Source organism: Ictalurus punctatus, chromosome 18 (genome assembly GCF_001660625.3).
Source record: "Ictalurus punctatus breed USDA103 chromosome 18, Coco_2.0, whole genome shotgun sequence".
Lineage (NCBI taxonomy): Eukaryota > Metazoa > Chordata > Actinopteri > Siluriformes > Ictaluridae > Ictalurus > Ictalurus punctatus.
Window position 1 is genome coordinate 5880371 of NC_030433.2, and position 60948 is coordinate 5941318.

General features: G+C 39.7%; 2 protein-coding genes across 3 annotated transcripts in view; both read right to left on the reverse strand.

The window, feature by feature from the left end:
• The window catches only part of bcr (BCR activator of RhoGEF and GTPase), a 77531-nt gene extending 51680 nt beyond the window's left edge, over positions 1–25851 (reverse strand). Inside the window, exon 1 of the mRNA XM_017493348.3 lies at positions 23605–25851. Within this exon, the coding sequence (XP_017348837.1) occupies positions 23605–25084 (1480 nt within the window). The 5' untranslated portion in view covers positions 25085–25851. The remainder of the gene's footprint in view (positions 1–23604) is intronic.
• A 1656-nt stretch (positions 25852–27507) lies between these two features.
• atp2a2b (ATPase sarcoplasmic/endoplasmic reticulum Ca2+ transporting 2b) lies at positions 27508–59628 on the reverse strand. 2 transcript variants are annotated; one of them, XM_053687951.1, is made up of 21 exons: positions 58858–59628; positions 58272–58289; positions 58090–58172; positions 54903–55007; positions 51614–51752; positions 41902–41982; positions 39483–39568; positions 38864–39328; positions 36584–36672; positions 36371–36473; positions 36114–36245; positions 35906–36025; positions 34734–34952; positions 34059–34394; positions 33707–33927; positions 33405–33607; positions 32502–32587; positions 32187–32320; positions 31961–32078; positions 31478–31598; positions 27508–28047 (listed from the first exon to the last, which is right to left on the reverse strand). In XM_053687951.1, exons 1-21 carry the CDS (start codon positions 58973–58975, stop codon positions 28034–28036), a joined length of 2991 nt encoding a protein of 996 aa, XP_053543926.1. In that variant the 5' UTR covers positions 58976–59628; the 3' UTR covers positions 27508–28033. The 2 variants fall into 2 exon arrangements, with proteins under 2 accessions (XP_053543926.1, XP_017347928.2); XM_017492439.3 differs by lacking the exon at positions 27508–28047 and having other exon boundaries at positions 29777–31598; positions 58858–59625.
• Positions 59629–60948: the final 1320 nt, after the last annotated feature.

Sequence of the window (60948 nt, forward strand, 5' to 3'; positions counted from 1 at the left end):
GGTAATTTGTATGTACAGTGTAATAGCACTGTTACTCTGCTACTGTAAGCACTGTACAGCAATGCAAAGTGTGTGTAATATGCATACATTACGGAGACACTCCTATGTGTGTAAGTTATGCAGAGAGATTGCTCATCTCATGCAAGACAACCATAATTACTACAGATGTCTTCTGACAACATTACTTAACAGACATGTGTCCGGGAACGTTCTAATAGTACTTAAGTTGCACAAGCACAAGCACTCCTGCCATAGTTAGACTAAATGTTGGAAAATAATCAAATCTTTATTATTAATATAATACTGGCTAGTTGGCCTGATAAGAGCCAGAGCCTTTTCTGATTTTAAAAAATGAACGAAAGCAGCCTAAAGGCTGAATCCTGACATGAAAAACACCATCAGTGCTTACCTTTCGTTTGAAGTGTGGTTGCTACATTATTTTTTCATGAGGTCTGTCCAGTGGGTGAGTGAGTTAAGGGGCCCTGGTGCAGCACAAAAGGTGGTGGTGGTTTTCTACTGTAACTCAGCCTGTGTGTGTGTGTGTGTGTGTGTGTGTGTGTGTGTGTGTGTGTGTGTGTGTGTGTGTGTGTGTGTGTGTGTGTGTGTTGTGGTGGCTCAACTGATGCAGGGAAGCCCATTAAAGATTAATGAGTCGACTTACCATCAGACCGGAGAATCCACATAGATACATGAGCCTGGAGCCATAAGACGTGTAACAACTGCGTTACAAGACTACAGAGACTCCTGATATGAGAAGATGCCAAACTCCAGACCTTGATAAGCTGGGGAAGGAGGCTTTTACTGTTATCTCTGTTTTATCACCATTATTATAATGATCATATTGCTGGGTAGATCAATAATGCTGGAAATTCAGTGAACCCCCCCCCCCCCCCCCCCCCCACACACACACACACACACACACCCTCCTACAGGTAAAACAACACTGCTCTCCACCCTAATACCTTTCAGTTTCTATGGGTGTGGAATGGATTGTGTGGAAAAAAATGTGTAAGGAAAAAAAGCACAAAGGGGACGTTGGTTCTAAACCAAAAGGTCTCCTTGTGCGATTCAGACCAAACATTCAAGCAGTCTGAAAACCTTTCACATGGTTGTTTACAGAAACTGGAGGCCCACTACAGGTACAAACACAAGATGTCCAGACGTTTATACACACACACAAAAATGCAAAGAGATCGTGCCTCACAGGAATGAATAGCAAACATCCTGTGTCTAAAAACAAGCAATAAAGCCTGATAAAGAGATTTTGAAGATTTGTGAGGACTTGAGAGGCTTCCACACTCCACTTGGACCAAACAAAAGCTTCAGAAAGTGAGTCAAATGATCCACAATCACTGACCCTAAAAAAAATGCTGGCTATAACAGTGTAGAAGGAAGCAAATCGGGTTTGATTCATTACCGCCCCTTCCTTTCTCCATCTTTTTCCCCCCTCCCTCTCCATCTCCTCTCTTGCCCTTTTCCCCGCACCCATGTTCAGTGTCCTACATCCCCCCTCCACCCTTTTCCATTTTGCCTCTTTGAGATTTGGCCTTGTCAGGGAGAACAATGGCCGCTCCCACTCTCTGAAAGCCAGCTGTCTGTCACAAGCGCTGCTCCATTACAGCTGACAACCCTCCGACCCCGATACAATCCCAGGAGACACACCTAACACTGAATAAGACGTCTGCTTTGTTTTCACCGTCTTTTGTAATATATTGTACAGGATATACCAATTAGCTCAATCTTGCAGGATAAATATTAATTCAGAATTGCATGCTCGGTATACCGGTACTACGGTAGTATCGCGATACTAAAGACTCAAAATACCGCCGATGCCACTGTATTTTTTAAAAATGGTAGTATCATCAATACAGTGGTACCATAAGTAATGTATGTGCGGCAGTTAATACTATTTCCGATAAAACTCACTCCTTTCGCAGAATACACAAAGGTTAGTGACACTTCATTTAACCTAAATTCTTTACCTTAATCTTTAAAGATTTCCTGTTTGCTAGTAAGATTTTATGTTATGCTAACCGCTGTGTGTAAATACTAAAATTAGCCGAAGTGAGCCAACATTATGCTAACCACTGTGTGTAAATACTACAATTTACTATTAGCTGTGTTTGCTAGTAAGTGAGCTAAGGTTATACTAACGGCTTGTGTGTAAATAATAAAATTAGCCGTGTTTGCTAGCCGTGTTTGCTAGCCGTGTTTGCTAGCCGTGTTTGCTAGCCGTGTTTGCTAGCCGTGTTTGCTAGCCGTGTTTGCTAGCCGTGTTTGCTAGCCGTGTTATTTATTCTTATTGATTTCATTGCTCTAAGGAACAATTGATGTGGTATATTGAATTAATTGTTTGCCAACTGCATGATTGTTCTTGAGTTCTTCCAACAGCCAGTTATTCATTCTCATTAATAAATTATTCAGAGGAAAATTGTAGGTTTTCATTTATATCTATGCATTCCTGTAAATTTGATTCATTTTGTAGATTTGAATGAATTAACGCAATATAGCATGGTATCGTGATACTGCAGCTGGTATCCTTCACACAACTAATCCAACAAGGTGATACCCTACATTCACACCAGCAGGTGACAAGTCACTTGTGTCACTTCTACTGTATACAAAGTTCCAAAGAGAAACGTTAGTAGCTATATATAGCTAAACATAAATTAAAATAGTGCACTAATCAGTGTGGGAAAACGTTTTTGATTTACATGCTATGTGCTCTGCTTCTTACTAGCCTCATTTGCATTATGTACACTTAGTAGAGGCACCAATGATTTCTGGCAAGCTTTATAATTCTTTGTAATTAGAATTGGTCTGGGGAATTATTTGAGCCATCGTTGGATTTGCTTTAATATGCATAGAACTGAGAACAGCAGCAATCAACAGTTGAAGCGACAAATCCAACTAATACACGTTTGCTGCAGCACCTCCAGGGTTAGGGGTTAGAATCCCACCTCCACCCTGTGTATGCACGCAGAGTCTGCATGTTCTCCCTGTGCTTCGGAGGTTTCCTCTGTGTCCTCCCCCAGTCCAAAATCATGCGTTGTAGGCTGATTGGCATTTATAAATTGTCCGTAGTGTGCGAGTGTGCGTGTGTGATTGTGCCCTTCGATGAATTGGTACCCAGTCCAGGGTGTCCCCCACCTTGCTCCAGGTTCCCTCGGATAGGCTCCCCCGCCACCCTGTGTAGGATAAGCGGTATGGAAAATGGATGGATGGATAAATTCCTCAGACGAATCCTATGGCATATGGGGTCTGACATTTCATCAGTTCCCCACTCAGTTAAAGATGTACAAGTGAGTGCGTGCACGCACACACGCACACAGAGCTCCAATCTGCTTTTAATTGAATTCATTAATAACAACCACTATAAATCGAGACTGCTGATCTGTCAGGCTGGATGTAATATAGCTGACACATTCCTCCAGGCAAACTCCTTCTGCTGCTGGTTATTACTTTTCTCATCCCACTGAGAATAAACTGGATTGGGGGGGGGTACAGAGTGGTGAAAAAGAAGACAGTCCACAACGGTATGTCTGAACCTCTTTCCCACGTTTCCATCCCTCTCGCACTCTTGCTTTCTTTTCCTCCTCAATAAGAAAGCAGCTTTATATTCTCTTGACCTTTTGGTCCTTCTCTTCTAGTATTTCCTCTTAAAGGACACGTGCAAACACGTGCGCACACACACACACAAGTCCTGTGTCACTGTGTCCGTCTCGTCTGGCTGACGGTAGAACTTTTTTTACTACGCAAAATAACTAGTGTGCACGAATGGCAGATGATGTTTTGAGACTCGGGAGCACGCAGGGATGTGGAAATAGTGACGAAACTGAGCAAAATAAAGTCCGGTGCAAAGATGTCATATAACCCTCCTGCTAGCATAACACGTCAAATCATGGTTAAACATGTCAAGAGAAAATAACGACGCTAGTAAGACTTGGATATCCTTTGGATGTACTTTTTTGTTGATGCCACAAACAGGATGTGCTAAATGAAACACTTTGATGTTAGATGAAGATAATAATGATATACTCATGTGATCTCTTAATCTGGATTACTCTAAACAATTAGGTTTCCCAGCAACCAAACTAACGGAATAGGCTGCTAACCAAACTTTTACTTGTCCGGTGGTCAAAATTCAACGATACAGTTTAGGTCTTATCATACACCCATTTTGATATGACTGAACTGACTAAGAACATTTTAAGAAATCTGATGCATTTTAAGTGCGTTTGCAACAGAAATACCTCCGAGCCATTGAGACTTCTTAAAAGCATTCTATGAACCCTTAATTGATGGCACAAATCCAATCAGATCCATTACCAGATCCCACACACTTTAAGAGTGAAAACAAAACGCTAAACAAAAAGCGAAGCACGTCAAATAGGCAGAAAGAGACGCAGTTAATGGATTATCGACGGATTCCTTTCTTAGCAAGGAATAATTTAAAAGGCAGCAAAAAGAGGCCAAAGGGAAAAAGGAGTCACTCATATTACATTACATAAAAAATGTAATGCTTCGAAACAACAAGAACAATGAGCTCATATAGCTCATATTTTCGCTTTCTAAGTCCAAGTTTGGAGCCGACAGAAGACGAAATTCAACCATGAGCTAAATCCAAACTTCAGAGACGAAGACAGAGTGTCTGACACGAGCAGTGCAATTTATCAATGCATACCATAGCACACAGAGTCTAATCAATAGCCATAAATGTTCAACAGCATACTTCAGTACTGCGATCAATCTCACGTCGTCACATTAACATTTTTTTCCTCTTGTGGAGAGTCAGAAACAAGCAGAATACAACAATTTCACAAGGAACACCGTGATTTAGAGCTGAGCGGGCAATATAAAATATTAACCAACAACCAAACCGCAAATGAAGAAACAGGGCAAAAATTTAAGTGCCCACATTCATACGACAAAGTATTTTTCACAACAAAGAAAACAAAAAAAGTATGAAATACACAACCAGAATGATATTCTGTATGTTACCTGTCAGGCTAATATTACCAAATATTAATTAATATTAAGGCTAATATTTAAAGTAATTTCTACTCATGTTTCAGCTGCAGAAATGTTTTGTTTTTTTACTTCACAGAGAGATGACTTAAAATGATTGTTCAGTCAAAAAATGAATTGACCTCAAATTTTACCTCAGAAGTTTGCCTTTTTAGCTAGTTTAGTTAATTTTGCTAACAAGGAAAGCTAGCAAGGAATGCTTACACGTGTCAGATTAGCATCAGGCTACACAGTAAAATCATAACACGCTCACCTCAAAAGACAGTTAGTCAGAGTAATACAATTCATACTACATGCACATAAGCAGTTTCAGAAATTAACCGAATAAGTGTGCATTATAAAAAATCAAATTTGAATTACTGTATTATTGAAATCACTTCTAACAAATACTGTAGATGGCAGTAAAATTTCAGTATCTAAATATCAGTTTGCTTTGTCTTGTTCTAAGGACATGGATTTCACAGTAGCTAAACCTGTTAAGATATATAACATCACCCAAAATTTAGTTTATCACTAGGAATAGGAGAGTTAGTTAGCTAGCTAGTAAACTAGCTTGCCTTGTAACAGGGCAAATAAGTAAGATTGTAGCTTAGCATTCAGGTTCTGTGGCTAAATGTGTTCAGGTATCGTCCTCTTATGACAGACATGACAAGTCCAAAGGAGTGGAGACTATTTTGTAAAATTTTGCAGAATAGTGGGAACGTTTTGAGTGACATCTCAGTGTGAATGGTGGCGTCACCTGGAGCCAAGCGTAGGACGTTTCTCACTCTGCGAAACCTCACCACACAGACACACACACAAAAGTAGTAGCCTGAGGCAATTTTGGACTCTCATGACCGTGTGTGTCTACATTCAAACACTAACCGCCTGGCAACTGAGCAACATCCTCTGAGTCATCTGACATCTTCCAACCTCACATCCTTGGCAAAAAAAATCTTAACACCCTTCCTTCACTCAGTGTTGCATTCAGTGTTACTTCAACTGGCACAATTACCTCAAAATGGTGTCTGATGACCCAGAATTAGCACCAATAATTAGAGCTGTGTGCAGTCAGTAATCTGCCGTATAAAGAGGCCCTTATAATTAGGAGGTTTAAATAGCTCTGGGTGGTCATACTGGCACAGTTAGCGAGGGTGAGATGGGGTGTGTATATGGGTGTGTGTGTGTCCCAGGTGGTCACATCCTGGTAATTGCTTCAATCTGGAGCCAAAGCAAATACACACATGTGCCGGCAGACATGGATTTTTCTAAGGACAGGAAAGCGAGGCCAAAGGAAAGCCAGCCTGTAAGGCAGACACTGTGCTTTTCACACACACACACACACACACACACACACACGACAACAATTTCATCAGTTCAATTCACGTTTCATTTATTTCATAAAGGCTACAGGCTACTCATTTAGCCATGATATCATCATCTTTTCATTTCGGATTATTTATTTACAGTGACAGTTTGTGCCGTTATTTGCCTTACAAGGTTACATCCCTCGTTTCTTTCAAACCTTTTGGCTCTTTCAGTTTTTCAAATCAATGTAGTTTTTGTAAAAATGCCAAATGTATCCAGAAGGTCAAAACAGTCAGATATTCCTATCCTTGTAGGGATATTTGGTCCCCAACAAGATACAAAAACACACCCACAAGCTCTAAATCTACAAGCCGACTAGAGATCAGGGATGCAAGTGACATTTTGACAGCGGGACAACAGGGCCCACAAGGCGTATGCTAATCAGGGTCAACTGAGAGGAAGTAGAAAACCACAAGAAGCGACAGAGGTTCGAAGCCAGGCCAGAGAATATTCGAACCTCCTCCAGCACGTGGCTACTTCCTCTCTGCAGGAGCTGTCGAGAGAAACACTGTCTCTTTATGGAGCATGACCAATCCTCTCAGTTTGAATATATGAAATGGGTTAATACGACAAAAAAATTCAATCCCGCTCTATTGGAAACAATCAGAGGGGGCTATTAATGCAATACATTTTACTGTTAGATATTACCTGTACATTGTACATAGTTTTAATTAGAATATTTTCACTCTGCCATTCAGAACAAAGACAGTCAAAGACAAAAAAGTCACCAATAGTAGGACAGCAGGGTATTCAGCAAAACACACTGGAAAGCTGCAAATACGATACTGGCAATGGTGAAACGTAATCGAAGCACACTGATAGACAGAAGAAAAAAAAAACACTTATTACTTCACGCTCATGTTTCTGTTAATGAAATCCAATTTTCTTCATTAGCAGAATTTTTTTTAACCTTCATTGTAAAATCTGACATGGAGAACACGTTACCTCACAGTCTGTTATAGAATTCAGTTAAGGTTGTATTGGGATCATCTCGTGCAGTGTGACACGTTAAAATAAGAAGAAGACAAAAACATATTCTCACTTCTTCCCACTACATTGTTCCCACTATTTTTTATTGATTGATTAATGAGTTGCTTGTTTTGTTCAATGGATATTCTTAAGTTGATCTGCTTTCCCTTTGCCTGTCCCTGAAGTGTGTCCCTTCACATTACCATGAAGTCATGATGAGGTCACACCTTAAATGACTGTTGCTTCTCCAAAACACTAGCAGTGAGGTAGACAGAAACTGACACTTATGAAATTATGGAAGAAACCATTCACTTAGTACAGCATTGATAGCCACATACTTAAAGAAACTTTTTTTTTCTTTTTCAGACAGTCAAAAATAATACCTGTCGACAGGAATGCCTAGATCACAGATTTTTATCATTTTTGGTCCAATAAATATCAGAACTGTATCCGTCAATACTGACATTGTCTTAGAAGTTAAGCCTGTTCTCTTCTGGTGCAAAGTCATGCGAAACATCAGGGGCATGATAACAGGCTTTTAGTCATGTTTGTGTTCTGTGTTCACATGCATGGTCTGTATTGTTAGTCAACAAGATATACATTCATGGAATAAAATGCGTCAGTGGACTGAATCCATCAAATCTGACCCCCTTAAGAGCCAGTGTTTTTAAACATCTGCCCAGGTACTTTTACTCAGCATTATATAATACATAAGAACATATCGAGTTAAGAAAAATTTTGGAATAAGCTTTGGTCAATTCTATGATTATGCTCTTTATACCAAAGTCCAGTTGAGTTTTTGATCCTGATTTATCGGTCTAACAATACACAAATCACTGGTTTATATTAATGTACTCATTCTGATACGTTATCATTTCTATAATAACAGCTAATTCACAGGGATTTGTATGACTCACACATAATTCAAGACTAGTAATAAACCATTTAAAAACATGCCGTTATTTAACAAAGAATAATGTATAATCATTGATATGGTGTCACATTCTGTAAGTTTTTACCGTGGGAAAGGACTTGGTGCTTTCTGGTTTCTCAGTAACATGACATTGCATTTTTTTTTTTTTTGTATTTGTAGACAGAAGGGGAGGGGGGTTTTAAACTTTGAAAACATAACGTATAGTTCTAATTTTTCAGCCAATTTAAATTGATTATTTTGGAGAGAGAAAAAAAAACATTTTTAAAGACTTTCAAGGATGTGTACAAACCCTATTCAATAACCTTTTAACTAGAAGTCTGTATTTGAATGCATACTTCTAAAAGTGATTACTCTTCCTTGTGTAAGGTTTTTGGCTTCTCTACCCACTTCTGGACCAAAAACCATCAGCCTGAACAGCTTGGAGTAACCGTGAAAACCTATTAAAAGAAGTCCACTGGTAAAAGCTATAGCTACAGTCTATAGCTGTGGTCAACTACTGGCGAGACTTATTGTGGCTGGAAAAAGAAGCGTGGACTGAAGGTTTGGATCTTGTTCAGCTACCAGCACAGCAAACCAGGGCATCTGGCTCTTTGCCCAGTCTACAAATATCTCTGCTTATTCCGTTTTGTCTCGGCTGGCCGGCGTGTGAAGTGCTGTGCATCCAACCTGAGACTATTCCTATATGTCTATATTTATTATGTCTCATGCTGAAGTAATTTTACCTCAGACCGTGGGTGTTCAATTTAATTTCTCACACGCAAAACACGTTGCATCAATTTGACAAAATGGGCACAAAAACTGGCACATTGACTACGTTTACATGGACAGCAGTAATCTAATTATTGACCTTACTCCGAGTAAGATAATAATGTGATTAAGGTGTTTACATGAGTCGCATTTAGAATATTCCTTTCATGTACCCATTTTACATGTTATAGAACATAATTAGATTAACGGCACACGTCATTACGTCACCGCGCCACGCCGTCTGACGTCCCTCCAAAATTTTACGCATCAACATACAGTTCGTCTTCATTATAGTACCGTATACAGTTTTGGGTGTTTTTATTTCATTTTTTTATGAACGCTTTAAGTGCAGTTAATTATTTGTCACGCTGTACGTGCAAATAGACAACTGCTTGAAGCCATGGGCTGTGCCCCAAACCGCGTACTTACCGTCTATATAGTAGCCGAGATACATGTATTTTTCCCCCACTACAGGCCTATAGTAGGCAAGTATGTGATTTGGGACACAGCCATACTCTCTTGTTTGCCGTAAAATGTTGAGCACCGCCGTGTGTGATTGTGTCCTGTCTCAAAATGCGGTGAAAACTCTCACACGACGTTAATAGTGTGATTAAGGTGTTTACATTTCTGTAATACACGTCAATAATGCGACTAAAACAGGAATACTCCACATGTCTTAATTCGATTATTGTGTACACTTCAAGTATGACCTTAATCAGATTAAGGTAATTAGAAATGGCTGTTTACATGGTAGTTTCTTAATCACAGTATTGTCTTAATCGGGTTAATAGTGAATTATTGTTGTCCATGTAAACGCACTGATTTTTACTCAGATAATTGTTTGGTTTTTTGTTTGTTTGTTTTTTTTAGCATTTTAGCATCCTTCTTCATTCAGGTGTTCACCAGACGCAATAACAATATGAACCGTCTGCCATTGTGTGTTTTTTGTACACAAGGTCACCTTGAAGGCAGCCCCCACCCCCTTTAACCATATCAGCAGGAAAATTCCACCTCACTGTATCTGATAGTACAACTGCGAAAGAAAGGACACAAGGAAAGTGGTGATCCTCAGCATTTTTACACAGGTGTAGGAATAATGTAAAATTTAATGAAAACAGGGTAGGTAGGTATTTTTTTTTTTTAATTCATAACTTTTTTTTTTTTTTTTTTTTTTTTTTTTTTTTAAGTCAAATCTCCCGATCTGCAGGTCAAAAGAAAAGTTAGTCTATTTGCACAGCTTATTTCAGATGAAGTGTAAGATGAGACGGTTAGTCGAGCAAGTTCACAGTAGCGATCTTTATGGCTTCAATAGATGACAGCGTGTCAGAAACCTAATTAGCAAGTCTGTCTGAGAAACTCGACAGGGATTGAGGCATGATGCTTAGCCAAAAGCCTTCTTTGTTGCGTTTCTAACTTTGCTTTGACACTAACAGACCAGTGTCTTCAGACTTATAACTTATTCTGCATGACAGTTTGTTTAGAATTGAGCTGCTGATCAGAGGATGGTATATTTCATTTCTGGATGAGCCTTAAGAGATCATGATAACAAGAAGTAACTTCGCGGACTTTCCATGACATTAAACGTAACTATTAACAGATAAAACATACAACATAAATAAAAACATTGTTATGACAGTATGCCGGTTGTATTTTTGTCCTTATATACGAAATTATATAATACATTTTCAAGTAAAAATAAAACTCTCTCCAACATTAACTTTGCTATAAAATCCTTATTTGAATTCCTAAGCAACCAAGCAGACTAAAAGATTTGATCCAGTAGGTATTATTATAATGACTCACTACTTGTACAAAATAAAGCCTATTAAATATTCCCAGAATTACACTGTTTGGCCAAAAGTTTGTGGACACCTTACCATCACAACCATATGTGATTTTTGAACATTCCATTCCAGAGTTAGTCCCTTTTTGCTGTTATAAAAATCTCCACTCTTCTGGGAAGGCTTTCCACTAGACTTTGGAGCATGGTTGTGGGGATTCGTGCTCATTCAACCACAAGAACATTAGTGAGGTCAGGCACTGATGATGGGTGAGATGCCCTGAGGTGCAATCAGAGTTCCAGTTCATCCCAAAGGTGATCAGTGGGGTTGAGGTCAGGGCTCTGTGCAGACCACATGAGTTCTTCCACTCCAACCTTGGCAAACCGTGTCTTCATGGAGCTCGCATTGTACACAGGGGTATTTTCATTCCAGAACATGTTTGAGCTATGTACTTAGTTTCAGTGAAGGGAAATTGTAATACTACAACATGCTTCCAATTTTGAGGTAACAGTTTCAAGAAGGCTCACATATGGGTGTGATGGTCAGGCGTTCATAAACTTTTGGCTCTTTTCGAGAATTTAGTGTTCCAAATTTTTTTACATAGTTTGTTTGTATATGGTTGAGCTATCCCTGATGTTGGCTCATCTTAGTCAGCAACCAATTTCACATTCTCTCATAAACCAAGTCGCAAGGTGAAATATATGAACACTTTGACCAGTGAGGCTCTAAAACCATTCATCAGAGCTGGTCAATGTGCACTAAACTTTGGAAAACCCAAAATGGAACCTGATCGTCAAACTCCATGTAGGGTTACTGATATCAAGTTTTATCACTGTGTGTGTACACTTGTGTGTGTGTGTGTGTGTGTGTGTGTGTGTGTGTGTGTGTGTGTGTGTGTGTATAGTGTAAAACAGCTTGAATTAGTGCCTTGCAGAGCAGTAGGGAATTCTGCAGTCATGTGAGATGCTGTGTGAATGACTGTAACTCCAAACCACTGCATGGGAGAGAAACAGAAACTCACTATAAGCTTACGGCTACGTTTACTCTAACGAATCCGGTTACCATAATCGGCTCTCAAACCTTTTTCCAAACTATTACACGAGACACCGCAAAGCAGATCATTATAAGATTAACGTCTTCAAACTATCAAATTAGAAAACTGAAGTTTTTTTTTTCCTTTTTCCAAAACAGATTACAAATTGATCATATTAAATATAAACAATCAGGACACTTTTGTGGGTGCAGACTAACATTTATTACTCTACATACCTTTCCTATTAATTTAACTGAAGTCCTTCTTATAAAGTCTGTCTGCTTAACGGCCATTTTGGCAGCACTCCTGGCCAGTTAGTTTAATCATACAAGATAAGGCTCATACTTAATATGACGTAAGTAATGTGTGGACTTTGGCACACACACACACACACACACAAAAAATAAAAAATAAAAAAAAAATTTCAGGTTGCTTCGGCTACTGTACATGCACACTCTTCAAAAACTAACAGCGCAAAAAATATCTGCACATTCACAGTGTAAAAACGTGATAGGCCAGGTTTTTTCTGATAGCTTCTTTACCCACAAGGCAACTGGAATTGCCTCTTTTTACTAAGGGGTGGGGCTTACATAATACAGCCACCATGTTGAGCAGTATGTTCCATCCCACTCATATTTTAAGCAGTGAGTTGCCTCTAGTTATATCGTCTTTGTTTTAACTAAATGATTTATGATACTTAGTGAATAATACCAATTAAAAATAACAATAATAAGCTGATAATTTAAAAAAGAAAAAAAAAATTAACAAAAAAGGTACATTATGCCATTTTCCCTTTGTTTTACTTTGTTTTGTTTTTTTTTTTTGGGGGGGGGGTTAAACCTCTAGCAAGTGCTACAACTTATATAGAAAAGAAATAAACACTATAATTTTTGCAGTAGCCTTATTGAACTATACCCATTTGGTAGAGTTTTTACGGTAGGCCTGCTACTACAGTATTTAGGATAAAGTTATAGAGCTCAGTGGACATTGGACTTATGATCGGAAGGTCGTGGGTTCAAATCCCAGCACTTGAGCAAGGCCCTTAACCCTCAACTGTTCAGTTGTTTTATATTAAAAAAAATAAATTAATTAAAAAGGGGCGGGGGATCATTGTAAGTCACTCTGGATAAGGGCATCTGCCAAATGCCAAAAATGTAAATGTTATAGAAATACTAACAGAGATGAGCATTATTGTAAAGACAATGATTGGATAAACAATATCGAAAGAGAATATAAGATGAATTCTGAATTAAGCATTGCTATACACTGGCTTATTTGCAAGAATGTACATTAGGTCAATGTGTCTAATACATTACTGTGACTAATACAATAAAGTGACTTGTATATTGGTTTTCCTCTCAAAATAGAGATAATTTATGGGGGTGTGGGACTGTGGAGAGACTTGAAACTCTGGAAAATATGGTACATACTGTAGTTGTTTGTTTTGTTGGGTTTTTTATTTATTTTTTTTTTAAGAAGTCAGACAGTTTCATTGGAAGACTTTCTTTTGTTAGCGCCAACATCGGTCAGCATCAAAAGTGGTGATGTATCGGTCATGGTGACACGAAACATGTAGGCCCAGTCCCAAGACTAATAAGGAAGTCCAGAGAAGATAAAGGTCCAGAGGTTGAGGGTGTCTCTCTGTGGGCCACAGAACATGACACCCACTCCACGTGTCAGGCTGTGCAGGAAGTGGGCTTGAGCATGAATAATAGATAGCAGCACAGCACCTGGTCCCTTGGGAACATGGCGTAGGAGGGGAGGACAGCAGAGTGCAAGCTAAAAAACACATCACAGATCGGAAAGATCAACATGCAGGGATCCTGTGGTACAGGCTGTGATCTCACAACTGTGTGTGTTTAAGGACACTGAAGATCCTCAGCAGATCCAGGCTGAAATATGTGTTAAGCAGTAAAAAAAGGAGCGCAAATTAAATATATGACTTTAAGCCATGCACAAATGAAAAGGGTGCATATTTTTAGGGCAGTAAGGAAAAAAAATAATGTTATTAGTTACAACGGAAAAAGTGCAGTGAGTAAAAAGGCCTGCTCAGCTACAGTTGTACAGAATTGGCCATGAATCCAAAATAATTCAAATTCAAAACATATTTCCTCAACGTTTTAGGAAGGAAAGAGAGAGATATACAGTACAGAGAAAGAGATCAAGAGAAAAATAGGGGAATTAGTGTGACTCCAGGGATCAAACCACAACTTGGACAACAAAACATGAGGAGATGATGAGAAACTAAACCTAACTCACACGACACTTGAGAATATGGTTTCCTGAAGCCATTCTTTATATGCATCATCAGGCTTGTGCACTGATGGAGAGACATATATGCTACAGTCATCTACAAGCGAGCTAGTGGTTGTATAACAACATAAATGAGACATCAGCAGAACATTTTAAATATTTTTTATAAAGTATTTGAGAAAAATGGAGTGATGGCTCTTTGGTTCAGAGTTATTGAATGGAAAAGCGTGAATGCCAACAAGCTGCTACCACTGGGGCCTTGAGCAAGACCCTTAACCCTCATCTGTTCAGCGAGTGAACAGTCCCAGTTAGAGTAGACATTTCCAATAAGAGTGAAAAAAGAGAGTGAACATTCCCAATGAGGGTGGACATTCCCGATGAGGGTGGACATTCCCAATGGTTTACGGTTCCTGCATTTCAATGTAGAAAATACCAATAGTATGCAAAGCTTCATCAGAAGGACTGTTATGATTTTTTTTTAAAGTGAAATTGTTTTGGTTTGTTCAATACTTTTCTTGCCTTGCTGTCTTAATACCATGTGCGCTATTTCACTATATGTGTTCATTTCAAAATTACGGAACATTCATAGCTGGGATTAAATTGGTCAAATGGTCTTTCAGTTGCCATTTTCAGATCACATTTGTTAGAGGCCGTTTTTTTTGTTTGTTTTTTTAAATATGACATTTTCGGCTATATTACACACCACATAAAGCCATAAATCAGCCATAAAATGGGCCTTTTCACTTCTAGCATTACAATCTCCAAAAGAATCTGACAGCAGAAACCTGGCCAGAGTACAAAAAACAACTCCAACCAACCACCAGATGCCAGTTCTGCTCTGCACTTCATAGTGTTGCCTTTATTAACATGATTTCCCTCCTGCCCATTATGCAATGAATCCGAAAAAAACTGCACCTCATGCCCTGTACATCAATAATACTACAAAAGACCGGCTGGAACGAGAACGAAGGAACAGATTTAGACATAAATATAAGAATAAAGATGAGAGGGGAAAAAAAGAAGAAAGGATGAGGCAGAAACAGCATGACGCACAAATCATTTCAATGCTTAGTGACTGCATGCCACTTTGCAGAATTCATAATTGATGAAAATCAATGTAGTGTGACTTAAAGTGTGTAACTGTTCAGCTGACTTTTATTCAAAGCCAAACATCTCACTTCCTTCAATGGTTATTTGAGGCAAGTTTCTGACCACAGAAGCCGTCAAATGTAGTAGAGAAAAAGACACTGACAATAAATGTATGAGTCCTGACAGGAGAGAAAACTTTTCCTCTCTGCCTCACCCAGTGCACTGAATCGCCACATCTCCAGCCTTGAGGAAAATCACAGCAGACACAAGCGCTCTCCAAGCGCACACACAGAGCTTCTTCCATACTAATACCGCAACCACAGTTGGGGGGGGGGGGGGGGGGGGATAAATCCTTTATAAGTTAATCATCTATTGAATAGGTCCCTTGAGGCTTATTATTGTAAAAAGAAAATACTGTCTTTTACTGTAATTTTACTATATGATTGTAAAATTCTGGTAGATTTCGGAGCAGGCACTCAACAGGAAGAAATTCTCTTCAGTTTCCAAATGCCTGACTGCCTCCTCGGGAAGAAAACACAGAAAAGGAGTGTGCTAACTCAGTGGCTTTCAAAGTGGGGGCCACCAGGGGGCCTCAACAATTTGGTGTGAAAAATAAATAGATGATTTTTTTTTTTTTTTTCAGACAACCACACACACACAATTAATTCCAAATGTAATGTAAATATGTAAGATGTAATTATTAATTTAAAAAAAAAAGGGGGGATATATTCAGAAGTCTGCATTTTTAATGTGTTTTAAAGACATCTTGCAAAAGGCGGGCCTCAGTCAAATGTTAATGATATTTGGGGGGCCTTGCCCTGGAGAAGTTTGGGAACCCATGTGCTAACTGACTCGTTTCAGCCAGCATGGTCCTAACACCACAACTGTCGTTACTGAATGCTTAGTAAATGTTTAAATTTAAACGTTAAAAAGTTTTTACATAATCATCTTTTAGTATACTGTGTGCTAGCTAGCTTCATCAAAGAAAGCAAAAGAGACAAACTAATTGAATAATTCCTCACAACTGAGCATACTTAGCATTAGCATTAAACGTCACCCATCCGAAAGCTAACATTACAGGATGTTCGGTATTTCTAATACAAATATTTAAAATACAAAACACCGGTTTGGCATTTATATTTCACACGATTCTGGTGGATTTTAGTAAATTGTACATTAAGTAAATGCCCTTTTTCTTTCTAAATGATTTCTAAATGACAGAAAGTAAAAACAGAGATATAGCACCATGCTAACTGACGACATGATAACATGTGGAATTTAAAGCTGTGATCTGAAGCTAGAGGGAGAAAAAAACAAAAAAACAACAAAAAAAAAAACAGATCCTATCATAGTCAGACAGGCTAATTGAACCCTGTCCACCACAACAGTGAGTTAGCGCTTATCAAAACAGAAGTCATGATACAGGATGACAGGACTTGACTGGGAAAGGAAAAACATTGGCAACAGTGACGTTTGACACTAATCACCCCCTCTCTCCTAAACGCTATTGAATAAAGGAGGGAATCCCCAGCATCCTCAGGTTGGAGCTTTGATCTCTTTGGCTTTTCCCTTGTTTAGTGGAAAACTCAACACACACACACACACACACACACACACACACACACACACACACACACACAAACACAGCAGAAAGGTGCAAGCCCGGTAATTGGTTGCACACACAACAAATTCGAAGCAGCTGTCCAGGCTGCATGAGGGAGCAAATCTGGCTGGAATATAAAAGACGCTTCATTTAACCACAAGAAAGAACAATCTGGAAAGTCTTATTTTTATCGAGCAGTGAACAACGCTTGATTTATTTGTTAGCACACAACACAATCAGAGAAGGGCCATAAACAAATTCTACAATGTAAGAGTGCATTTTATGTGCGCAGGGTCCAACAGGCACCCACAGATTAAGGCTGAGTAATATATCATTTGTTAATTGTTAATTCAAGAATATCTTTTGTAGTATTATTTTTGTATGCATTATTTTAATTTTCTCTACCAGCACTGACTGCTTAAGTTTTCTATAGTCACTTACACAGGGCCCTGTTCGGTGGATTCGAATCTATACTAAATGGATTAAAAGTATTTTACAAAAAAAAAAAAAAAAAAAAAAAAAAAAAAAACCCACACAGGACAATCGTTAATATGGTGACAATTTCTGTAAAGAGATGTGTAACATTTACAGACAGACAAAAATATATATATATATATATATATATATATATATATATATATATATATATATATATATATATATATCTGACTGTTCTTCTTATGCCTATAAGTGTGATTCTGGATCATTTGGGTTGTCACAAAGGTCTAACCAGCAAGATGCAATCCCAAATGCAAGCAGTGTCACATCTGATGCTAATCTATACCGCCTGCTCTCCTCACACTCCACTGCTCTGAAGTCCAGTATAGAATTTAGCACTGAATATGAGCAGAGGGTTGTTAGCTTCAGCTCGAAAAATAAAGACCCCCTTTGTTTAGAGAGCTAAGCACTGGACAGGCTTTTCTAACCCCAGCTATTTCTTGAGATTTCTTTTGGGATGGTTGCAAATTCACAGGGTGCCTGTGTTTGAGACCTTGGCAATAACGCTATAGCAAACACACACACACACACACACACACTTTGTGGTCTGGGTGGGGCGTGTGTCCACAAGCAGAAAGGCCGAGGGCAGCACCCGCAGTGCCCACAGTACAGGGTGGGTCGGATTTTCTGTTCTTCCTCTGGCCTGGGGGTCATGGTCCAGATCCTGATCCCGGGCTTGTGCTGCTGCATACACACAGACAGGCGACCAGAATGTCACCCACCTCAGGAAACTCACCACAGGAGGTTTGCCATCTGCACTGTGTCCAGTATTTCTGGCTGCCAACTGCCTGCTGGCTACCACACCACCCTTTGTAGTCTCCTCTGTAGGCAGAATCTACACTGACCAAGTGTAGAACCTTTAGAGAGATTTGGACAAAATATTCAGCAAGATTCCAGCAAAAGTCGCTTTTCCACCAAGACTGCATGCCCTGCAGTGGCTAAATATACAGATCCAGGTGGTAACAGCCCTGCTGGGAATGAATGGCAACTTTCTGGTAACTTAACAGTTTGGCAGTCACAATGAAATAGGGTACAGTTTGGACTGAGATGTAGGTACATTCTGGTTGAATGGATATACAGAAGACGTATCCAAGTCATCATTGAGGCATCCCTTTAGCATTTTGGCCCCAAAACCAAACTTTTCCAAAGTCAGCCCTTGAGGATATCTGGTCTTCAAATAATGCACGCTCTAAAAACCTCTAATCCCCATCAGAGTAACCCTTCCCCCTCTACCAGCAGGAGCAGAAGGACTTGGGATCGGTCCAGCCCCAAATTGCCTTCTGTGGTTCCTGAAGCTTCAACTGCACAGACTTCAAAGTCTGCTGGGGACTTTTTTGATTCTTCATGGGATCCTGCATGGGTAACATCTTAACGCCTCACTCCACCTGACTCAAGGGTTTTCATTCATTAGCATATCAAGTGCACTTCTGTTCACTCAGTGCTGCCTTTTTCCATTCACTCCCCTGAGTGGCTTCCAGCTTCTGGGTGGAATTTTTCTAACCCTGCGTGGAATGCACGTTTACACCATCACAAAACATTGCAAACACAAATGTCCAAACTCGCTAAACAGGAGCGAATAATTACAAATATCATATTTTTCAGTGTCATAAACAGGGGAATACCACAGTCATACATGCCTCGTTCAGAGCGTGCTCTGGCTGTGAGTGCCAGCTGCCACGGGAAGGCTCTCCTCAGATGGTCCTGAGTTTTTATTCTGGTTAAAAATAAGGACTGGAAGGTCTGACCTCAGTCCAGTAATGTTGGACAATGAGTGTATTGAGCAGAACATGTTTCTCTATTTGCATCAGACCATCCATTCCTACACCCACCCATCCACCTCTTACACACACACACACAGCTGAATTTTTCCTTAATTGCATTCAAACCCAAGTATTCGCTTTGATCTGAAATTTGTGCACGATAGAAACCATAACCTCTAACACGCACCAGTCAATTCTGGTGTTTAAACTCATTTACCGCATTCAGCTCTTTCTGGCATTAAAGGGAAGAAGCACATGACTGCAAAGCAGCTTCCAGGTTCAACTGAGGCACCACCTCAGGAACCAATAAAATCTAGAGCTGAGTTTCCTTACCATGTGTATAAATTTCCATTAGCACTGAGTCATGAGTTCCTCTGTTTCTCACTATCAACTGATAAGATGCCAAGGTGCATGCGAGAGGATTAATGTAATATTACAAATAAAATATTCAGCTAAGAGTTTACTAAATTCATGCCATTTTAATATTTAACCAAAAAAATGTATGCTTTCTCTTGAGAGTAATGAAGCCAGCCAGTGGGGAAAATGATCAACATATTATTGACAAAAACAAATTATTGCACTTGCCCTTAAAAAGAACTAAAAATTTAAACTAAACACTAAAGATAGACCTATTTGTGGGGTTTGGAGAAATATTCATTCAGGCTGTCATCAACTACACCTAAACTAGAGCAAACCAAATGACTCAAATGGGATAAAAACTATTGTGTATTTCTGGCAAAAGAATCAACTAACTAAAGCAACAAAAAAAATCTCCAAAACAAGCAGAAAATTGCAAAATTGGCATAAAATATAATTTATTTATTATTCAAACGTACATCCAGTTGAAGATGAATACGCCAGTTATATATTTTAAAAAAAATGTAGGCATATTTTAATGTGCAGGACATGGGTGTATTGGTTGGAATTAAAAAATGTTTAACTTTTAAAACATAAGCATGATTATCCAGGAGCTACTGTATAGCTATAGGCCACACAACTAGCCTACAACACTGCAAAATGCTGCACTGTTGCTGAACAAAGTGTTGTGTTTCGGTGTAACATGAATGTACTGTAACTGCATTCTGCGTTTATGAGTCAACAGAAAAAGGAAGGCCGTCCTTCCTACCCAATCATGCGAGGTTGCTGAGGGTTTGAACTTGCAAAGTCCCATTGTTGAGCATGTTTATCTGAATTGATCTACTCCAGAATTATAACTACAGTATGTCTGGCAATTGAAATAAAAGTGAAGGATTTTCACAGTGTTTCATAACCTGTCCATTGTTAACAATTACAAAATGGAAGCTCAAACACCAGTAAATGAAAGGCTGTAATCTGTGTCTAGGCTGTAATGTGTGTAGGGAGGCAGCTGCACAGGGGCCCGATCCTTTTATCCATAATGAATGACTGATGTTTTCTTGGAAGCTTGTGTGTGAGCGGCAAGGGAGAGCTGTTTGTTGTCCTGTGCTTCCTCTCTCTCTCTCTCTCTCTCTCTCTCTCTCTCTCTCTCTCTCTCTATAACGATCTCTAACTGACACAAGGATATTTCAGCCTCAATCTCCACTTCAAAAAAAGGGCAAATAAAAGACATTAGGAAACAATTGCATTTGTTGTTTACAAGAAGGACATCCATCGTGGGAATGAGGACTTACTGGAAAAGCAGAACACCACATGGGCCTGGCATTCACTGAAGAAATGGCACTAAAAACCCTTCTTCGAGAGCTCTTTTGTACGTATGAGACACAGCAAATATGATGTACAGTGATAGCAGTAAATATAAGGTTCTCCTGCCATCACAAGCATTTTGCTATTTTTATAAAGAACACAGAGATCCTGTGTAGCGCTTTGCACTTGGAGATCTAGCACCTGGTGTTGCCATATGTATGCTCAATCACTTACTCTCACTACACACATAAATATGACTACTCTTTTTCCACACACACACATAAGGCAAGCCAGGAGCAGAGGGAGAGAGGATGCTCACACTGTTACGCAATAGGACATCTGTGCATCTTTACAGCCTTCACTGAAGTAGGAGACAGCAGCTCAAAGACACTATGTTCACACACACACACACACACACACACACACACACACACACACACACACACACACACACACAGCACTTTACCTCCTCTTGTCTTTATTTATCTTTCCATTTCTTAAAAGGTATACACAGTGGTTGTGGTGGAAACTCACATTGCGTTCCATCAATTTTGGAGCTAAAGCCATGCCTTTTTTCACATGCACCACCAAGAGAGAACACCAGGATGAAAGTGCAAGATGATTGACAGGCAGGTTGTCACACCTCCTCGTCCTGATCATAGTGTGGTTTTTGTCAATCACGGAATGTAACAAGTTCTGACTTAAAAATCACTGAACGGAGTGATTTAATGTTGCATTTGACACGTTCACAGTTTTTTTTTTTTACTGATATAGAAAACTAATTCAAAATGGGTGACTGCTGCCTTAGTAAACTGCAGAACAAGACGGTAAATGGCAACTAAAGGCTGCATTAGAATACACATCACTGCAAAATCATGAATGAGGAAAGAGGAAGATTACAGGTAAATAAAAAAAACACGACAGGTTAGGAGTTTGACTTTTAAAAGAACAGAATGGTCAAAAGTTTAAAAAAAAAGTAACTTTTCGGTGATTAGATTAGACGAAGAAGCAAATACCGGACAGCAAATGTCCCCAAAATTCCATTTTTATTTTAATTTTTACCCAAACTATTTCTTTAAATGCTTGTTGTGTAGTACAGTGTGTGCTTCAGATTCTTGAGTTGCCCAAAAAAAAAAAAAAAAAAAAAAAAAACCCTCCATATATTTCTATCTTTCTTTCACACTTTTTTTTTTTTTTTTTTTTTTTAAACACAATGACACCATCTAAATTAAAGGCGTTCAATGGAAAATTATAGAACATAAAAGAAGTTTGCATTACGAGTTCACCTTCAAGGTTAAAACAGTGGTGTATTTTTTGCGATCTTCATTTTCTGACATTTTAAAATCCCTTTCCATCTTTGACCCATTTACAGAAAGAATAAAATACTTTACAGGACCTGCACGGCTGGACCGACTACTACATGTCTCGGATCTCTTTATTTTTATCACTGTGTACTGAAGACATGATCGTTTTTCTTTCTTTGAGGTTCAAAACGAGTATATGATGTCTTTGTATCTGATTGACTCTGTATCTTTACAGGCTGAGTGAGATATGGATTGTCCTAAAAGGGACAGGGAAGCAGGCTCTAAACTTAACATCCTATTCAATCTATCCGTAGTATGCATCTGAATGAATCACAGCTATAATTACTGCATTGCTTGACTCACTAACGATAAGTGGAAGGGAAAAAAATCAAGAAACCCTTTATAAAAAAAAAATGTTTTTTTTTTTTTTTTTAAAACAGTACAGCTCCTTCACCACAGCCACAGTTTAACAAGCAATGCAACAGCCAAGTGTCATCTTTTTTTTTTTTTACATTTTATTTAACAGGAAACAAAATGGCTGTAATTCAGCAGTGTAGCCCTGGGCATGCTCAACAGAGCTCAGTGGTGTCTGTCTGTCTTTTTTTGCCCTCAGTGTTATTTTTCTCTCTCCACAAAGAAGACCTCCTTGGCATAAGAAGGTGAGCAGGGCCTTCCGAGCGTCACTGCTGAGCCAAGTTCACCACATCACACTACACCACTCTTAACACCTTCAGGCTACACACAGGTTAAAGACACTGGATACGTTTTGAGGAAATAGTTTGTCCCCAGTCCATGGTTCCTGTTAGCGTACTCATAAACCCGGTCGGGAGTTGGAACCGTTTTGCCTGATGAGTCAGCGTCTCTCAGACACCTGTGGATGGGATTCTTTGCAAGGTTCCTGGAATGAGGGTTAGCATAGAGTTTGCAATTATTCATCTCAGAAATCAGCAGTATAGTGATACGCTGTCTTTAAACTCGGATTCGGGACATATCTGTGTCAGGTTTCTGTAAACTGCGTTCAGATTCTGCTTGACTGGAAGGTGTGCTAGCAGAAGTAAGCAATAAAAGGTTGCACATTACACACACAGTATTAGCACAGAATTAAGTATTAACACTGTGGTAAAAACCTCCCTCCACTACGACCGTTCTTGACAAAGAAAGAGACTCAGGAGACTCGCATTTGAACCCTCTTGGCCTGACCTCATCATCTAAATGAGCTCTTTCAGTTAATTACTCAACATCTCTCATGCCCGGTAAACCCACATTCACTGTGGACACAAAGCGTCCAGCTGTCTCTATCATACAGTGTGAAAGACACAGTAAAGGCCAATGAGAGTGAAGCAACTCAGGAAAAACCTAGGTGATTTACAGAACCAAAGAGAATAATAGCCAATGGTGCTGAGCTTTAATTCCACAAAAATTAGAATACACAACAAGAATACATCATTACTGCCATGACACTGCACAGACCGCACAGACATTTTGTCCATGTGTCCTTACCTTTTCCTTTTTAACACCCCCAAAAAAATTCAGCAATTACTAGTCAAATTGGCAAGTTTCCTCAATACACCGAAAAGTACACAAAGCATCACTTACCGAGATCTCCATGGTAACTGTTGTCATGGGATGTCCTAATAGAGGGGGTGGAGTCTCCATCATGGGGCCAGATCTGTCCCGTTTTGCGTACACCGACAATAGTGGCTTCTGAAACAACCACGTGTGGCTGCCTGTGTCTCTTCTGGGACTGCGGCGTCGGAGGGCTACTGCTGTCCAACGAGTGCTGAGAGTTCTGTGAGGGTGAGCGGCTTTTCTCTCTGAAGGGCCTGCGGAAGGCAGCGGTTGGGCTAGGAGACACGTGACTCGACTGTCCTGACGAGAAGTCGTCCTCGCTGGAGGTCAAGTTCTCATTGGAGCTACAGTCAGGTGTGTAACCACCCCCTCCTCCTCCAACGTCTTCCAAGCTTCCAGGTGAGTAGGATCTCCTCGGCCAGGTGAGGTGATGGTCATCGTTGCTGGCATGCTCTCGCATCGTGACCCGACCATCACCGCTTTCACTGGTCACATAAACCCCGCTATAGGGCTGAAAATCTGACGGCTGCCATGGAGGAGGTGGTGGTTTGTTTCCATTGGGCCGAGCAGTGCAATCTCTGTTGTACCGAGGGTTGGGTTCTCCATCTTCACATTCGGCATCATACCCGCAAGTGCTCTCGCTGGATCGGCCCCTACAGACAGGCCTGGGTCGTGGGTCACCGGCGACTGTGGCCAAATTGCCTGGCAGGGAATGGAGGGACCTCTTGCGCTCCATTTGCACGGCCTGTGTGCCGAGGGAACTGATCTTGTCCGAGACGTCACGATCGTTCACTCGCACCAGGCCCTTATCATGATGGAACTCCATGTTGGCGTAAAAAGGCTGTTTGTCCTGGCCTCCTCTTCCGTCTCCGGCTGAGTGCGAATTGGCTCGTTTGATCCGCTCAAAGTTGGAGCGCAAAGCGGCCACGCCAAGTCCCATGCCTGGTTTATCCTTGGGACTTGGGTCAGATGGGAGCTCCTTGTCAGGAGGAGGATGCGGCCTGCGAGGAGACACTCCTCCCCTCTGTTTAGATGGTGAAAGCCCATCTGTCTCACCGCCCTGCCCTAGCTGGTGGGGCTCATAAGCTGACTGCAGTTCCAGTCCATCTGCATGCGAGGCGGATTTCCTTGCCGGAGGAGGCCGCGGTTTGGGCCTGGCTTCTCCTACAGGCTGGAATCGGGTGCGATCCCCCTGACTAAGCTCCTGCGTTTGTGAGTGCTGGGGGTCAGCTCCACCTGCTTGAGCGTCCCCCTCGGCCATCTGCGTCTTCCTGAATCCCCAGCGCTGTCTGTCATAACTTTTTCTCTCTTTAGCCAACAGTGTCTGCAGGTAGATCATGCGGAAACGCTCTTTGTTCACCTCCAGCTCCAGCCGCCTAATAGACGCCTTGCACTTGTCTAGTTCCTGCTCAATGCCTCCCACAGACCTCAGCTCCATTTTCGGAGGCTCGGACTCTGGAAACTGTGCCTTCCAGGCCTCAATAAATCCCACAGGCTCTACCATCATTGATAAGTTATTCAGGTTCAAATAATTCAAGTATGCAAGCAAGGTTGATGCAGTCACTCCGAAGCGACTTGTTCTTTTCAACGAAACTTAATTTCCCAAAACTCAACACTTAGAGTTTATAACCTTGTATAAACCACAGATTGTTCAAGATTTCTCAGGGGTTGTCCTTATAAATACGGATTTCTTCTCTGAATCTGGTTTCTTCGAATACAAACCGTGCATCAACGCGCACATTGGAGAGAAACAACAGGAAAGCTGGCATACTCCCATGCATCCTTCTTACAGGAGCACAGCAGCCGTCCACAGCACAATGACAACATCTGGACACGAATTCAAACCTCAACTAGGCTGTTACACAGTATCAACCCGTGATTTCCAAGCACCAAAATCCCTCTTCAGTGCATCCAAGTGTAAAGTCTTGTCGTTGTCCAGCTTCTATTCATGATGCGACGCCGTTTTTCCATCATCATCACCATCACTATCATCTCCAAAGCTCTTTTGTGTACCGACGCCTGCGCGTGATAATAAAATCAAACCCCTAGAAAAATAAAATAAACAATGCAAGACGTTTCTTATCCGTAGCCCAGACTCCAGACCTCGTCGTCTTGCCAGATACGATACTGTAGAAAAATCCTATGACGATATTCGCCCGTTTTCTGATCACGCTGTTTAATTAGTCGGGAGATTTCTCCTCCGCTTGAGATACTGGTCGCTACGCAGCGCTCCTGTCTGAAAATCTGAAGAAGGGAGGGGCTTGGACAGGAAAGGGCGGGGTCAGTGAGTGTGATTGACAGAGGGCAAGTAAAAGGGAGGGGGCTCTTGGACATGATTGTCATTTAGTTGGATGAATCAAATTCGTCCTAGATGACGATCTGTGCCAATTTCAGACTCTTGTACAAAGGATGTGTTGTGTTTGTTCTCCTTTAATGAATTCATTTTAACACAAAAATACTTGTGCTTAAAAAAAATATATAATGTTTATATTATAGTTTACGAATATATGATGTTATAGTGTGTGTGTGTATGTGTATGTGTGTGTGTGTGTTTGTGTGTGTGTGTGTGTGTATATATATATATATATATATATATATATATATATATATATATATATATATATATATATATATATATATCAGAAATTATACACACAGGTTTTGCTGCAATTCAACTACGTCGTTATGGTTACGGTTATGAACTAGTTATCCTGTTAATCCTCCGATCAATACAAATTCTACATATCATTATATATCTTTCATGGTTGATAACTGTCTTTGAACAGTTCGTATTTAGCCTACGTATGTTACCCTTAAAAGAGATTTTAATAAAACTATGAACTAATCAATCATAAATAAAATTAAATATTAATCCATTAATAATTCTTGAATGATTGTGCCACAAATGTTTTTACTCTACACTCTGAAATAAATTCAGCATCTGTTTAATAAAACGCGTTCTAGTTAATTTCTTATCTCTGGCGTCCTCAAGTGTCCAGATGCAGTATTGCAAGAAAAGGGGAAACGCTTCTTATTTATAATAAAGCTTTTTATCCTGTTTAGTAGTTTTAAATTGAATTTTATTTCAATTTAATTTAAACCTCAATAACTTAAAAAACTATTCAGCCAATAAGAAACGTCTGTTTAAAATTGCCCATTTTAATTTAATTTATATATATTATATACATTTTTAAAATGTGTTCTATGGGTGGAAATTTCAGGAATAAACAGCTCTATGGCTCTAATAGATATGCAACCATCCTGATACCATGTACCATTTACTCAAAACTATAAACACAAGTCCAAAACTGCACACACACACAATCTGGACACATTTCAATCTTCCATGGCAAAACTAAATACTTGGCTCCAAACACATGGTATCTCTCACTTGAACCAAACTTGGTTAGTTCCAAGCCAAGCAAATGACCCTAATTATTCATCCCAAGCTTCTGATAGGTGTGTGCACGATTTTGTGTTGCAGTGTTTGCACCTGGAGAATTGTGTGTTAATTGAGTTCAGGTTTGGATGAATTGAGTTCATTGTATTAAGTGCTAGTGCTTTCTGAAGGAGTACATTGTATAACCAATGAGGATTGAAGCTTTTGTGTATACGATTTTGCACAAAAGGCTCAACACATCGGAAGTGTGTGTGTTTAGAGTTTTGGAAAACGAATCTTTCCCTGTTGGTACCCAAATAAATGGTTTTCAAACATTTTTCTCATAGACTCTCATAGTTTTAGTGTCTAAGTGATTGAGAAAAAAAATATATTTTATGGTTATATGGGTCCCTGACACTATAAATGTATTATATCTGCTTTACACAACCGTAAAGCACATAATAATCATATTGATAATGTATTACGCTTGTATAGCACCTGTACAAAGACAAATTCACAAGAATTTTGTGTTCATAAAATCAACCTGATGAGTTTATTTGTAAAATGATGTCCATCATATCATACCATTGAGCACCAATGTACACAGCAAATAGGCCTACTATATAAATATAGATAAAATTAGCTACTTACAACAGAAGGCATGCATTTTACTATATATTATACATATGTATACTGTATATAAAACTGACATTTTACACGGTTTAAAAAATAAAGAAATAAATGTAACCTATACTGACAAACTGTTTGCAAGGCAGCATGATGTGTAATGGTAGACGCCATTCTCTCATTCATACAAAATTGAGGAGCGAGGATGCTGGATGCCCAGCCTGAACACAGTTTATCACTCTCCTCTACGAAGCAAACAGAATTCACAGTTGTCCATTCAGCCTTATTTTGTCCTTCGTTTATCATTTGCTCCATCGGTAAAGAACAGCTGTTCTTACAGGTCAGACCAAGGATCATGCAGCGTACAATGTGGAGGAGGGAATGCCACATGCACAAGGAGAAGCTGTCCAGTTTCCTCCCCAGAACAAGCTGGAGGGAGACGGGGACGTCTTACAAGGCGCAAGCTGTGAAAAGAAGAGTAGAAGAGGGGGAGGATGAGTTTGAGGTTCAAGCCAGCCATCAGAGATGTGACAGCAAGCATGACGAAAAGACTATGCGCATGATATTGTCATTTCATTAACTCATCCCAGACCCCTTCAATCTTTTCCAATGGAAGGTACGTAGAACGTGTGTTATGACAAAATTTGACTGATTAAAGACACTTAAGAGCAATATTATATATATATAAATAAATAAAAATATTTATGGATTATTTTAAAGCGGCAGTTTGTAATTTATAGAACACACTGCTGCCTGTGAAGTGAATTTCAACTGCAGTTAAACTACACCTGCATAAAGGAAAGGAACAGAGAAGGTGCAAATAAAGAAATTAGAAGCATTATCACTAATGAGACACGTTTTACTCTCCAACTCACAAAAATGTAACCAGAAGTCTGTAATGAAGTGCCATTTTGTGCTTTTTTTTTAATTGTATGATTATTACAGGTATAGGAAGTTTCAAACAATACAAACTGCACCTTTAAAGCTTGAGCACCTGAGCCAAGTGCAGGTAGAAATTAGAAATGTGTTGGCCGGCAGCCAGAGCAAGGTTCATGAGGGGCTGGTGGGGGCCATTAATTTCAGAAACCATGTAAGGCTCTTGGTAAGGAAGCTATAATTTGTCCCTGTTGGATTTAAGATTCATATATTCGTTAGTGCTGTTGTTAATTCAATCACTTACTGAACACAAACCCAAAGAGGTTTCAGTTTTTTATGGTTAATTATACCACAACATTGTTGAATTATCTATTGGAATCGAACAAGCTTTCTATAAGGAGACATTTATTTAAGAGTTTTGGAAAGAGTCTGCAGTGTCAGAATTTTCTAACAGGAAAGTTTTCAGGAGATAAGACTTTGTGCCTTGCAGTTTCTTGGGAAGGCTTCAGGAAAGAGAGGAAAAAGGTGCAACTTGTATCTCTCTCTCTCTCTCACACACACACACACAAGCATTAAACATAACCATAAATGTATATTTAAAAAAAAAAAAAAAAAAAAAAAAAAAGGATTAGGGATCACTCATCAATAGGAAACTTTTAGTGCTGGCAAATTGCTGTGGTATAAAAGGAATAAAACACTTCAGGACATACCGTTATAAGAAACTAATCTACTTTGCGGGTGGTAATTAGAACTCGTAATTGCTTCTCATCAGGTTGCATCACACCAGCATGTCTTTGACTATTTTTCTATAACAGCACACCAAGTGTCTTAATCCATACTTAATACTGTAGCTTAGTAGCATGGTTAATATTAATAGACATGTCAATAATACTCACTCAGTGAAGGGGACACCCATTGAAGGCATAAGGGGGTGAAAAAAAGAATTGTTAAAGAGTTGTTAGATACCAACACTGGCAGTGCCACTCCCATGGCCCAATAACATGCTTCATTTGGCATGTAATAACGGCAGCTTTTCATAAACAAGGATTAGGTTTATAGCTGGGGTCGCTACACATTCAATTTGTGATGGAAAACGTAAATTGGTACAAGGTAAATGTGCTATGTACAAACTGACAGGGTCCTGCAGTAACACAAGCTAGGTCTTCAGCTTGTGCTTGCCTGGTCACACGTTAACTTCTTTTTGTATGTACATTATTTCAAGTATAATTGCTCCTGTAACTCTACATATATATATATATATTAGATATATAGACTATGTTAACAAAAAAAAGCCAGTAAAATAAACAGACAACGCACTTTCTTTTTTTGTTTTAATTCAAATGGTCCATGAATGTATTTTCTTGAAGTAGAAAAAAAAGGGGAGAGTGAAACATTTTGGTTTTGCATCATAAAATCCATGGTCTAAAGGTACGATTATTTACTAAACCGATCACGTTAACAGTTTTTCGTCTCCGACCCTTACGCCGTAGATGGCAACATTTACATCCATGACTCACCCACACCACCCTGCCTCAAACACTTCTAAATTAAGTTAATACAAGTCAAATCAATTATAAAATACAAAAGAAAATACATCCTTAAAACTAAAACTAAAACAAAAAATGGAAAAAAACAAAACAAAATAATAATAATCAGGGACACGATGATTTGATTTTTTTTTTCTGCACAAGCCAAGAGGGGCACACCTCCTCATAGCAACAGGGTCATACACAAGATGTGTAAAGCTCAGTGAGGCGAGAAACTAATCAGACTGTATTGAGGTAGCTGTGCTCTGCCCAGTGCAGAAAAACTGGCTTTAATAATTAAGGTATTTAAAAAAATAAAAAATAATAATAATAATGATGAGGAAAACACCAAAATGGAGGTTATTATACAAAGGGGAAGACAGACAAATAAATGAAAACCCACACGTAATGCATGCAGGATACACAACATGCAGCAGGATCTGATTTTGTCGATGCGTTGACTCCGGACCCGCCCGTCCTATGCTCTTGTGCCCCCACTCTGAACAAGTCGAACATTCACACTGGACATGATAAAGAAATGTAAACAGCTTTCTTAGTCTCACCTGGCTATGTTTAGGCAGCTGTGTAGGATGCTGAAAATGCATTCTGTTCTTGTACATAGCGTTTTTTTTTTTTTCTTTTGACAGATTTCTGCATTTTGACAAAAAACCTGAATCCATTTTATTTCAAATGCATCCTTACTCTCTAAAATGAAAATGATTCGCCTGTGTGTGTTATGGGGCGGAGGGTGGGTGGTCGAGAAAAAAAGAAGAAAAAAAAAAAGTTAATCGGCTGCCTAAACTTAACCCCTCGTTAAGTCACCTCAGTGGATTCCTTTTAATACGGACAAAAAAACCCCAAAAAAACACAGTTATAAAATAGTGTTCAAACTTGGTACGCATCGTAGAGCTTTTCTTCATGCACTGAAAGGGAGGACACAAAAAAAATCAAAACAATGAATTTAGTATTTCTACTTTGTTTGAAATGCAAATTCTTAAACTAAAAAAAATAATAATAATAATGACAAACTGTGTTAAGACCAAACCAGCAGAACATCCACAGATGTGGGAATAATAATAATGATAATAATGATCATTAATACTTAAAGAATTCAGCTCTATGTGGTCCCCTCCATACCCGCTAGACATGGTTTTTAAAAAGAACTTTGTTACATTTATTATATTATTGTTATGTTCGTGTTAACGCGGTCCTCCTCGTGCACATTCACTGGTGCACAGGCACACTTCACACACACATACATACATACACACACATTCTTTCTATCTACACACTGAGTGAAGGGAAGAGGTGGGGAGAGGGTTGTGTTTCTGTGCTCAAATGAGTCAGGACCAGAACATTTCAGCCAGGTTAGTGTCGATGCTGTAGATCCAGAGCACCAGGGGGAGTGAGAGAGCCACGAACGGCCAGGAGATGCCCTCGGTGCAGGTGCTGAGCGAGCAGGACTTTTCCGAGGGCGAGTCCAAATCTTTACCGGGTTCGAGGTAATTCCTGGCTGCGAATTTCAGCACCTCGTCCAGTAGGATGACGGGCAGTGAGATCTTCAGCACCATCAGCCACTGGGTCATGTTCAGTGGCGTGATCTGAAAGATCATCTGAGGACGGCAGAGCGAGAGACAGAAATCGATATGGGAAATGAAGACTTCGCGAAACAAATACGTGGGGCCAAACGCACGTTTTTTTTTTTTTTTTTTTTTTTTTAATTAAATTATGAAGGTAAGGTAAGGTATTACAGGCGCAGTGCCAGTCACGGACGGTGCAGGAAAGCAGCGTCTTTTTTTTTCTTTTCTAAAGCCCACTTTGTCTAAAGTATCCTTCTCATTCAGCAAGAAAGGCCAATTATGCTCAAACAGACTCCTGATCAACATTTTATAAAAACATGTCTGAAAACACATCTCAGAACCAGCTGTACTCTCTCTCATCTATTAGATTGATCTCTGTATAGTGTGGCTCATACCGGCAGAGGCTCCACGTAGAGGATGAGGAAGTGGAGGGACATGGAGAGGCAGATAGCTCCCAGCAGCCATACGTTCTCCCACGGGGGCATGCGCAGCAGAGACTGGTTTTCAGACACACTGAAAAAAAACAAAGCGGCCAATGAGAAACCCCGTCGTGAGTAAGACCTGAAATAATTCAAGTTGTATGCAGTCTACACATCTGAAAAGTACTTGTAAAACACTGACCTGTTGAGGGCATTGCACATCTCGATGGTGACGAGCACAGACAGTGCCATGGTCATGGGGTAAGGCGACTCGAACACCTCACAATTAATGCCCGCAAACTCTGGGTTCTCCGGTCCACATTGGAGGAAGTGACTCTGCGGGAAGAAAATCAGAAATTTGAAATCAAAATAGTCAGTAGTAGCTAGGGAATCAGCTCAGCTATTTTAGATACAGCAGAAATAACTTTAGAGGAAGATTTCTACAGGATTTTGTTACTGAGGGTACGTGTAAAGTTTACATACACCCACTGTGTGTACGCAAATTAAAAGCACTAACCAGGTGGTACAAGCTAACTCTTGGTCCGTCTTCAGCAGCAATAAACCACCAAGCAGCAGCTCCAACTGTGGCGGCACCGACGTAGCCTACAGAACACAGATTCAACACCATTTACACCTTCCTGTAAATTTCTGTTGTTCTGCTGCTTTACCTGAAGTTCGTTATTTTTCAATAAGAGCATGTGAAGTGTTTGATTACGGTTTATTTATTAAAGAGATATAAAATTCAACAGCACCGCAGTATGACAATTCAAGACGGCAAGAACAGCACCTTATAAACTGAAAAAATATGCTAAATTTGTCTCTCTCCGAGTTGCTAAGATGCTAAGTTGCTATGGTTCATACAGATGCTTTATAATGAAATTCAAGGACTTTTCAAGCACTATTTTTGTTTTTGGACTATACAAGAGATGTCATTCAAACATTCTTTTTAAATTTCAAAAAATATATATAATTAATAGTAATTTTTTATTTTTTAAACATAACCAATTTTTACATAGCACCTTTTCCCAGCCATGACATGATGGAATAAATTTGCATTTTCCAGGCACTGCTACATCTTCACCGTGATGTCAATATATATTTCAAGTGAGCGACAGGAGCACTGTGTCCAAACATTGCTAAATGATGTCATGCATTAATTAGCATATTCATTACATCGTTGTGTCATATGGGTGTCACATTTTGAGTGAAAGGATTGTATTCATGTTCTATAGAAAAAATAAACACTTTAAAATTATTTAGTGTGTTCGTATTTATTCATTTTTTTAATAATTAATTTTCCAGTACTTCAATTTCAAAAAGCCAAAATTCGAGCACCTTGTACAAACCCTGTACAAAGACCTATAAAATCCCTGCTTTCTCTATTGGCATCGTCATTGAAGCTGATATCAAGTGCGCTTACAGCCAATAGTCAGGTATCGGAAGAAGAGCCAGCCGGAGATGAGGGGTTCCTTGGCGTTGCGTGGGGGTTTACTCATGATGTCCAAATCGGGTGGGTTGAAGCCAAGGGCTGTAGCAGGGAGACCGTCTGTCACCAGGTTAACCCACAGCAACTGCACCGGGATCAGAGCCTCAGGGAATCCCAAAGCCGCAGTCAGGAAAATGCTGCGTCGGTTACACAAAAAGAGTTTTGATCACAGTTCTACAGCATGACAGCGGAGCATCATCGGAGGTTCAGGGTACTAAACAGACATGGGTTCTTACCAGACCACCTCTCCTACGTTGGAGGAAATGAGGTAGCGGATAAACTGCTTCATGTTGTTGTAGATGGCTCGCCCCTCCTCTACGGCTGCTACGATGGTAGCAAAGTTATCATCAGCCAGCACCATCTCAGAGGCTGTCTTTGCCACAGCTGTGCCTGAGCCCATTGCTATGCCTATCTCTGCCTTCTTCAGTGCAGGGGCATCGTTTACACCATCACCAGTCTGGAGCAGAGAAACAACAGGATTAGAAAAACCACAGTAAGTAATCCATAACGATATCTAATGTTAATTAGTATGCAGAATTTAAATAAATAAAAAAAATAAAATGTAAAAATAAAAAAAGGACCCATTACCATGGCTGTGATCTCATCATAGGACTGTAAGTACTCCACAATCTTAGATTTATGCGAAGGCTCGACACGCGCAAAGCAGCGGGCGCTGAGTACAGCTTCACGCTGAGTCGAAGGCGACAGGTCGTCGAACTCGCGGCCTGTGAAGGCCATGCGCGAGACGTCCTCGTTCTCTTTGAAGATACCGACACGCCTGCAGATAGCCACGGCCGTGCCCTTGTTGTCGCCGGTGATCATGATGACCCGGATACCTGCCAGGCGGCACAGCTTGACTGAGGCGGCCACCTCGGCCCTGGGAGGGTCCAGCATGCCCACGCAACCCACGAACGTCAGATCAGTCTGTAAAGATATAGGTATAGGTAAAAACGCCACAGGAGTCATGTTCAGCTTTACACATCTGAGTACATTTCTAGATAGGTGGCAGATGAGTGCCTCCTAGTGGTGGAAAAATTACAGATCATTTGCATCGCAAACTTCACGAGTGAGCTGTTCACATTTCTGAAATTTTCAATTTGGCAATAATTTTAATGAAACCCACATAGCTGTAATGTTAAACGAGAGGTTTAAATAGCCAGTTCCAGTTATATCTCTAGTAAACTTGCTAAATATAATTTCCAATTGCTTATAGAGTAATAGAGGCGTGAGACTGAGACCGTTTCACACGGTACGGTTTCTGACCTCGTACTCGACAAAGCGAGACGAATCTTCCAGCCGAAACTCTTCTTTGCTGATCGGATTGTCCCGTGTGGCCAAGGCCAGGCAACGCAGCGTGTCCCGTCCTGTCCCGTACTCACGGATCACCGACAGGATCTTCTCCTTGATGCCTGGCGTCAGAGGGACCTTATTACTGCCCACACGGATGTGTGTACACCTGTCAATAACTCCCTCTGGAGCACCCTTCACAAACACAAACCAAATAAATCATGAATTAAGAATTAAATTAACAAGTAAATACACAGTCAACATCAGGCTAAGGCTAATCCTCCTGCCTGGAAAGGCTCTAAGGGAATGTTTCTCCTTCAGAATTAAGCGTTAGTCTGTCTTCAATTCAGCTCATGATGGCTTTGATTAACAACCATAATTTGAAGCAATTGGAATGGTTTTTGATTAATCTAGCAGCATCAACTAAAAAAATAAGAATGTAAATAGAGGTCATACAAAACAATTAGTTCAACCTGCTGATGCACTGATTACAGAGGATAAATAAATAATTCCCAGCAGCACTCCACTTGGCATCTTCATTAATTCATTAAAATAGACAGAAATAGAGGTCAAGCAAACTACTGGGAGACAACAGGGAAACAGTTCTGACTTCTGAGATTGATGCTATAATAGAGTGAGTGGGGTGTGTGTGGCTAAACACAAAATAATTTGCACCAGCGGCTTCGTGCACAAAAAGTAATAGCTTGCGTACAAATGACGCCCTTGGTGCTAATTATGAAGCCAGTTATAAGCGGAGTCATGTTGTTAGAGCTTGGGAAAACGTGGGGGGGAAAAAAAAAAAAAAAGTCTTCCAGACTGTGCTAAAAGCACTGGCAATGTTTCATTTTTCTCATTCTCCTACGAAACAAATTATCGTTACATCATGCGACCTAAGTACAACTAGATGGCTGCCTGATAAAAGAGGAAACAATTGGCATAGCAAATAGTGTAAAAGAAGAAGTCATGTGATTAAATTCCCATCATGCATTAATCCAAGTCCTTACCCAGCATTCAGTTCGTTATCACACAAAAGACATTATCTTGAAATAACAGAACGGTAAACGGGCTTTCTTTTTAATTGTTAAAGCGATGGCAGTTCTTGAATAGGTGCTCAGAGAGATCAGAAAAATCCTCTTATCCGCAATTACCTTGACGAACATCTTGCCGAGTGCGGAGCGCCCCTTGTTGGGGGTGCAGTACACAGACATGGACTTCCTGTCCCGCGAGAACTCCAGTGTGAATTCTTTCTTCATCAGCTGCTTAATAACCTGAGCGAAAGAAGAATTGAACATATGATTAGCTGACTATAAAACCGGCCATATTTCACACACAGACACAGTAGAAATGACTGTTTACAGAGTTGCAAGCGTTGGCCCGTTCAATCTTGGGAAGGGTTTTGAGATCATTGTCGAACACGTTCATCTTCTCCACCAGGCACGTGAGAGCCGTTTCAGTCGCCTCTCCGACCTTCTCATACACTCCTTTCGCCTGGGGACAGAAAACCACAAACAGGAAACGCGTGAGAAGAAAAGGAAGAGATGGATACGTCGGTCAAATTAACGGGTACAGTGGAAAAATCTCCTTTCCAATCTTTAACGATTTTATTAACAAACCTCGTTATAGTCCAAAGAGGAGTCATTGCACAGGGCACAGATTGTGGCCATCTCAACCAGAGCGTCATACTTGGAGCATTTCACTGGTTTCCCGTCCTGGAACCTGAGCAGATATAAAGAGTGTTAAAAAATAACAAAAGCTCTTTTAATAAACCTGCATCACAGGAAAACAGTTCCAAGTTCAGTAAGTCTATACCGAATAAACCAACTCACACTTGTCCTTCAGGAGCGTATGTAGAACCAGTAATGGTGAACTCTTTGAGAGAGCAGCTGTCGCCCCGCACCTGGTCGATGATGAACATCTGAAACACACACACGGGCATGCATGCTGTCAAAATCACCAGCAGGTGGCGCATAAAAACACTGCAGTACATCAAAAGATCTATCCTGGGAATACAAAAACCTCAGGGTGCTTTGGGGGGGGGGGGGGGGGGGGGGGGGGGTCATGTAGGGGTCAGTACTGACTAAAATATACTGAAAACAAGAACAGTATATTAGTGTTGGCCAATAGCCACATTGGCACTGGGACTTTTCCGGTGAGGAAAACCAGAGCCTTTGGACACAGCAACCATGTCACCATAGAGATACAGCAAATAGTGAGCAAGAAAGAGAGAATACAGAGAAACACAATAGAGTAAAAGCATGGAGCTGGCACTTCGCTTGGCAAATCCGAGTGGGTGGTGCCATGAGAATGGTTCGAGCAAGTAAACTCCAAATAAAAGCTCAGTGCACTCTTCTCTCTCTTTCTCTCGGTTTTAGCGATCACGCTTACATAAAACAATCTACATAACAGACAGGATAGAGCTGGTGAGAGTAAAGAGATAAACAAAACAGATTACATTCCTTCTGACAAACGGCTATTTTTAAAGCCACCCTTTTAACATTAGAGGAAAAAGCGGCAACGGAGTGTTCATAGCAAAAGATTTTAGCCAATCTTATCCTGCTCGACCTGATACCTGCATATCTGGCAACAACATGCGTCATAAAGCAGATCTGAATTTGATTTTCTACAGCTCATAACACCATTCAGAGACACCAAACCGGTTCTGTTCTTGCACAAGTGCACGCAAGTGTACACTTGTAGGTGTGTGTGTGTGAGAAGTCTGCAGTACCATGACTGCTAAGTAAAACAGAGCTCCGAAACACAAGGCCAGTTATGCAACACCACTGCAAGTAACTGAGTACCGCATACTGATGAGCATTCAAAGAGTAGTGATGGAGCAAAGCCGGCTGGAAGAGGTGGACTGTGGTGTTAATGTAAGAGGGGGCGGGGGGGGAATATGACATTTAGAAAGTGTGATAAAGGTAAAGACAAATTGAGGGAGGGGGAAAAAAAAAGGATTGCATTATAAGGCAAACTTGGTAGAATAAGGAAAAAGGAGAGAAGAGGTAGTAGCTATAATATAGCTTGTCAGAGATGTGATCGATCAATATAAGAGACAAGGTCATTATAGCACACTAAGGTCTCCTTAAAAATAAGTCAAAATGAAAATGTACTCAAGTTCTCTTTTATTCTAGTAGAAGTTTGGTGCCAAAAGCATGCTACTTTAGTTTTGCACTGAAGTTCAGTTCAGCATAGCTCTCAACTAAATAACTTTATTTACACATAAGAATAAGTTTGAATTTCAAACAAATCAAGTCAGAATTGCATTACCATCCAAGAAACTTCAAGCAGATTTTTGTTGGTGTGTGGTTACTATAAACATGACAAAAAAACTATTTGATGATCAACATCAATTTGGCACTATTTATTTATTTATTTATTTTATAGAGAACCGTGAGTCATTCAGGATCAGATTACTGAATACCAAACCAAGTGGCTTGAAGGAGGTGTGTGTTTAGGCATGCTCAACTTCCTTTTATGTGCAAGCTACATCAAGCAAGCATCAGACACAAAATGCGTCAGCCGATCAACTATGTTTAGGATAAAAGGAACTTTGCGTAGATTATTTACTAAACGATCATTCTGGATTATTTAATCCCTAATGTACCACAGCGCTGTTGAATTCTTGATTCAGATTGGTCGTTGATGAACTTTCTGTAACAGCATACTCTGACAGTCTGACAAACACAAGTCTAAAGTTTTCTGCCGTAAAGAAGTCTTGAGATTTGTTGGTAACGTGACGAGTTGTTATTATTAACTTCAAGAAAGGGAAAAGGAGAGAGGATGGTCAGGAAATGACTGTTTAAATCTATGATAACAGGAAGTCTTTTGGACGTTCCATAACATTAGACATAACGATAAGTGGCTAAAAAGAAGTGGCCTTCTTAAATAAAAATCTTTTTCAAATGTTAGCATTGGCAAATAAAACATTTGCGGTTATAGGAGGAAAAAAATAAATCGACTAAAAGGAACTTTGCTTCACACTGCTGCCTCAATGACTGATTATTTTTCTATAACAGCATGCCAAACATCCCTCCATAAGCAAGGCCTTGATTATGCAAACGAACGTTGAAAAACTTTATATATTTTAACCAGGCAACGTTCCTCACCCTGCATACAGACATCTGGTTGGTGGTCAGGGTGCCAGTCTTGTCTGAGCAAATAACCGATGTGCAGCCCAAGGTCTCCACGGAAGGCAGCGAGCGCACAATGGCGTTCTTCTTGGCCATGCGACGAGTGCCCAGCGCGAGGCAAGTGGTAATGACGGCGGGAAGCCCTTCAGGGATGGCAGCTACGGCCAGCGCCACGGCGATCTTAAAGTAGTAGACAGCACCACGGATCCAGGAGCCCCCGTGCACCGGGTCGTTAAAGTGACCGATATTTATGATCCACACGGCGATGCAGATGAGAGAGATGACTTTGGAGAGCTGCTCTCCGAACTCGTCCAGCTTTTGCTGCAGTGGTGTGCGTTCTTGCTCCGTGGAGGCCATTTCGTCACGGATCTTGCCGATTTCTGTGTACACACCCGTGGCCACCACGACACCCACAGCCTTACCAGCGGCAATGTTAGTGCCCTGCCAAAGCATAGGCACAGAAATAAGTTGAAAACAACACTGTGTTCAACATCTCATCCTTAAGTACTAATTAGGACAAGATCCTCAAAAATGATGTGCATAGATATTAAACATGCCATGCAGAATGGATCATATGTTGCTAATTCAAACTTACAGAGAACAGCATGTTCTTCTTGTCCTGGTTTACAGCCCGTGGGTCAGGGACTGGGTCTGTGTGTTTAATGACTGATACAGACTCTCCTATAGAGAAACACAAGACAAATCGGACAACAAAATGGTGAAACGGCAAATGTTTTGCACTTCTGCTGATACGGTCAGTCTGGATCAATTACATTATGTCCAACACCAGAGCTTTTTCAGGGTAGCTGCAGGTAGTGCCAAATTTAATTTAGTGCTTTTTGACAACAATAGAGCTGCAAAAAAGTTTGTATATGAATGCAATTACAAGCTCACTGTGCATAACTTAAGCATATGGCAGTTTGGGAAAAGTGTCAGATGTCACTGATGTAGAACTAGAATAAAAAAAAATAAAAATAAAAAAAAAGACGAAAAATAAAATTATCTTTTATCTTCCTTTCTCTAAAGATCATTGAGGTGTTTGGTAAGGAGCCGGTCACGCTTTGAGTTGCTGGATAGCAACGTGCCAAAGTGAACTGTCTAATCAGTTCAGTTTGCAATCAGATACCGGCCTTCAAAACATCTCTGATGCTACTGTGCTGCAGGTGGAATGGAATCCTTAAAAAGAAAGTTCCTCCCTTTAGCACTTTTGGTAATTATCATACTTTACTTTGGTTGAGATACATGCCTGCAGTTTTCCAAGTTTTCCCAGGCTGCCACACAAATGATATCTTACTGTGTTTACAGTCAACTGTCAAAGACAGGTTTTTACTTAACGCTTGTAATTAAAACCTGCATGTCAGCCTACAGCTAAAAATGAGTATCTTGCTCAAAACTCAAGGAAAAAAAAATAACAAAAAAAATCAAGCAGCCCAAAAAGGTACATTATGCATTATATTAGATATTTAATGAGTGCTGATAGCCAGACTCACCTAGACACCACTAAAACCACCGAATAAAACAGTTCGATTACATTTATTAAAATAACATTAGATCAGTGATAACTGGTTATCGGAATATAATCAGGCGGAAAAGGAAGCCGAGATCAAATGTGTAAAATCAGGAATATGTTACGAACTAATCTGCAGTTGCCTACTATTCCTCACGGTACTGTTTTAATACTTTCTAGAAATGATTAAAATGAAAAATTTAATACCTCTAGTAGTGCTTTTGTCCCCTGCAACTTTACTTTTCACAAAACTGATTTAATACTTTTCATACAATGGATTCACAGGAAACCCTGTTATTAAACTCATCGCATTTCAAATGAACTAGACCAGTTTTAATAAGGGCTTTATAAATTTTTTAAATCCCAATCGCCAACAGCTGCTCAGCGTCACTGGTCTAGAATTAGAAAATGCCTTTCTGGTCCTTCTCGACCCGAGGCTGTTAAATTCACAGCAAAGCTGAGCGTGAGAACTACCAGCCCTCTGAACAGAGCTTTCCACACTGCATTCACGTTTTAAAAAGGTTGGTATAAGCACAGAAATTAAGCCTTAAATGCTCTAAACAGTGAGTACTAAAACCATTCAAGGCTTGAAAGTGTCTAACTAGGATCCGCAGTCTGCTACTTGGAAAATTAGTTGGATGCCCACCTCATGCTCCATTTAAACTCTCTATTACAAAAAGTTTCAACATTTTCAGCTTTTACTGACTCAAGCGTTAAAAATGCATAAAAACAAAGTTATCTCAGGGGAGGGAGGGGGGAACCCCCCCCGCCCAAAAAAACCCCTGAGATCATACATCACTGTATTGATATTACATCAACCTGGGCCCAGGTCAGTTTACTCTATTCCAGCTTAAGTACACCTGAATTCTGCCAACCACTGCGTCATCAGCTTATTTGGCTGCATGTACACAAAAACTAATTCAGCGCTGAAGAAAATCCCCATATCATGATTATCATAGAACGTCGAGGACCAAGCAGAGAGAGCTAATATGCAATTACCTAAATTAACTAAAGATCTGGAGGAAAAAGAAAAAAGAATGGCCAAGAATGGACATTATGCAGAAACTTTACCAATTAAGGTAGTGAAGCTAAATTAAGCCCTACTGAAGAGTTTCCTCTCTCTCACACTCTTTCCACCTTTACCAAGTTACAGACATCATTGATCTCCCATTAAGGTCAGAATCCTGGAAGGAACACTGTATTTTCATCTTCCACACTACAGTGAAGTACAGTGTTTATTTTCCCTCCAATTAGAAGTACCAGTCATCACCATACAACTTTAGCAGCTTGTACTTGTTTTAGCATCTTCGACAGAAGGTATTTCTCGAAATGTGACATTCTTAGTAATTTAATCTGGGTAAAAGCAACTTGGAATTGGGCAACAAACCGGAGCTTTTACTTAGAGTCGGCTAGCTAAATAATATAGTCAAAACATTCCCTACCTATACTCAAGCATGTAAACTCCATAAACTGTGAATGAAATGATACATTAATGGTCACATCTTACCTGTCAGAATGGATTGGTCCACTCGTAGTGTGGTGGATTTGATAGACGTTAGGCGGATATCGGCAGGAACTTTGTCACCCACTAGAGAGGAAACAAAGTATGCGGTCAGAAATAAGCACAGAGAGCAGCTCACTATAAAAAAAAAAATTTAAACTATAAAAACCACCATGTTTCATCCATCAGCGTCTTTTCCATCAGCGTAGCACTGAATCCGTTTCTTTAAACAAGCAGTGCTTCCATAATACCAGAACTTTATTCCCAGCACTACCTTAAGGATGCATGTCTCCAGACAGCACTCTTAAGGACGACTAAAGGGCCATTATAAGTTTAGCATGCACTCAAAGCACTGAAGATGTAGGAACATAAAGAATCACACATTCAGTACTTTAAGCTCAAGCTGGCATCAACCGACAAACAAGTTCTGGGTGTTCTCTTCAGACAGTTTAAAGCAAACGATTTGCCCTTATTGTGGACTGACGCCTTTGCTTCCGAATATAAATTTAAAGATTTGAATAAAAATCAATGTACAGCTGAGCTGACAACAAACCTACGCTTAAAAGAAATCTCACAGGGAAACTGTTAATGATGAAGGAACCGTGATCTAAATTTATCTCAAATTTCTAACACACCAACACCATATTTCTCACCAGTTCAATTTTGCAGAAGAGGACCGAGATGCATCAAAAAGGTTTAAAGATGTTCCAGCGTTCTCAGGCAAATGCTAAAAATAGCTTGTGAATCATTCTTTCCATGAAATGGAAGGGGTTGTGACTGCTTATATATATATAAAAAAAAATCTATATAAAAATAAAATAATGTAAACATCTAATTCTTTCACAAACTGATCGTTAAATCAACTAGGAAGAGTGATGACATTTATTAGTCACATAGAAGAGCATTCACTTAAACTGTCCACTTTGAATGTATAAATGGTATGTTTATGTGAAGAATGCTTCAATGAGCTGGTTTGAGGCCAAACCTGAGCAAGTGTTTGAGCAGGATCAGGACTAAAGCTCGTTCACAGAGACTCACGAGGGCATTGCGAAGGGCTCCAGGAGTGCTATAGATATCACACACTACTTTTTCTCCTGATCTTGTTGATAAAAATACACGCTGTCTTCAAAATGGCCCTAAACCTACCAAACGAATGTGGAACATGTACCTAATATATAGCTCAAGTTTGGAAAAAGGTCAGACAGTAGGGTAACCTACTTTAAGGTAGACAAGGAGAATGCACCATCCTTGAATAAAGCTCATATGAGATCAGCTCACAGACGGCAAGAGATTATGTGGAAATAAAGAAAAAGCATCCGAACAATGTCTGATCTTCCACTCAACGGCAATTGTACTGCTTCACTTTTGGGAAATGGGACAATGGAATAATGTGGGTTATGAAACGACTCAAAATGTCAAAAACCTAAAATTAGCCCATAAGCTAAATATGGTGTGCTCAATCAGTGGTAACAGCAAAGCATGGCTGGGACAGGCTTAACCACACATTTGGGCAAGATGCAGCAAATACAAATATCCTCCAAGCCAAGCTTCAAACAAATTGTGTAGCAGTCTAGGAAAACCCATCAGACATCACTGTGGCTGAATTCTGGCAAACAGCCATAAAAGGAAAAGAAGATAATTCTACCTTGCTAGCTAAATGCGATTTCCTCACACGGTGAACATCAGGCTTTGACCAAGTTGTTGGAAAGCTACATGCCGTAGCAAAACGGACACAGTATCTGTAATCAGATACTGACTGTCAATGTCCATGATTCTCAGATTTTAAAATGCTAGAATTTTACAGGTTGAGATGCACGTAAAAGAGAAATGTATTTCAGGAAACCATGTATATTTTTATGCAGTTTGCCAGACCGCCACACATTTACTTTTACTAAATGAACCTCTGCTTATGTTTACTGCAGTATTTTGCAGCCTGACCTACTTGGCACCAAAAGAAATTTCTGCAGAGCTTGCATTCTGTCTTTGATTAGGACATGACCTCTCGCAATGTGTATTGTCAGAACACGCACTGCCAGTAAGTGACGACAGGTGACCACCAGTAAGAGGTGTTGTTTAACGGGACAGGACAATAATACAGGAGATGCTTTTATCTAAGGTGACTTAAGGGATGTTCAACGATGCTGCTCAAGGCAAAACCCCAAACTCACATGAACATTGCATGTGTTAAACATTGTGGCATAATTTCAACATCTCGTCAGCCTTGGGCCAAATGCATACAGTATCATGTTCTGCAGAGATGTTAATGAACTGCACGTCAGAAACGATGCACAGCAGAAAGATGAATGGTTCTAGCGTAGTCATGCAGCATAGAAAGCGACACTCTTACAGAGACAAGTGCACACACAGTGGCAAGCCATATGGCATTTCATTATGGAGTTATAAAAGGAACATGAAATCAGGATTTTAAATCCTACACTGCTGTGAAAAGTATTTCTTCTGTTTCTGTGCATCTCTCATACTGAATAGTTTTAGACCTTCAAACGAAATACAACATAAAACAAAGGGAACCTGTGTAAACACACAATAAAGGGGTGGGTTTTTTTTGTTGCTTTTTTTTACTGAATCAAAAAAGGTTATCCAACACCTATCAACAATGTGAAAAACTAATAGCCCCCTTAAACATAAAATCTGGTTGTGCCACCTTTACCAGCGATAACTGTAACCAAACACTTCTGAAAACTGGAGATTAGCCTTTCGCTTACTTCTTGGACTAGCACTTACTCCTATGTTTGGATCACTTTGTTGCAGCATAATCCAGTTGCGTTTCAATTTCAACTTCAGGACTGAAGTACAGACATTCTCCTTCAGAGAGCAGAATTCATGTTTCCCTCAATTATTGCAAACTGCCCAGGCCCTGAAGCAGCAATGCATCCCCACATCACCACACTTCCACCACCATGCTTGACAGTATGTACAGTATCTCACAAAGGTGAGTACACCGCTCACATTTTTGTAAATATTTGATTAAATCTTTTCATGTGACAACACTGAAGAAATGACACTTTGCAACAATGTAAAGTAGTGAGTGTACAGCTTGTGTAACAGTGTAAATTTGCTGTCCCCTCAAAATAACTCAACACACAGCCATTAATGTCTAAACCGCTGGCAACAAAAGTGAGTACACCCCTAAGTGAAAATGTCCAAATTGGGCCCAATTAGCCATTTTCCCTCCCCGGTGTCATGTGACTTGTTAGTGTTACAAGGTCTCAGGTGTGAATGGGGAGCAGGTGTGTTAAATTTGGTGTCATCCCTCTCACACTCCCTCATACTGGTCACTGGAAGTTCAACATGGCACCTCATGGCAAAGAACTCTCTGAGGATCTAAAAAAAAAAAAAAGAATTGTTGCTCTACATAAAGATGGCCTAGGCTATAAGAAGATTGCCAAGACCCTGTTATAATTTTTAATCACAGCAAATCTGACCGTAATTTCAACCACAAGGCAAATCATAGGTTTATATAAACATGCTAGCTCCAACAGATCATTGTTTCTATAGTAACAACTTACACACGCACTTGTTTGGCAGACACTTCATGTAAACGAATTAAAAACAGGCAATTGTTTTCTGTGAGGAGATGTAAGCATTTTTGGAAGGAGTCTCCGGTGTTAGCGCTAAGGCTTGAAGTTTACAGATACAGGAAATCTTCAAGAGCAAGGAGTTTGTGGTTTCGTATTAACATGACAAACTCCACTGAATAGTTTCCTATAACTGTACAGTATGTCCGATCATGGTTTATTTCGAAACATATTACAGTTTAGAACACCACGAGGCCATTTTAGGCTTTCGCATAGACAAGTGTAGAACGGTAAAAGGGGTTAATCATGTGTTTCTCTCCCAGACTCTGACCACTCTGAAGTGGTTAGTAAGTGGTCAGTATTTTAATAATTCCAGCACATCCTGTACTCTTTCTAAAAGGTCACCAATTCCTCAGTTGCAAGCATCAGCACTTCGACACTGTGCACAGACACTTCCTTCTGGCTCGGTGGGGACTCGTCGGCGCTCGCTCCCAACTCCCTGCAGAATCCAAAAGCAGTGTAGCACTAAACTAAGAGCTTCTGAGGTCAAAGACATGAGGTTATTTTCCAAAGGTCATGAACTCTTTTGAAGAAAGTCTCTGGGAAATAAAAAGTTCCTGCCTGTGTTTGTTTTGCTTTCTTACCAGACTCAAAGAACCATCAAGTTCAAGCATCTCGGTGTTGTTTGTTTGCAGCTGCTATAAAATAGTGGCATAACGGGTGAGAAAAGGTTGATGTACAACCTCCTCGACCTCTTGAGCTAAGCTTGGTTAACAGCTCTTTACAACTGGATTTCGAGAATTCATTCATATATCTATTACAACTAGGGCTGCGACTAACGATTATTTTCATAACCAATTAGTTGGCTGATTATTATTATTATCATCATCATCAATTAATCTGAAGGGTTGGGGGCAAGCTTTCAGTACCATCTTTTTTTTTTTAATTTAAAATAAAATCCACAAACTGAGTGTTACAAATATAAACTTCAGACTAAAATACTTACACAACTGTTTGAAACAGAAAAGAACCTAATACACACACCAGAATATATATTATTAATTTAGGACTGTAGTTTAATTCGTTGCCTTTTGTGGATCCATAAAAATAATGCATAAATACTATAAAATGAATACTATAAAATAAATTTTATATTATATATATAAAGTGAAACTCACTTCCACTGCACCTTGTGGTTTCTGTTAATCACTGCCTTTAGGAATATTATTTTACTTGTGTTTACTTTTGATCATAGTATTTTAATTAGATATTACACATCTTACTCGCACTCACACTATAAGCGCGTCTACAGAGTGCGTGATCAGCAACACGGCCTCGTTACTAATAGATCACTTCTGTTATAATAAACGAGAGAATTTACACTGCAACCTTTTAAGCAGCTTGCACCAGCTTTCCCTGCCCCTTCGACACAGTGGAACATTTTGGATATAAACATAACTTTGTCCTTGTGCATCAGTTTGATTTCCAGGGTGTTTAAAATGCTCCCCTTCGAGGACTTGGAGGTTACACACTTTCTTCCTCAGTCACCTGATGATTTTGCCTCCATCTGATAGTGACTGAGGTCATGTTGGGAATAAAACGGAACACTGACAGAAAGTAAACTGAAGAAAGTCATTATCAGTGACTTTGGGTGTCTGCTAATGCTGGCATACGTATTTACGTCATGTGCCGTTGTGGCTTATACTTCCGGTTAGTTTTTTTTTAATAAAAAATAAACCCACTAGTGTTATATTTGAGATGATATTACCTTCCTAAAATCCACACACTAGACGGTAGTGCAGAGTGCATATTGTAATTGTACAGTACTTAATTTGGGACACAACTTTAGAATTTACTCTCCGAAGCGCGTTTTCTGAACAGAAGTAACGTAATGAGTAAATGTACCGCGCGCAGACCAACTAGTCGATAATGAGATTCGCTGACAATGATTTTCATAATCAGTTATTATCGATTAGTTGTTGCAGCTCTAATAACAATACCAAAACAACCAGAATTGATCAATGTTACCTTCTTTGTTCCTAACCCTGGTTTACAGTACATTACACTCTCAATGACTGAGAATTTGGTAACACTTTTCAGTACACTACATACTCCAATTCATTTCGAGCAAAACTGATGCACTGCTCCATTTTGAGTCATGACAAACTTTGAACTTCATTGGCCACAAGGCATTAAATGAAATTCATTTACAGATTTTAGTGTGTCATCATCTTGTTTGGTATTTGAGTACCAGTATTTTTACAGTTACGGCTAAATACAGGTATTTAGGAAAGGTGTTCAGAGTTTGATCAGCCAAACTGACCATTTTCATGGTGTCCAAAAGTACCACCTCAAGGTCAGAGGTAAAAAGGAAGGTAAAAGAGGCTTCTATATTCAAAGCAGGAAACTATACAGCGGCCCCCCATATACACTACAGGCATGGTGTAAACTACCATGGTGTAAACTATGAACACTAGAGTGCTATCTCAGGGGACTGGATGATGAGTTATGCAGTGCTGAAAGGTCAGTAATGGCAGCAGCCTTGCAGCTGACTGGAGACAGAGAAACTTCCCAGGCCAAACAGTGGATCAGGTGTGAGCAACCCGAGTTACCAAGACCGGCATTACGTTACATGGCAACAGCTAGCAAGCGTCTGAGAGTCAGCTGAGAAATACAGCTCTGTGGGAGGCTCGAAGAGCACACGTTAGGGAGGGGTCTGCTGGGCTTCCTTTTCATCATCACCTTCCAAGGTCATGCCGCCGGGGAAGAGTAGGAGAAACAAAAGATGCAGGCCGATCCTCAGCCGATGACTCATTCCATTAGAGTAGGAGGGGCGGGTTTTAAAAAAAAAAAAAAAAAAAAAAAAAAAAAAAAAATAAAAAAAAGAAGATGCAGTTTCTCTTTTCAGCTATTCAGAGATGACATTAGTACCATAAGCTGCTGATGCTGGGGATGAGCATGCCGAGAGGTCTGACAACTTGACGGAGACGAGCAATGTCATAGTTAATTCTTCTCTGGAGGACCACAATACACAAGTACAGCTTGAAAACAGAATATGCCCGTTGTTCATACTCGTCCAGAGAAAATGTGAAAGGGGGCCGACTCTCCTTGCATACAGCCATGATGAAAAAGCTGCAAGGTCACAGGCGATTTAAAAATCCCGTGGCACCATCTGCAGCAGGACTGCTAGATGAAATGGACATCTGTGACGCAGGAGGTGTGTTACATTTCAAATCAGCTTTTGTCCTTTATAAAATTCAATATTATAAACAGTGGAACTGATCCCAGACATTGACTCACTGAAATGTTTGATAGACACACTTTAAGCCAAGAAGAGCATGCACACGCACACATAGATCCTTTAGTGTGTTTGTGTGTGAATGTATTCAATGTTACAGCTACTTAATATTCCCCTCATGCTGCACCCTTTCCCCTCTGCTTCTGCCAGTCATCTTGGTTTTTCCTGTTTGTCCTCTGAATTAGTCTCAATCTGCAACAGTATGGGTTAACGCCACACTGCCTGACTGCAGGGGGGGTCAGAGAATCAATTCTCGCTCTCAAATCTTGCCGTTGTGTCTCCTTCTCACTGCAGACAAACACCCAGAGAAGGCAAAGATGACGCAGAAGGAAGGTGACCAAACAGTAGAGAGAGACAGAGACAAAGAGAGAGAGAGAGAGAGAGAGAGAGAGAGAGAGGAGACAAGGTCGTTGAAAAGAAGCAGAGCTTCAACTTTTCTTCAAGCTTGCAGAACACGTATCCTTTGGATATAATATCTGACTCATGCTAAGCGGTTCCTCCTCATATACCTGGGAGTAACCTGTGCTCATCTGGTACTGCTACAGGAGCATCACTTTGCAAGCACTGCTGTAATGTTTTATATGCAACAGTGATCCAGAAAGGGAGAAAGTTCAGCAGTGTAATGATTACCAATCCCACAGTGTGTACAGAAGCTTAAAAATGCCACCGTGCCTGTGTGAATGAAATGTGCTTTATATCGCCGCAAGCCAAAAACGCATGTGTATTCACCCCTCTAGAACGATACACTGTCAGAATTAATTGCTGCAGTTTCAGATCTCTTTGGATTCCTTAATCTACTTTATTTAAAAAAATAAATAAATAAATAAATAGAAAAGTAGTACTGCCGAGTCATAGATTCTTATTTGTGAGATGTTTGTTTAGGACGGGGGGGAGCTGCCACTTCCCGTGTATTTGCACACTAACGCCTAAAGTCAAACATGGATGCATTTTATTTTACATTAAGGAACTCAAACCCTTCTTTTACCTCTTGACAAAGCAAGGATGCATCTGTCAAGCAGGAAAATAAGGACAAGACATTACGAATTTTTTGATGGTTAGAAGGGGTGGGGCTTCAAGGGTGTCAGTCATGCCGCATTTGGACCTGCCATTGAAGTGCGTCAATTTTCGACCACTGTGTGCACAAGCTATAATGTAAGATTGATCCAGATCGATCTAAAGTGAACAAATGAGTTATACTGTATAAACAAGTCCAGATAAGTGCTACTTGGTTTACTGTTAATACTGCAAGCAGCCATGTCGATTTGACGTCACTCCCTGAACCCAGGGTTGAACAGATCGTCAGGAATTGACCATTCAGAATTCTGAGGTGAGGGGGTGTTTCTGGTTTTTCCTAGTTGGTTGTAAAAGACTACACATTTCACACATTTTTGATTTCATACCTCAAGTGGTAGCAGACACCCTCATGCAAAAACCACACTAAATGTTCATGTGGTCAAAACTGAGGCTTTCTTGGCAGAGGTTAGCGAAATCATGTATTATGTTTCACTGTGCTCGTGTAACCAGGCACAACCAGACATACTAGCAAAGACTGCTATCTAGTTTTAAGAAGCACAGCTAGAATTTGTACCACTTCAGTTATAATGTGTGTGCATGTCTCTCTTTGCTCTGTATACCATGATCAACCAATAAATTAAAAAAAACACATTAAAATATATGGTAACCCTAATTACTCCGTATTTATTAAACATGTTTGAATGTCAGCTTTATTTCCAAGATATAGGACACTGGGGGCAGTGGTGGCTTGGCTGGGGGCAGTGGTGGCTTGATGGTTAAGGCTCTGGGTTACTGGTCAGAAGGTCGGGAGTTCAAGCCCCAGCACTGCTAAGCTGCCACTGTTGGGCCCTTGAGCAAGGCCTTTAATCCTCTCTGCTCCAGGGGTGCAGTATCATGGCTGACCCTGCGCTCTGACCCCAACTCCCTGACATGCTGGGTATGCGAAGAAAAGAATTTCACTGTGCATATGTATGTGATAAATAAAGACTCATTATCATACTGTAGATCACCAAAAATACATCACAAAATTTATCTCGATTTTGGCGTACATTTAATCAAACATCTTCAGTATAAGCACTTTTTCAAAAAAGCAGAGGTGCCTTTGAAGAAAGAAAAAAAAAAGTTACAGTACTATATCCAACCATGGACATATTTTAGCAATTTGACAATATCATGGATATCAAGAGCCATTTTAGGATAAAACTATACCAGTTTGATCACTCAAAATCTTCAGTGAAGTAATTTTTTATAAAGCGACCTTGAGTGCTATTATTTCTTTCTTTCTTCTTCTTCTTCTTCTTATCATACTACGAGAAGCCACCAAGACAACAAATCACTCATCATCTCAATGACTTAAGTAAAAGGGAACATGGTGCAACACAGCCCAACGTGGAGCAAGGGGCGTTGTAAATAATCCTTAAACAGTTGACCCCACTGACATTAAGGATGAGGGGGTACAGAAAGGTTAACTCTGTCGGGGTTTGAAGTAGATACAGTGGATTTGTGGATAAGCGGATTCCTCTGCCTTTTCAGACAAAGCAGCATTTATTACAGCAGCCAATGCAAAGCGGCAGTGACGCAGAGCTTTGCTCATCTCTCGTCTTTCTCACATGTCTAGGCACGTTTTCATCTAAAAACCTGCACACACGCCCTGACTTTGCGGGATCAACACAGCGAACAACAGGGGAAAATACAAAACCGAACCATCGGTAACTCGATCGCTCACAGAAATTACAGAGACCATCTGGGCAGCACGATGACTTCGGTCAGCCATTGTTTACAACGATAAGACTGTTAACACAGTCACAATCGCGCACACGCTGGCTGGTGTGTTTAATTCCAACAGACGCTGAAAAGGAGATATTCTTACCGGCCACTTCCACAATATCTCCAGGAACAATGTCTCTGGCTTTGATCCTCTGCACACTCTTCCTGTCCTGCCGATACACTTTTCCCATTTCAGGCTCGTATTCCTTGAGGGCCTCGATGGCATTTTCTGCATTTCGCTCCTGCAAGCATTATTTAAAAAATAAAAATTAAACACTGACATCACTGAATAAAAGAACAATACATGTTGTACATTCAGGAGGAACTCTGTGGGTGTGGTGGCTAAGCAATGAAATTGAGAGTATAATCACCTAGTGCTTATCTCACAGCCCAGTACTTTGAGAAACTTTACACTACTGCCATCATAAATCTGGGCCTCATTTATGATCAATGCCAACAAAAGCAACGCACCAAAAATAGTTAGACATTAACCTTAAGTAAAGGGAGAGACAATACAGCAACGAGGTGCACCATTCAATCATGAGAAATAATTTTATGCCCCTAAAAATGTCCCAGTGCACCAGCAAATACGATTTAAAAAGTTTCAACCTCTTTGTTCACAATCCCAAAGTTACACACCAGCTTGTGTGGCAGCCATTTTTTGGCCAGATGCCTCTGTTGGCTTCATTCAGATGACTGGAATGCAAAAAAGCCATTTATTACGTTATTTTTATGTACCAATTTCCGGCAACAAGGCTGCACACTGGAGATTTTACTTCAGATTTAACTGCCCAGCTAATAATTTTATTGTTGGTCCACCAGTGGGGAAATTAGAAATCACTTAAATTGCAATCATTTCACACATGACATACTTCTGTCCTCAAAACAAAGAACTGTTTTCCTTTCGCATCGGATAAAATTAACTCAGACACTCACGGTACCGGGAAAATCCGGACGTACGCGTTCTGATGAAAATGACATGCAAAAACCCGATGCGGGTAATAGCATACTGAGCCAAGATCAAAGGAAATACAATAACAAAAAACTGAAGAATAAATGGAAAAAGAAAAAGAAAAGAAAAAAAAAAAAAACAAAACAAAAAAAAAAAAAACAGCCAGAACCTTCTGGAGTGTTTTCTGGAATGGCTTACTAACTACAGACTCTGACTAGTTGGGGTAATATTTATTAAAAACAGTGACTGACAGGTTTTTAAAATAAAAAGAAGCTGCAGTGTTTTCACATGGTAAAAAGAATTAGCTTGTATATTGGGGTTGCTGTGAGCTGCAGTTTGGGTTAAAATCAAAAGACTTGTGAAAGTTAACAACACATTTTCCCATACTCAAATCTCTTGAAACATCCGCAATAAAAATAAATAAATAAAGCCTCGAACAAACAAACAAACAAACAAAAAAAAAAAAAAAAAAAAAAAAAAAAAAAAAGAAAATTCTCTGAATAACTAACTGTTCCTACTGACTAGTGTTGCATCAATCCGAAGAGGGTGGGTTTCCGGGTTCCCTTTTTTGAGTCTCGGTTCCTCTCAAGCTTTCTTCCAAATGTCTTTAGGAAGTTATTTCTTGACACAATGACCTTGCAGGTGTCTGTGCTTTGTCAAAAACTACTTAAAGTCACTTCATAAGCTTTATGGTGAATAGTCTTCCACTCTGTGACCATACAGAAACACAGGCTTTTTTAAAAAAAAAAAAAAAAAGAAAAGAAAAGAAAAAAAAAAAAAAAAAAAAGGGGGAAGAGAGAGGAAAAAAAAAGAAAACAGTCATTCACCCTGAACACACAAAGCAGATAGAAGATATGAATATAACAATATCGACTTTGTCCCTTAGTGGATGCTCCCTGGGTTGGCTGCTGAGAAACGGCCTCTGTTATTTACTCTGGATGTTTAATGGGTGTGTAAATCTGCAGTACAAGCGCCAGGGCAGGTGTGCTAAGCAGCACTGCCCAGGAACATGCTGCTGACTGAAAAGGAGCCCAAACAGGGACTAAAGATAATTAGCTGGCAGGTCTCGAGAGTGAACCCAGGCTAAGAACACACCTTAAAGACTTTAACCCTTACCCTGCTTTCAAACTAGCACACAAGTCACTTGTAATTTATCTCTGTGCAGCGTTTCTTTAACTGCGATGAGAAATGTTAATAGCGGTACACGCCACTCCTTCCAAGCCTCTGTGTCTTTGTATGACAGGAGAAGACAAGACCAGTAAATATGAACTAATTAATAGTTACCTTTAGTGCCTCATTTACACAGAACACATACATAGAAAATGAATGTTTGCTTGCTAGCGTGAGCATAGTTACTGAGCAAAGGAAATGAGAATTAAGTGAGCATTTCCATATCCATAAAAGAAAAACATGGTTCAGAAAAACCTCCACGGTGCATGAAAGACTGAATGCCCTAAGCATTTTTCTCATCATTTTCAGGGTTAAGGATGGAGTTTCTCACACGAGCCCAGTGACCAAAATAAAACCACTGAAACTGGGACACTGGCTTCAGGGCAATTGGGAGGTGGTGGAGCGAGCAAAAAAAAAAAACCTTCACTTCTACGACGGGAAGGCTGGGCTATCTTAAGACGAGCAGAAAGGAGATCACCATGTGCTTTCATTTCACAACAGGGGCAGTTTCATTGAGGAAAAAGGAACAAACACACAAAAGCACATTCATTGCATACCAAAGTGACGTCAAAAACTATTAAACAAAATTGTTCACAGAAGTGGGTTTCTTACGAAGCCAAAAATCCTGCATTTAAAAAAAAACAAAGCAAAACAAAACAAAACAAAAAAAAAACACCCAGCTGTTTGAGAGCACAAACTGAGAAAAGCTAGTTATAAAAGGCACATGTAGAACTGAATCTGATTGGTCAAGATGATGTAAATTTCCCATAACAGCAGCTCTGAAAGTTGTTCCACGTACAAATAATGAATTTACGTTTAACGTATTCATTTAAATAAGTTATCATTTGTGTAATCACAGTAAATTCACATTGACGTATAATTTTCCAATAAGTGCCACCCCAGGTATTTTATTCCTTAGATGAACCGAGTGGACAGCAAATTGTGGTATCAAATGTGTTTTCATCAGGAACAATAACAAGTACATTTATATGACCCAGCACTAATATAAACTAAAATTAAAATGTGCATTATAGATCAACGTATGAAATCCAAGTGTCTCATCAACTGCAAGCACGTTGCCTTAAACTTCAATTTAAAAGATGATTCCAGTGCTGCTTTACACAGGTTCGCCATTTCTGACTCACGTTTAAAATCCCATATTCATTTGCTGTATTTGCAATATAGCACTACTTATTTTGTGCAAACAAAAAAAATCTGACGCCGGTTGTTTCATCATATAATAAACAGGAAAAGAAAAAGGTAAACTTACCTGCCAGACCCCTACGATGGCGTTGGCTATAAGAATTAACAGTATTACAAAAGGCTCCACAAAAGCCGTAATGGTCTCTTCTCCCTCTTCAAACCAGGCCAGTACCTACAGAGGAAAAGAAATAAGTGCCAAATTATTATTATTATTCATACTATGTACTCATCATAGCACTCACTCATGTTCTGCTTCAAACATCAAAACAAAAAGCCAATTACACGTCCAGGATCACATCAGGAACTGGAGTCATTTTGCAAAAAACTCTATATGCACGGTTTAACCAGTTTGAACTGAACCCTGGTGTTTTTTCAAGTCTGATTCCAAGTCAACTCTAGCGCCAAAGTAATTCAACTCTGAATCGACTCAACTGTAGACGTGAACCAAACTTGCTGTGTGTTTTTGTAGACATAAGTTGCTGTCATTCCTCATACTTTGACTGAAATATACAGCAAACTGCTGTGCATTTTTGAAGACTCGTGCTACGAATATATGAGATTCGATTGCAGTGAGAAAGTGATTCAACTCCGAATCAAATCAACTAGAAAAGTGAACCACGTACAGTTTGCATAGTCCTCATTCTGACAAAAAAACAAACGCGATCCATAAACAGTTTTAAACTTGCAACTACACACACTTGGCAAAGATTTGCTTTCCTTTCCTTTTAACTATTTATGTGCCAAACAACCAGCAAACCAACCAACAGCGTTAATTATGCGCTCATTCTCAGCACTAACAGTTGTGAATGCACCCTGACAGAAATTTAGGACCAACTGATGTCTTGCTGTATCTTGAACCACAGTCAGAATACAGTGCTCTCCGTGAGCCTGTTACGAGTGAGTGAATGAGGCGAGTTACGTTTACCACGTGCTCTCCTGCTCATCTTGCACACGCTGCAGCATTTCAACGTATGTAGACGTTAAAGCTCATTATGCATTAAGAACAGGAGACAGATGACCGTTTTGGAGATCCAGTAATGCAGCTAATGTCTAATCATTCATCCTCAATCTTCAGCATCCTACACAATGGCCGAATGACTATTTAAGATAGATCTGGTATTATTTAGTGAAAGCTACCAGCACTATTCAGGTTCATAATTAACCAACACATTATCATCAAAGCACACAAACGTACTCAGGCAGATAAAAATGTCCCAACACCAACGTCTTGGGCCGGTTGCTGAGAAACAGCAGCAGTTGTTTCCTGTGGACGCATAAATATATACCCACACACGCCAAGCCAAGAATTAAAATAGCAACTTTTCGACTTTCCAGGCTATGCATTTTCAATGTCCTTTAATGGAATTTACAACCGTGCTCGCTATCCAAATTTTACTCCGTGCAAAACTGGATGCTTCTGACCACCAGTTAGCATGATGCAAACAACATGCTGGATTTAGCTCCTATTAGGTTAAGACTAACAGTTCTTACGCAAATCTAAAGAAACAAATGTGCACATGAATATATATTGACCAATATGAGAGTTTGATTTTATGCAAACTTCCATGCAACGTGTATTTTCTTTTTCTAGCTTAGTACAACGTTGGTATAATGCAATCTCAATCAGCGTTAATAAATCAGTAAATTCACTCAGCTCAACACAACACACTTTATCTCTAATAAATAAATAAATAAATAAATAAATTTACAAAAATGAAAATTAAATAAAGACTGCTTTTAATACGTTAAAAAAAATCAGCACCATTTTAGCCACAGAATAAAAACACTACACGGAGTGTGCGCACATGTGTGATTTTACTTCTACTGATGCACAATAACTCTCTGTGGACTAATTATCCACCATTAGCAGCAAACAATTAAAAAACTGAGCATCTTTATTTACGTGTACGTGCAATTTGACAGATAAATGGCTTACATAATATCCCCTTAGGTCAGCTACAAATAAGTGTGTATAAAAACGAACAAACAACACTTCACTCCTTTTCATGAATGACTTAAAAGAGTGACTAAGCCGAAACAATCAGACGGAACGCTACTCCGTGCATCACATCAATGCGTCGATTCAGAGAAAAGGCCAACCAAGCTCTCAGGAGGACTGCAGTCATACACCCTTTAGTAAACATAGCAGGCAGCGATAGGACACAAACTGCTTACCGTATGACAAAAAATCTCTTAGGACGCCTAGTGTTAAAGGAACACTACAGTACAAGTGAGTTGGTAAGACCGCGCTACTGATTTACAGACCAGATTCCAGGCTCTCATCAGCTCGTTCACTCACTCACTCTGGTATGATGGAACAGTTACTAGGGTAAACGCAGCACTCTCGCTTTTACTTCCTTGTCTTCTCAAAGCATTCCTCATGATAACAGGTTGCAAAAGGAAACTGGTAGTGTAAGGTTACTGAGGTCACACACACAGGATCACGGTCATAAATTAACCACACTGTTCACAACATTCCAACCGCTCTTAAACACACCATGCTGGTCATTCCGACTTGCCACAGCTGAAGCTCTCATTACACTGTAATCTCCACACTATCATCACTTAACACGTTTACGACAGGTTATTAATGTTAAAACTGACAACTTTATAAAACGCATTATCATCTTCTCAACCGTTAAATATAATTATTTATACCACAACAGAGTTGACTTCTTGATTCTGATTGGTCGGACGGTGCGAATTCATTTTCTATAACTGCATGGCTTTGACAGGGTTTTTTTTTTTTTTTAAATGAATGCACTCTAATACATTATCATTTCTATAGTAATAACATGTTCATACATTTTAAGCATAAGAATACACTGTTATTTAACTAACATTTCTCAGGTGAAGCTTTTTTCGTAAGGAGACTAACATTTATGAACGAAGACTCGGAGGGAAAAGGATTCCTTCACAATAAACGGATTTTGGAGGAAAAAAAATTATAACACATCGTTCTTTAATAAAGAAAATTGTAATGTCTGCATATTGTTGCATAAGAGGAATCTACGCTTTGTGATGTGCGATCATAGTAAAATTATGCAGGTTGGCAACCCGGGCTTCATTGCACCACCCTGTCGTGGCTGATTTTCCTATAAACAGCTCATGAGCATTTTATTCCTTAGTTGTGCAACCGAGATAAATGTAGCTCACGCCCACCAATTACAGAATGTAAAGCCAGCTGACTTTTCGCCTGTCCACGCACAATACACACTTAAGTTTTTTTCCGACGCATTTAAAACAGTACTTACAAATGATATACACGCTGCTAGAAGAAGAATCCTGACTAAGAGATCCTCAAACTGCTCGATCACCAACACCCACAAGGATTTACCTGTCAAACAAGTAGATGCATATGAATAGGGTTTGGGTTAGAATTGCTGCAGATATAGATATGCATAGAAGAGAAGATGCAAGGAAACAACAGGATTACCTTCTTCTGCTGGCAGTTCTGTACGCCGAGCGAGGATTCACACCAAAGACAGAGAAGAAGATGAATATGTTAAGATGCATGACAGTTGTTATTTATTAACCTTTTTTCCTACCTAATTTTTAAAAAATTCATTTTAAAATCAGACAACAACGCGTGATGCATATAATTTGAGCACAGGAATTTATTTTATTTCTATACACATAAAAACAACAAAGCTCCAAAATAAACTACTCGTTTTAAGGCAGCCTTGCTATTTGAAAACACTGTTTGACGGCTTGATATTGAACAGACCGCGGCTGGCTCTGCTGAGCCCGCGATGACGTCAGCCGCTTTCATTTCGTCTTAACGGTTGCCGCGAGGCCTCAGCACGTTTCCCACAGCAACGCTAGCTGATTGATTTCAGTGTTTCATTTATTTCTTTTCATACCAGCTCCAAAAAAAACAGGTTCCTCAAAAATATCATTTAGCTGTTGAGACATGACAGTGCTAATTTACGTGTCTAGCGTTCCTCCCCGCTAGCTTACCATCGTATTAAAATGAGGTGCTGGACTGTTTAAAAGTTAGCCGTTTTGAGTCGCTCACTCACCGTTTGGTCCCCAATTCTCTCGCTGTCGTTTCACCTGGTCGAGGCCGAGTCCGGTGCTTTCATTCACGCTGAAATAGCTGTAAACCTCTTCCACCGTTTTGGTATGAGCGTTCTCCATAATGGTCGGCCGGCGTTTTTTTTTTTTTTTTTTTAACAAAAACACACACTAATAGCTATTACTCTTCTTTTAATTCTCAGCGAAGGAACTAAACTGAATACATGAGCAATAAGTAGAGTACAGTAGTTAAGAAAGACGATAATTAAGACGCAAATTAGCAAGTTATAGCTATCAGTGTCCGGTGCGGCGCACACTCACACACTATGCTATACGCTATGCTAACGTTACTTCACTGCAACCCGCTAAGTTTTAGCCGAACCGGTGTCAGGAACAAGGACCTACAGCAGGATCATTTAGACGTCAAAACGTCATATAAACACGCCTAAAACTATTCACGGTGAGCCGCAGTCATGAATTAAAAAAAAATCTTCAGCTCATTCCCAAGAGCAGCAAAATACCGGTTACCAGCACAACAGCGTGAGCCACTCTCGCTTCTCTATCTCTCTTGGCTTGTCGACTGAGACGCATACGCTCCGTTTCTGCGTCCGCATGTGGAAGCCTCTGATTGGCTGAACACGACCCGGAAGTCCGATATCCCGGAAAATCGTGCGTGCGTTCTACGTAGTACAGCTCATTCATCCTGATTCCTATTAAGAAACAAAAGAGTCCCAACCGCCAAAATGCAAATGTATGATGAGATGTTAGTTTAATACATGTTGAAATAATAGCGAAAAGAAAAACTGGGAAAGTCTTCAAAAGACGTCTCGTTCTCGGAGTTCTCAGACGTCCATGGAAAGGTAGAACGCTAGACACGACGCTAGCGCCGCCATATTTGATAGGGCAACACTTCAAAGTTGGCTTAATAGACTTAGGTTAAAGCATTAATATAATATATATTTTATACGAAAAGCTAACACGTTTTGGTTTAATTTGGATTAAAAAGTCTAAAGAGTAGGAAAATATATAACTTTTCGCAAGTGAAATTTTATGAGAGACTTTGTAAGGTTGGGACAGGGCTAACTTGTTGATTTTACTGTTTTATAATGCCTAGTATTAAAATATTTACGACTCAGATCTATACATATATATTAAAAAAAAAAAAAAGACTAATAATAAATCAAAACTTAAAATCACCGATAATATGAAGATATTTCTGGCACATCAAACAAAGCATTTTTGAACGGGGTAACACAAAACAGCATTTGCAGTGTCTCACGATTAAAATTTAAATCTTGCCACTTCCAGTATGGCGGCCGTATGACCTTACTGCAAAAGTTAGCAACTGCGGTGACATCAAGGCGTGTTTGATTTGCGCTCATGTAGTGACTGTTCTGGAAAGATGTTCTAGAAGCTGCACTGTATAGGAGCTGCAGTTATCCAATCAGGTAACAGCTCCTGCTACGTCAGTCGGCTGTGATTGGATCAGCTGATCTGTCCTGCTCAATGATGTGGACATTGTGACACCATGTTCATGTGAAAACTTGCTGTAAATATTAAACAGCTGAAGTAAACTGTAATCTACATTTTGTACTCTTGGTAACCAAGTCATTTAAATGTATCCATAATATTTAAAATAAATAAATAAATAAATAATAGGTTAGGAGAAACATATATTGAGGATACTAAATTGAGAAGACTAAATAATCTCTCTCTTATATATATATATATATATATATATATATATATATATATATATATATATATATATATATATAATGTAATTATTTTATTTTATTTTATTTGTTCTTATAATTTTACAAGTCAGTCCTTACAGAAAAAACAAAAAAATACACATTTTGACATCATGTGAATAATGTGTGATAAATAAAACCTCGTGAAAAATTAATGTGAAAATCAATTAATTGTGGGTGGGCAGGGGATCACATCTAAAAAATAAATAAAGTAAAAAATTGTATACATAAATAAAACAAAAACAAGTTTTAAAATTTTTTTTAAGAAACTAAACTTTTTTTTATCCCTCCATATCTGGAAAATCAAGAAGGAAGTATTTTTCTTTAAATCTCAGTATGTCT

Bases quoted from the DNA above. Each gene is read 5' to 3' on its own strand.
- atp2a2b (XM_017492439.3), bottom strand. From the start codon at position 58,975: ATGGAGAACGCTCATACCAAAACGGTGGAAGAGGTTTACAGCTATTTC. The intron at 55,008-58,089 runs GTAAGTACTGTT...TTTCCTCTGTAG, and splicing joins TAGCAGCGTGTATATCATTT to GTACTGGCCTGGTTTGAAGA. The intron at 51,753-54,902 runs GTAAGTTTACCT...TAATGCTTGCAG, and splicing joins CCATCGTAGGGGTCTGGCAG to GAGCGAAATGCAGAAAATGC.